The sequence below is a fragment of the Hyperoodon ampullatus genome (assembly GCF_949752795.1).
Source record: "Hyperoodon ampullatus genome assembly, chromosome: 1".
In the NCBI taxonomy this organism is placed as follows: domain Eukaryota; kingdom Metazoa; phylum Chordata; class Mammalia; order Artiodactyla; family Ziphiidae; genus Hyperoodon; species Hyperoodon ampullatus.
Window position 1 is genome coordinate 50,820,743 of NC_136914.1, and position 72,089 is coordinate 50,892,831.

Consider the following 72,089-nt stretch of genomic DNA (forward strand, 5'->3'; position numbering starts at 1 on the left):
CTCTGCGGCATGTGGGATCTTCCCAGACCGGGGCACGAACCTATGTCCCCTGCATCGGCAGGCGGACTCTCAACCACTGCGCCACCAGGGAAGCCCCTGGCTCCTATTTTAAGTGAGATTTACTCCTTTCCAGAGTCCTGTGGGGTGAGCATTACTGCCCTTGTTTGGCAGATGAAGAAACAGGAAACTCGGGGTCACACAGACTCAAAAGATGTAACCCAGACTGTCTTATTCAGAAGCTTGTTGGGCTAAAGCCAGCAACTACAGGGATAAGGAAGAACCATACAAGAAGAAGAAATAATTATAAAACCACTATTAAATTCATCGAATGTCTTTGCTTCTTTCCCAAGGTGTCCTAGAAATCAATGTACTTTTGACCCTCAGTTCAGTTTGCATTAGACCCGAAACTAAGATGCACATAGCTGAAGCAGAATGGGCAGTGAATTTAAGTAGGGGCACCCAGCTGTAAAGGACATAGAATCTCAACAATACAGATAATGTTCTACTTGGTGTTACATCTTCCCCTCAAAAGCTGCTCCTGGGCTCCCCTGGTGATGCAGTGGTTGAGAGTCCACCTGCCGATGCAGGGGACACGGATTCGTGCCCCAGTCCAGGAAGATCCCACATGCCGCGGAGCAGCTGGGCCCGTGAGCCATGGCCACTGAGCCTGCGCGTCCGGAGCCTGTGCTCCGCAATGGGAGAGGCCACAACAGTGAGAGGCCCGCGTACAGCAAAAAAAAAAAAAAAAGCTGCTCCTTATGGCATTCCCAAAGACTCCATCCCTGAGTCAGGCCTGGAGACTGAGGTAAGGAGATTTAACTGTCCTGCTGTTCCTGAGCTTTCTGCCCCTACTAACTAGCCAAGCATCTTGAGAAGCAATAATTAGAGTGTGGACTCCAACATGAAATGTTAAAACTTGACTCTTTAGTTAAAGAACTAGACAATGTTTTTAAACTACAAGTTATGATCCATCACTGGGTTATGAAATCACTTTATTAGAGGCTTGTGGCCAAAATTTATTTTTAAGTGGATAAATAGGATAGTTTAGTATGAAACAGAGTAGCACCCTGTGGTGGGGTCCCAGGTACAAATCCTTTCCATGCCCTCGATTCTTTTTTTTTTTAATATTTATTTATTTTTTATTTTTTGGTTGAATCGGGTCTTAGTTATGGCATGCGGGATCTTTTGTTGCAGTGTGCGGGCTTCTCTCTAGTTGTGGCGTGTGGGTTTTCTCTCTCTAGTTGTGGCACACGGGCTCCAGAGTGCATGGGCTCTGTAGTTTGTGGCACGCAGGCTCTCTCGTTGAGCGGTACAGGTCGGTAGTGGTGGCATGTGGGCTTAGTTGCCCTGCAGCATGTGGGATCTTAGTTCCCTGACCAGGAATTGAACCCACATCCCCTGCTTTGGAAGGTGGATTCTTTACCATTAGACCACCAGGGAGGTCCCATCCATGCCCTCGATTCTTTTTGGTAGGAAATAGGCTTCATTCAGCCTCCTAGACCTTTCCTGAGCTCCAAAGGACAGATTCAAAGAGTTGTTTATCAAGAAAGGGAAGGGATGCAGAAACAAAGGAGCAGTCAAGAAACAACAGTCCAGTCATGGGGCAGGGTTCTGGTTCCTCCTCAAGGAATATACGTAACAAAATACCTTTGAGTTCTTCTGCAGGAACTAAGGCCCTCACCTAGGTGGAGGATGGTAACTTCAGACTGAGCACAAGATTCCTGGAACACCACCCTGCTACCTCACCACCAACCAATCAAAAGAAAGTGCACACAGTGAAAGATAATGAAGACTTTGACCCCCTTCACCAAATGATTCTTTCTCCCTTTAAAACCTTTCATGGTCAAGCAGAATCTTCAGAGTTGGTTTTAGGACATGAGGTCTACCTTCTCACCAGGTTGCAACCCTCCTGAATAAAGCAACCTTTCCTTTTCCAACCAACACTTGCCTCCCAAATGCTGGCTTTTGAGCAGCAAGAAGCCGAACCTAAGTTCTGTAACAAGTATAGAAAATAAAATATCAAAACACAATACTTGACAAAGCAAGTATAAGTATTGTATTTTAAACTTGTTTTAGGCCTGTGTGTCTATACATGCATACATACACACACAGTGAATACATACATACACAGTACCTATAAATCTATAAATAGATGCCAGGTCACATGGGTTTGATATTATTTCTTTGGCCAAGTAAAAATTATTTTATTAACCAAAATTGGAAAAAGAATACTCCCTAACTAGTTTCATTGCAATGAAGTAATTACTGTGTTCCTTTTATGATTGTGTACAATGGCATTTTATTGAAAATCAGCAGTTCACCTCATAACTACATCAAATGACTAATATTTTTTAAAATGAAAAGAACATTTTGAGTAGTGAAATTACAGTTTTTTTTTTAAGTTTCCTCCTTATTCCCTCTGTATTTCTAAGTTTCTGTAGTGAGCATGTATTCATTGTTTTTATAATGAGAAAAAATATGAATATATCTTTATAACCAACTAAGACCTCAATACTCTATGCATTGAAGAGGAAACTGTTTTTACCACAAAGACCTTAAAAGGGGGGATAAAAAAGCAAAAATTAGAAAAATGCTGAAGAATGTCCCAGAGCAAAATACCCTTTGGTGGTTTTGTTTGTTGATAGGGCCTGTGACTGTGCAGTAAGCACTTGGTTGTGGACATTTTCTGCTGACTACTTCCAGCCAAAAAAAAAAAAAAAAAGAAAAAGAAAAAATCATTCAAGTTCAAGTACATTCAATCTATATCACTCCATGAATGTTTGAACAGCAGGCAGCTACAGTAACTTGTTCTCTAATTTAGACTTTTCCTGGTAGGAGAGTCCTCTCCCAGTGCCATTGCTGATAAAAGCGACCACTTGAAAGCATTCTCTGGCTGGTTAGCCAAGGTAATTCTGAAGGGAGAATTTACAAGGCACCAGCATTGGTTGAATTTGCACAATTTGTTTAGGTCCTTTGGCCCTTTGAGTCATACCTAGGAGTTATTGAATCCAACTAAGTATGTTGTTTGATGCAGGCAGTAAAAGGAAAATAGGCAAAAAAGTATTGTACCATTCACAGCCAATTTCACTGTATTCTTTCCCAAAGTTCATTTGGTTTGAGAAACTTTTATTGCTATTGCAACTTTTTTTTTTTTTTTTTGCTACTTATCACCAAGAACCACTCTGTTAAATGCCTTACTCAACACTTCAAACTGACTGGAATTGTGTGTTAAGAACAATATTGAAAGCAAAAAAAGAAAAAAGAAAAGAAGGCAATAGTAACAATTAATCATTGCTAATTTTTAAGCACAGACTATGTATGAGGAACTATGCCAAGTGTTTCACATACATCATCTACTTAGTCTACACAATAATCTATGAAGTAGACACTCATCCACATTTCATGGATGAAGAAACTAAGGCATAAAGGGGAAGTGAGTATAGCACAACCTTGTGCGCCATGATAAGAACTTTGGACCTTGAAGATAATTTGAGTGAAGGTGCACAAGATGGATTGAAAGTGAGAAACACCAAATGGGTGAAAACTAGTTGGGAGACCCACCCCCATAGACATTCCAGTTCTGCAGAATGGTAAACATCCTGAGGACTTAATGATCTTGTGTCTTTCTACTTTGTCATCTTGTGGCAGTTTCATTCTTCCCTTTGCCCCTGGCAAATTCATACACCACCTCCAAGAGCTGGTTTTTGGGTCAGTTCCTCTCTGAAAAAATTAGCTAACATGCCACTAGCTTGTGTGAAAGGCAGCGCAGCATGAAAGCAAGAGCGAGGAGTTGAAAGTCAGATTGATCTGCTCAGCCTCTAGCAAACTGGTCTTGGGAGACACCTTAACCTTTCTGAGACTGTTACTGCAACTCTACAATGGGAATAATATTACCTGACGTGCAAAGTCGTTGTGAAAATTTAGATGATACTCTGGTACTTCATAAGTCTCTATAAATAGCATCTATTTAAGTAGTTTGTTATCTCAAAGCTTCCTCCCTTTCTCCCACCCCAAGGAGACTGAAATGGACATTCTCCATTTTCTCTTAGCAGTCTAATCCTCCCTGTACACAAACATTGCCACCTTAGGTTGAAATGACTTTGGCTCATGAGTAAAGGTCTGTAGCTTTCTCCTGCCTCAACTAGATTCTGCCTTCTTGCCCACTATGGTAAGCTGAATAAAAATTTCCATATACTAACCTCTAGAACCTTGTGAAAATGTTACCTTATATGGCAAAAAAGATTTCACAGATGTGAAAGAATCTTGAGATGGGAAGATTATTTTAGGTTATCCAAGTGGGTATAGTGGGATTATCCAAGTGGGCATAGCATAATCACAGGCCCTTTTTAAGAGGCAGGCAGGGTATAAGAAGAAGAGTCAGAGGTGACAATACAAGTAAAGGTTGGAGTGATGTAGTTTGAAGATAGAGGAAGGGACCAGGAGCTGAAGAATGCAGGTGGCCTCTAGAAGCTGAGAAAGACAGGACATAGATTCTCCCCTAGAACCTCCAGAAGGAATGAAGCTCTGAGGACACCTTGACATTAGCCTGTAAGTCCCGTTTTGGACTTGTGATGTCTAGAACTGTGAGATAATAAATTTGTGTTGTTAAAGCCATTGAGTTTGTGGTACTTTGTTACAGAAACAAAGTAACTAACACACCCAACTTTCAATGCCATCCTTTCTTCCTAAAGTATAGTAGTGTCTTCTTAAAGCATAAATGAAAATACAACCTGTATCTCTCCTAATTTCCACAGCTGTTTAACACACAATCTCAATATCTCCAATGTTAAGAGATTTATGGAACAGTGGTAAACTGCAAATAAGGTTTTACTGAACCCGAGAATACTGAGGGAAAAGTCTATTAAAGACATTTTCATGCTTAGAGCAAAACTCATGGTATATAAATGGAATGTAATAAGGACCAATTCTGTAAGTTTGCCAAATGTGGGATTTATTACAGGCAGTAACATGAGCACAGGAACTGTCTTTACCATTTCATTTTTGTTAAATGTCAGCATTATCAAAGGATCAATAAAGAGTACAATATTTTAATGTAATGCTCTGGAAAGTATCAGTATATTTCCACTAAGTTGTAGAGAATTCTAGTTTCATTTTTATTAATTTTCTATACTGGGGTAAAGTATAAATCTTAAGGGAGTAAAAGCAGAGTCTACTTTATTTACTTAATTTTTTTTAAAAAAAGCAGCCCAGAAAACTTAAGTGCAATTAATATTTATTGGCAAAAATAATCATGACATTATTATGTAAATAAGTAGTTATTAAGTAATGCAAATATATATCAACCAAGATACAACACCAAGTAAAACCAGTCTTTATTAAACCAAACCTTCTTTCAAAATATATTTTTGCTTAAAATTCTGGAGATTTTTCTTTATATGAAATTGTGATATGTCAACATTATTTCTTTCCTCTATTAATAAATATTGACTATACCACAACTTCATTTATTTTGTTTATGTAGAATTTCAAGGATAATAAAATCATCAGATGATTTTTCCACAGTTAGATTGAAAACGAAAAAAAAGAAAGAAGAAACACTTTATATAGCAAAAGTACAGATTTAGGCAGCTGACTCTTCAAAAATACAGATTTAAGAGCTAACTCTTCAAAAGTTTCTTGATTATTTTCTTATACAGAGGATTCTGCGGGTCCAGGCAAATTTTCCTCCCGTCCTTCAGCGTAGCTCTGCCAGGGAAAGAAGAGGCGCGCCTTGGGTTTGAATTTGGGATTAGGCTGGCGGGAGGCGGGTGGAGAGGGGCGGTAGGGAAGAGGAGAGGAGAAGAGGGTGGGCACGAAGGAAGCGGGTGCAAGGACTCACATCAGTTGGGGGTTGGGGCAGTGGAGTCCAGCCCCGATCACCTCCAGGCTGGAGATGCTCCGGGGATGGACCACAGAGGTGGTCTTCACACACACGCAGCGCAGGTCTCCAGCTCCACCTTCAGAGTCTACTGCGGGTGGGGCGGGGACGGTGGAGAGTGACGACTCTGTGAATAGCCAGAGGTACCTTTGGGGTCTTCTCGTGGCGTGGCGTCTGACCTTCACTTCCTCATCCACAAACCAGACCTCCCTCAGAAAGTGTCTGACTGTCCAGGTGGTAGAGCGCAGCGGGCAGCACCTGGCACAGCGCCTGCGCTCTTAGCCGCGCTCGGTCCATCACAGCTGGGAACCGAGAAGGGTACAGACTCCGCCCCAGCCCGGGGGCTCCCGCACCCTTTCCCCGCCGCCCCGACCTCCCCCAGGCCCTGCTTCATTCAGCTCTCACCTTGGGCGAGAGCAACGGCTAGTAGGAGCAGCAGCCCGAGGCTGGGCCGCGGGCCGGGGGCGCGGGTGCCCGCTGCCAGGCTCATGTCGCAGAGATGCCAGCAGGAGCCGCGAGCACAGGGGCAGCCCGGGCTGGCGCTCCGCAGACCGGTGGTTCCCGAGACTCTCAGGCCGTTTTATACCCGCGGTGGGTCAACTTCGTCGGAAGCCTGGGGTTGAGGATGGAGAACTGCGGTGCGGAAGCTGAGACACTTCTGCAGAGTTGGGCACTGGGCAGCCAAGATTAGGGCAAAAGGAAAAGAATCAGCAGTCTTGCTGGGAGCTGGTAGCAGGATCCAACCGCCACCCTGAATTCATATAATACATGCACATTTGTGCAGTTAGAAACAGTACTTGAACCTTATAAAAATGTATGTTTTCTTGGTTATGTGCAACAGTAGAGTTCTCTGTAGTCACCGTGTTGCAGTTGGTACAGCAGGAAAGTTTGTTTCCTTCTCAACTCTCAACTGCCTCATCAAGAACAAATACCGTATGCTAACACATATATATGGAATCTAAGGAAAAAAAACGTTCATGAAGGTCCTAGGGGTAAGACGGGAATAAAGACACAGACTTACTAGAGCATGGACTTGAGGATATGGGGAGGGGGAAGGGTAAGCTGTGACAAAGTGAGAGAGCTGCATGGACATATATACACTACCAAGCGTAAAATAGATAGCTAGTGGGAAGCAGCCGCATAGCACAGGGACATCAACTCGGTGCTTTGTGACACCTAGAGGGGTGGGATAGGGAGGGTGGGAGAGAGAAGAAAGAGGGAAGAGATATGGGGATATATGTATACATATAGCTGATTCACTTTGTTATAAAGCAGAAACTAACACCATTGTAAAGCAATTATACTCCAATAAAGATGTTAAAAAAAAGAGAACTGCTCCTTCACTTCTGCCTTTTTTGTTGATTACCATTGAGTTGAGTTTGGCAGGTGCGTTTCTTCCAGATGTGCCATTTGTCATTGTTTTCTGCTATTAAAGAGTTGAATTTGGTCTCCAGGTGATGACTTGCTTCCAAATTTCACGTGAATGTGGAAAGTCTCCTCAGTCTCTTGAATGGGATCCACCTGGCTCTACCAACCATCATCCAATATACTCTAGAAAGCAAGCTCAGTTAGCCTCATCTATCCTCTTATTCTGAGAAAAATTGTAATGATAATGTTTGGATGCACGCTTTCTATAAAAATTGCTACCTGGATGTTTCTCCATTCTGCTCAGGAAGAAGAGGGGTCAAGGAGAGTTTTCAGGCCATATTTCCCAGTGCCTGCTGCCACCTGGCCAGTACAAGTGACAGGGTGAGATGGGCTGCACCATTGGCGGGAGTAATGAAGCTCTCAGGAGGACACAGAGCATCTGTGAGTTGAGTGTGGAAAAGATGCAACAGAATCCTTCACAGAAAAGATCCAGAGATCAATATAGACCATCTTCCCTTCCCTGAAAAAGAATGACTTTGGCTCTTGATCAGGGCAAAGCACACCCTCATCTCAAAGCCAGAGGCTCCCTGTCACACTGATTAACAGTGGTGAAGGGCCTCAAGAGCCCACTGCATGGAACTAGCAGACCCCTTAATGCTCAGCAGGACCAGATTTCTGCAGGGATATGGAATTCAGTTCCTGGGCCTGGAATGTGCTTTCTCTTACTCTCCCACCACCTGTCTTTTCAGCTGGCTAGGTCTATTCATATTTCTGGTGTCTGCTTAAATATCACCTCCCCACAGGGGCCTTCCCCGACAGCTAAAGCTACTTGTTTTCCCTGTTGTTGTCTTGTAACACCCACTGCTTCTCCTGTTTCTCACAGCTCATACAAACACAAATATATGACATACACACACACATGCATATATATTTAAATGTGTTTAAAATGGTTTCTCTTCTTGGGCTTCCCTGGTGGTGCAGTGGTTGAGAGTCCACCTGCCGATGCAGGGGACATGGGTTCGTGCCCCGGTCTGGGAAGATCCCACATGCCGCGGAGTGCCTGGGCCCGTGAGCCATGGCCACTGAGCCTGTGTGTCCGGAGCCTGTGCTCCGCAAGGGGAGAGGCCACAACTGTGAGAGGCCCGCGTACCGCAAAAAAAAAAAAAAAAAAAAAAAATGGTTTCTCTTCCTAAATGGAAAGCTGCGTGTGGTGAGAGGTAGTACTGTCTATCACTATTCTAGCTCCCTGGAAGGAACTCAGTATAAAGTACTACACTAGTGAAGAGAGATGATAAATGTTGAAAATGGTAACAATGAGGCTTTGACGTGTTCATGTGTCTGTTTCTTTGTGTAGTTGGAGCATACCTCTATATGAACTTGTGGTTGTGATTATTTGTCAGCCTGTCTGCCTCTCCCACCAGACAGTACTCTCTTCAATGGCAAGTCTCTGTGACTTATAGTCTTTGAATATCCAGCATCCGTGCAATGGCTGGTACAGAATGTATAAGTCATACATGTTTATGGAACTGAAACTTGAGATCCCAAATTGGGTTAGCCCAGAGGGAATGGATAGGAGGGGTGGTTTGGCATATGGATGGGCAACATACTGGATTTGTACAACCTTACCCTGCAGATATCAAAATTTGCAGTATAAAGGAACCCAGGGAGTAGTGACAATTCATTCCTTCTTTCTCTGCATCTAAATAGAATAATTCAATATGTGCACACAAAAGTAAGAGACATATGCATTATGCAGGAGGTATTAGCATAGTGTAAAAACTGTGTCATGTCTCAAGAGGTGGCCCTGTTGGATTTCAGTAGGAAACCACTAGAGAAATGAATGAGATGCTGAGCTATTTTAAATTATTGGAGAAAAACTGATCACCACGACTGCAGTCACCATTTACTGCTTTATTTATTACATGTTTATTCATGTATGTTATTTGTTAACTATTACTTAATAAAAGTATTTATTTTGTAGACAAACATCTAAGGCATTAAACCTATAATAGTGAGGAGATAATAAAAGGAAACCTAATAATGCAGAGTTTGTGAACTATGTGCTTAATACATGAGTGCTCCCCAAGGTCCATGTGCAGTTTGGGATAGATGAACTGATATCTTCTCCTATAACCATCATAGTATATGCAGTATGCTATTTATGTATCAAGTCCTATTTTCCGTGTCAATAACATTATGTGATATATAATGTAATCTCTTAATTAGAGAAAGAAAAATCAAGCAAAGTGATATGGTATGTGGTTAAGAGCACAGTTTCAAATTGCCACTCTGTCACCTCCTTAGTTATCTGATTCTGAGGCAAATTTCCTAATCTCTTTGAACTTCGTTTTTCTTCCCTATAACACTGGGAATACTAATGGTAATAATAATAAATACTAACTAACATTGACATATGGGTTATTGTGTGACATTCATTTTCTTCAGCACTTTGAATTTATTAACTTAATTTCACATCAACTCTATGAGATAAGCAATATTATTATGCCATTTTAGAGATGAAGAAACTTAGGCAGAGAGGTTATGCAACCTGCCCAAATTTACACAGCTGGCAAGTGGTGGACTAAGTTACTCTCTCTTTAGAGGACATGCTCTTAACCAGATCATAGCTACCTTGTAAGAATTATTTAATTCTTTACAATTATTTAATTGTAATGCATGCAGAACAATTATTTTGTCTGGAATATTAATCTTATTAATATAACTTATAATATTAATAGTTATTAATAAAGTTTAGCTATTACTATAGTACATTAAAAATAGCATGTATCATCAGCTAGTGGCTTTTGTTGGCCATATTGTTAAATACCAAAGTTTAAAAAAATAAAAAGATAAGGCTTTTTCCCCTAATAATTTTGTTAAAAGTAATAATATATGACAACAAAGCAATAATAAATTTGATTTTATATTAATATTTCTTTAAGAATAGTATGGGTGTAAATTTAAGGGATTAGACATTAAAGAAAGTTCTGTTGATTGTAAAATAACAATTAGTAGCCTGGTAAAGCTTAAATTCTCTATTGTGTTTATTTGCAAGGCTGATTCTCATACTGAAATGGTTACCAACTAGATATTTAGTAAATGCAAATATGTACAAACATGTCAGGGTAACACATTCAACATCAAGTAGAATCTGTGTTGTTATTATTATTATTGAAAATACTATCATATATTATTAAAAATATATATGATATCATATATCATCATAAATTTTTTGCTCTCCTGGTATTAAATATATCCACTTTAAAGTAAATAACCACTGCTTACAAGACTCACATTCTACAGCTTTATTATTTTTAGGATTTGAAAGCTAAAATAAACATTAGAAAAATCTTTCAGAGAATGTTTTGAAACAAGACATCCTAGGACTAAGACAATGAAAAACACTATTTAAACATTATTAATATATAAGTGCCTAAATATATTAATAAACATTTATTGAGCAAGTGTTCCATGCTGGGCCCTGTGTGGTGCCTAATATCACTGACCATTATGGAATCATCATGGGCACATCTAGTCTAACAGTACAGAGGAGCAAGATAAGTGAACACGGTTGTATTTAGAAAGAAATTTTTAAAGAGGAAATGCAAAACACAGTACCACATTTAGCCAAGAGTTAGGGAGTAAACCATGTATTTTGAAACTAGCCTTGCTTACTTTCTTTTTTTATTAATTTTTAAATTTTTATGCAATTTTTAAAGTTACTTTCCATTTACAGTTATTATGAAATATTGGCTCTATTCCCCCTGTTGTACAATGCATCCTTGAGCTTATCTTACACCCTAGCCATGCTGACTTTCATCTTCTCTCTGTCATCTATTAATCAGCCATCTCAGAACAAAATGTGACTTTTTGAGACAGAACAGAACACACATCCAAAGCTTCATACGGTATTACTCGGTATCCTGGATAAATAAGAACTCTAGAAAGCCAAGACCTCAAACTTTTATCCTTCTTGGGAGATAAAATGGTTTGACAGAAAGCGAAAAGATTTAGCAGCTGACCCACCATCTTCCAATATTTTCTGGACTATTTTCTTGATTCTGGGAGCTTCTGGGTCCAGGCAGATTTTCTTCTCATTCTTCAACGTTGCTCTGCAAGAGAGAATAGAATTATCCGAGAGCATCCTGGCACACTATCAGAAGGGATCCAACAGTGTCGGTAGGGTTGGAGGTGAAGGGCTTCCCTAGTGAGGCAATACTGCAGAAGCAGAGACTTACATTACTTCGATGTTGGTGCAGTGGGGTCCTGCCCTGATCACTTCCAAACTTTGGATGTTACTGGGATGAATGCCAGAGGTGGTCTTCAAACATGAGCAGCGAAGTTCAATGTACCGCCTTCTATCCATACTTTTAGCTAGGGTAGAAGGTGTGATTCTATGAGTGGTCATGATTATCTCAAGGATCTTCCCTATTGATGGGTACCTCTCTCACAAGACCATTGCGAGTCTGATCGGTAAACCTTTAGGAAAGTACCCTAACAGAATTCCTGGCACATGAGTGCAGTGCCTCCATTTAGAGTTATTCATATAGTGCCCTTCTCCAGTCCCAGGAGCATCAGGACAGTCCATCCCCCAGACACAGCTGCAGCAGAAGCAGCCTCAGGTGCAGGGAAACAGAGACTCCACCTTCAGCTTTCCCTAAGTTTCTCTTACGTTCTCCAGTGGTGGCGGGAACCAGCGTGGTCAGGAGCAGTGACATCAGCAGCAACTCCTGCAGGACAGGAAGTGGGATGGCCCTGGTACAGGAGGAGGTGGTGCTGCCTCTGAGGCTCATGGCAGAAAAGACTGAGTTAGAGTTGTTAGCCTGGGAGTCTGCAGCTAAGTCGCTTTCACGGTCTCCTGCTGTCTTTTATACACACTCCCTCAAGGCCAGTAAGGAGAAAAAGGATAGGGATGGGGGAAGTGAGGATGTGTGGTAATATATGTGTAAGAGTGGTCAAGTTGTGCCCAACCCAGATAAATGCCAGGCAAGTCAAATTCCTGTTAAATTTCATTTTAAGCATCCCTGCACACTCTCACTCCCCCCTTCTCAGTATCCATCTCCCTTACACATATTTAATACTCTACTCAGGCAAGAACTAGACTGAAATATTACATATATTTTCCTTGTATAATTATGTAATATGCCCTGCCTTTCCTATAATGCAATTTAGAGGCCTTATAGACACTTTATGTGTATCTGAAAGCATAAGTATGCGACCCTTGGAAAAGAGAGTTATCCTCCCTTTCCAGTTGCCAAGGAAAGCAGATGTTCCTATCTTGGTTGTTGATAAGTATTGGGATTCGTTTGGAGTATGTGGATAAAATAAGAGCCAATTACCATCAAAGTCTCACTTTGCATATTAGTTTATGGGCTTCTTTCTGTCTTCCAAATATATTATCTTTTGTAATTTTATCCAGAAACTAGAAGCAAACTCATCCTCTTTTCTGTTATAAAATAAACTACTTTTTTCTATCATCTGAGTATACCCTAGAAAACAAGACCCAGCAGCTTTATTTTTCATTGTTAATCTAGCTGAGAAATGTATAATGCAATTCACTGTAAAAGATGCATAACCTGCAGATGCATGTGGGATAAAGCATGCAAGTTCCTCTTCATCATTACTCCACATTCCTGGTCTCCGATGGTAACCACTGGTAACAATTTGGCACTAGTTTTCTATTCTCTCTACATTTATATACACACATATACATATACATAGAGCCACACACATAATATTGGGTAACTTTTTGGCCAACCCAATACATAGAGATAAATATATAAAGAGGTAGATATAGATTTTTTATATAAATGGGATTATTATATAGCTTTTATCCTTCAAAAATATGTCTTCAGCATCCTTGCATGCTACCTCAGTGTCACTTTTCCCCACTCTTTTCAATGTCTGCATAACATTCTATAGCATGGGCTCTTGTTCAACTTCTGTCCCATTGGTGACCTTGAAGGTGTTTCTATTTTTGAACTTTTATATGAACTGCAGTAACATCTTTATTCCTCAAGTCTCAGACACCAATTAAGGGTCTTGATCTCAAACCCCACATGATAAAGCCCTGCAGCTATGCAGAGATAGACCTGCACATCACATACTGGCTTGCATACGCTATTGTCTGGATCTCTGCCCCATCTATGAGGCTTGCTTCCTCAACAGGACTGTACACTTTTTTTTAAGGTTTTTAAAATAATGTTTATTTCTTAAAAGTTAACATGTGCATAATAGGAAACCGAAAAACACAAGAAGTAAAAAACAGTCATCCATAATCACAAGCAGTTTGCTGTTTGATGCGTCCTTCTAAGTCTCATTTGTGTATCTACACAACTAAGCATCCATTTTTATGTAATTCAGATTTTACAGTCATGTATCATGCTTTTTCACACATCATGAATATTTACCATTTCAAAGTCCCACAGCTATATGAGTATTTTTATAACCAAGAATACACTACATCAACTCAATCTGGAAGGAAAAAAATATAATCCTCCCTTTCTTGGCAATAAAAATTTCATTAAAGACAAAAATGGCAACAGGCCTCTAGATATTGGCAGACTTATGATTAAAATACTACATTCCCTTAACGTTAAAATAAAAATGAGACATAACACAACAGAGTACACAAAGCATAATGCTTCTAAGAGGATTCATTATCTGATCTAAACAATTAAAGTATTAGCAAGAAGGTATGTTTCCATTGACTTACTTAACAATATATTCCTATAGCACAGCCAAGAGATGCACACACATCAACGGTTATTATCAAAATATAAATATGAACACGTCCACATACATCCCTCCCTTTATACTTCCTTCTGTCCCTCTTCTGCCAACCTAATGAAAGAGTCCTGACGTATATTTCTGAGACGGTTTAACCATTCCATGTCCAAGGTGCTGCTTTTTTTTAAATCAATTATAACAAAGATATTTACAAATTGGTTAATTCACTAGCTCTACTTTTTATCCTACATCGTCACCTCAGGTCATCTAAAAAGCTTAGATGTTGCAAAGTAAAGAATGAACCTTGGGCTTCCCTGGTGGCGCAGTGATTGAGAGTCTGTCTGCCAATGCAGGGGACACGGGTTCGTGCCCTGGTGCGGGAAGATCCCACATGCCACGGAGTGGCTGGGCCCGTGAGCCGTGGCCACTGAGCCTGCGCGTCCGGAGCCTGTGCTCCACAACGGGAGAGGCCACAGCAGTGAGAGGCCCGCGTACCGCAAAAAAAAAAAAAAAAAAAAAAAAAAAAAAAAGAATGAACCTTGTCCACAATAAACATAGGTACTTTACAAAAATGCACATATAGACCTATGGTTATAACCTAAAACTGTCTTCTAGACATGGAGATATTAACCAAGAGCCCTTCCTTTCACTCTTCCTCTTACCCTTCCACCAGCATTTCAATGACTAAGTACAGGACTACATCTAGCTCTAAGAAGTGGATTAACATAGACACTCCCAGAAGATACAGCCCTTCCTAAAAAACAACAAAAGAGCATTTATAAAGGGATTATTTTACTACCTCTACTTTTAATATATTTTAGGCATTAGGACTTGCTTATTCTTTAATGCACGGCAATATTAACTGAAATGCACAAGTAGAACAATGGTTAGACAATCTGAACGTCTAGACTCATGGGCACAGAATCCCCCTCTGTACACTTTGGAATACAGAGGCATGTCCAAGGTTTCTTTGAATGCCTCATGTATCCTATAATGTGTAAGGTAACACAATATACAGTAGGTCTTAGCTAAACAGTGTTAGTGAATAAATCAATGAATATGTATCACTAAAGGAAAGTTTCGTTTTCATTTCTAATCAGTCACAATTCTCAAATTAGACTTCACATGGCCCAAAGTACCTGTGGTATAAAAAGGTGATTTGGAAGGCTGGGCAAAAAGGATGAGGCCCCAGACACAGGTTGTCTTCCTCTTACAACTATGTCCAAATCTTACACAATATTTAAACTTCCCATTTTCTTTTTTCTTATTTATTTATACCTTTAAAATTTTAGAAGAAACTCTTAAAACATTAAATGTATAAGATTACTTTTTATCAAAAGAATGACTACAGTAAATGATTTCCAACTTTTAAAAAATTTTAAGCCAATTTTTCCTGTTGTTTAGCAGTTACTGACTATGCCTACTTAAGTTCTTATTTCCTGTTTTACAGTGTATTCCTTATTTTTCTCCACCCCATTTGTTTTCTTCTTATAACTTACAGTCTAGCAGTAGAACATATTAAATTAACCTGATTTTCCACCTCTCCCAACCCCAAAATTCATAGCATAGCAGGTAAGCTTAAGGAAAATCTTAAGCTGAAAAAAATTAGTATCCTTCTAAGAGTGACCATGTGAAGTGAATTATAGAAAGAATTTCAACAGGAAACAGAATCAGGAGAGCAAACTTCCTTCTGGTTCTTCCTGAGTGATGATGGTATAGCCTTTCCCCGTTATTGTGATTACACTATTGCTAATTCACAAATCAGATATGTTTGTATTCAACCATAAGCTCAAAACCACTTCCACAGCAAGATATAGAGTTTTTTGGCATTATTCATCATATCATTCTTTTTCTGTCCATCCCACCTCTCCCCTCTGCAACACGTACTGTTTACTATATCTGTGAGTTTCACTGTACGCTTCCCCCTCCCCGACCCCCATACAAACACTATCCACATTTCCTACCTGGTTCACTTACTAAGATTAGTCAAAAGTTCCTAATCCTTTTGGGGAAACTATATGGAAAGTCTTCTGAGCTAATGATGCTACTTGACTTAGTTGATACCAGGAAAGAGGTAGGCATGTAGCACAGGATCATCAACTCATTGTCTTAATCAACAAGTGTATTTTGTCACAAAAGACACATCGACAGCAAGGTTTGTGAGGAAGTATTAACACATTTCTTGAGTCACTAAAATTTCACAAGCCTATTAGTCAGCATTTGAGGTAAATAACGTTTGGCTAGTTTTCATTTCTTCAATATATATTAAGTATCTACTATGTGCCAGGCATTACAAAGTCTCTTTGCTGTGTGACTTAGTCATTTAACTACTTCTTTTTTAAAAGTGAGCTCTCAAATATTTGTGCAAAGCAATGGGATATAAATACTAATTTGCTATTACTACTACTACTATTGCTAACTGCTATTACTGTCACATGCATAATTTTCTTGGATTTCCATGAAGAGAAACATAATACTGACATGAATAACCTGACTATACAGAAATGGGTAAAAAATATTGTAAAATCAGTTATTCAAGCAAAAGAAGTTACTTTATGCAAAGTTATAACTTCAGAGAATGCTAGAAAATTAGTGTCAGAGGTTCTTGGGTTTAAAAATGACTTGACAGCTTTTTATGACTCTTACATTTTCTCCCTGGTTTTTTTTTTTTTTTTGTGGTAAGTTACTTTATCTCTTTTTCCTTTAAGTCATTGTCTTATGAATAGCAGTGTCATTCAGGAAACTAGCAAGTTTTCTAAGACTCAGAACAGAACTTATCTGTTAGCTATTTTAAAAGAAAATATCTAGAGACACTGGAGGAACATTAGCCTTTAAAATTAAAACATATATTAATTTTGCATTAATTAGAATGTTTTGAACTGACATCTCCTAAATATGAAGGGGATAAGCCACTGCCTACAAATTAGTAATAAAACAATGGGTACACTAGGGGCAGGACAGGAATAAAGACGCAGATGTAGAGAATGGACTTGAGGACACGGGGAGGGGATAATGTAAGCTGGGACGAAGTGAGAGAGTGGCATGGACATATATACACTACCAGATGTAAAATAGATAGCTAGTGGGAAGCAGCCACATAACACAGGGAGATCAGCTCGGTGCTTTGTGACCACCTAGAGGGGTGGGATAGGGAGAGTGGGAGGGAGGGAGATGCAAGAGGGAGGAGATATGGGGATATATGTATACATATAGCTGATTCACTTTGTTATAAAGCAGAAACTAACACACCATTGTAAAGCCATTATACTCCAATAAAGATGTTAAAAAAAAAAAACCCAATGGGTACAGAAGATCCTAGAGATGATAAAATGGAGGGTCAGTTTGTTAAAGCACTTTAATCAATAAATTGAAATACTAGCCAACAAAAGCTTCCCTATAAGTGCTGAAATCTAATATGTCTTCTGTATAACTCTGAGTGGCCAAGAATGATCCAGACCTCAAATACTCTGGCACTAATGTAATTGAGGCTGTATCTTATCCAGGGGTGAGGCATGGTGTGGGGAGTGGAGGGAGAGGGGGGAAGGTGAAAGAGCTGATGGGGAAATATCTTCCTGGGTGCTGTTATACAGGAACAATGCAAAGTTTTGCAAGCCTGTGGATTTTTATTTTAATTATATTGATTGTTACTATTTGTTGAACATCAGATGCCTGACCATGCTTTTCTGATCCTCTTTTACTGCATAACAAGCCAACTCCAAACTTAGTGGCTTATGGCAAAGGTTTGTAATTTCTGATAACTCTGTGTGGTAATGAGGGGTTCTTCTGTTTTCATCTTGCGTGAGCTCACTTGAGTTGGTGTGGTCAGAGGGCAACTGGAATGGCTGAAAAGTCCAAACTGGCCTCTTTCACATGGGAGGTGTTTTGTGCTGGCTGCTGGCTGAGATTTTTGCTGGGGCAACTTGGTCCTCCTGTTCGTCCTCCTCTTTTAAGTAGTATCGTTATATTTGTCATGAATAAATGAAGAAGGAGGAAGGAAGGGAGCAGGAGAGAGAGAAAGAGAGAGAGAAGGAAGAGGAGAGTAAGAAAGAGAGAAAAAGACAATGAAAGACAAGAGCCTTCCACCCTCCTCCCTTCCCATCCTGTTACCTTTCTTCTCCTCCTCCTGCTCTGGCCCTCTCCTCCCCTCCTCGCCCCTCCCCAGCCCCAGAAACCATGATGCACCTCCAGGATGCCCATTCAGGATCCTCTGGAGGTGCACCACAGCTTTCTTCCTTTGCTGGGAAAGATGGCGGCAGATAACGCAGAACAAACGTCCCCCCTGGGCATAGCTCACCACCTGAGGGCGCTCTCTCACCCAAACTATGCCCACTCCCCAGGGGTAGCCCACATCTAATGGCTGGCCAATGGGCGGATTCAGAGGTCTGCCTCCTTGCCAAAATTCAGAATAACTCTGCAAAGCCATGCCAGCTCCAGAGCTTCTCACAGGGCCACCCGAATCTTCTGTCACACAGCAGCTCTCTTCCTTTGCCCACTGCTGCTGGCTTAATTCCTGACAGATGTTAATTTTTAAAGCATTCCTCAAATCTCCTGCATGCAAATCTCCTCTCAGAGTTTGATTCTAGGCAATGCCACCTAAGACACTATTGCTCTCTCTCTCTCTCTCTCTCTCTCTCTCTCTCAAAATATCTAGTTCCTTTTCATTCAGCTTTCAAGAAAAGCTTTGTCAGAGAAAACTTTGAGTGTATTTGCTGCCAAAAGACCTTACCTTAGGTTGAAAGCTTCTCATCTTTGTAATCGCCATATCATAAGGATCCTGCACAAGGTCCAGTATGAAACAAGATTACCAATAAATGTCAATACCGATATTTGATGGATTAATGTTTATAAGAAGGGAAATACATCATACATCTTTATAATATTGCCACATAATTGACAGAAAATATATAGAGAATATGAATGCATTGTTTCCAGAAGCTTCCTGAAAAAGACTGGTGGAAAAAAAAAGATTTCTTAGAAGCACTAAAAATTAATCATTCACACATAGGTATAAAGAATGGTAATAAATATGAGAAAAATTAAGGGTGCTTAAATGATTGAATCCTCAGTTTTCTCATTTAAAGAGGAGCTTGAATTAGGAGGCTTGAGAAAGGAACTAACATTTATCAAGAAACTACTTTGTTCCAGGTTAGTCTTTATTGCCTGAGAGATAGATATTATTGTACTGCTTTTACAGATGAGAAAACTGAGGGATGGAGACGTTAAATACATTGCCAAAGTCACATAGCTAAAAATACTCAAAACTAGACTTGAAATGCAACTGCTTTGACTTGCACTTCACCACAAACTACAAAGAAATATCACTGGCCTCTCTTGCTGGAAGTGAATCAAATCAGCTATTTTTCTCTTTGTTCAACCCAAGAGGTGGGTCAGAAATAATCATCACACATTTATGTGGTAGTGGAAACACATCCATTAAGAACACGGATTTTTCAGAGGGCAGGGGATGTTCTTGCAATTTCTCAATATTTAAGAAACTGGACTCTAGACTTTGTAGAAACAAAGTTTTACACCTAAACTCTATGTCTTTCTATGTCATTATTTCACTTTACATATTTGAAGTATGAACAATCCTTGTCATGAATATAATATTAATTTTGCTGACTAAAAGCCACTGAGGACCGTCAGCCAAAATCAGAATCACATGCACTGATTCTGATTTTGGCTGGTGGTCCTCAGTAGTCAGGGAGGCAAATTGAAATCCCCACGTGTTTCTTCTCTCTGGTAAATTTCTCAATCTGTAACATCCAGGAAGGACTTTTGAAGTTATGAACAGCCTGAGAATTACCCACAGCAACTCTTTTCCTCATGCAAGAATTAAAACTATGATAGAAAAACAAAGCCACTAGTCATATTTTATCATAGATCCTGTCATGCCTTCAGGAACTGAAGGATTATGTAAATGTGTCACACCCAGAGGCAAACAAGAAAGTCTGGAAAAATGAAGGGCATTGATTGCACATAAAAAATTGTTTGGATTGGGGGAGTAACATAGAGTAAATTTTAGCTGAGCATGTGTTCAATTCCCATTGATTTCATATATGAGAATGAATTTCAGAGGGATAACAGAGTGAATATAGTATTTAGGAATTTAGAGGAGGAAAATAGAAGGTATATCCTTAGAAGATATACATTAGTTTAATTTCCCCCGGATATGTTAGTGTTTGAGTTTGTTACTAGCAGGATCAATAGTAACAGAAGGATTGGTGAGTAGTAGCTGTCACTGAGGTTCTTGTATAGGTTATACTTTGGTAATATACTGTGATCTATTTTATTTGTAGAACAGCCAATTATGGCATGAGCATGACAAATACGATTTCAAGAATATTACAGTAAGGTCTTATTCTATGATCTATAAACAAACTAAACTTATAAATCTTGCTTCTGGGAAAAACAAACATCTTGAATTATAATAAAGAAGTAATCAGTATTGCTTATTTCTTCACATAACTTATGTTTTGTCCATCCCAAAGACATTTAATATACTTTCATTTGTTATTATCAGGCACTTACTCAATGAGTATTTTGGGGCTGATACAATAAATCAGGGATTGCTTAAAACACTGAAATTTATAATTCAAACATTTATAGTAACTGGTTTGGTTTTTTAGGATTAGTGTATAACTTATGGGTTCAAAGGGGAAAAATGCTATTTGAGAGAGCAATAAAATACCATAGAAGTTTAACAATTTTTTTAAAAAATTTGAGGTATTTTATGATTTTTTATATTGTTGAAAAAATTGTCAGCAAACTCATCTCTTTGAATCTACTCTAGGTTTTTTCATATCTTTGTATCTCTCTGTTTCTCTCACACATACATTCTCTCTCTATTACATAGATATATTAATATGTAATAATAGAACATTTATTAATCTAATTGATATTTGATATATATGGAAAGAGATGAAAAGATGTAAAATAACTTAGGTTAGATATAGATATGTTAATAATATATTAGCATATATTAATAAATACAAATACATGTTAATATAAGCATATATAACATAATGAATCCAATTGGGGGATGCGTGTATGTATACTAATTGGATTAGTCTCTTTCCTTTTGTTTTCTTGCTCTTCCTCAGAATGAGCTATTCGCATGAAATTGCTATTTTAATACCAGAGAGACAGTGGGACTTGTTTAGATCACTTATCTTTTAAAGCACCTACTATGTGCTAGGCACTGTCCTAGGAACTGAGGTGAACATCATAAACATAGCCCTGCCCTCATGGAGCTTACAGTGAAGGTGGAACAGACACTAAATAAATGACCACATGTACATAGTCTCTGTAGGCTCTACAGTCACGTTGGTGACAAAATGCTATGAAGGGAAAGAACAAAGTTCTATGACAGGATACAAAAGGGACTTTAATCTAGTGGGGGGAAGGGTCAGAGAGGCCATGAATGACACGTAAACTGGCCTTGAAGGAAGCATGGGAGTTAGTCAGGTGAAAGTGAGGGGTCAGTGTTATAGGCTGAAGGGACTGCACATACCAAAGCTCTTGTTGGATGACTTGTAGGCAAGAAAGAGAAAAGACAGTAAAGGAATTAAAATTTATTCAGCACCTACCATGAACCAGGTGACTGATTTTAGGACACTATCTGACAACCTGAGTTTCAGGATAATTTATTAATTCATTAAAGTTAATCTGTATCAGGTATTGGGGATGCAGAGATGAACGAAATATGGCAGATGCTCTGGGAGAACTCTAAGTAGAGTAGGGTAAAAACACTTATAAGCAAGTAAAAGCAATGCAATGTTGGCTATTCACATAAATTCAAATATTTAGAAGATACTATGGGAACATCAAAATGGAAACCACGAGTTCTGCTGGGAGTGCCAAGGAAAATTTCATGAGGGAGGTGTTGTTTGAACTGAGCTCTGAAGGATGAATAAGCTTCCTCCTATAGACAGAAAATGGGAAGGGCCTTCCCGGTAGAGGTAGAGGCCCTACCAAATGCAAAGGCCTGGACCTGGAAAGAACATGCCCTGTAAGGGAGCTAAATTCTTGACTGCAAAGATGCTAGGGAAAAATGAAGTTGAAGTAATAATCAGGAGTCATGAAACAGAACCTAATTTGTCATACTTTGCAACATGTATTTCATGTCTAGGAAACAGGCAGCAGTAAAGGATTTAAGGTAAGGAAGGCTTATCTATTTGTGTTTTCTAAAGAACCCAGAGATTGTTGGTGCTGGGAAGGAGGAACTGGAAGGGGAGTGAGCTCGGAAATAGGTTGAACTAATGCAAGGACACTAGGAAATGAGGGTCCTCTCTGCTAGCCAAAGAGGAGAGTGGTTAATTTTTATAATAATGTAGAATTAAAGAGGAATGACATTTTTGTAGCAGTACAATAAAGAAGAAAGAACTTGGGCTTCCCTGGTGGCACAGTGGTTGAGAGTCCGCCTGCCGATGCAGGGGACACGGGTTTGTGCCCCGGTCCGGGAAGATCCCACCTGCCGCGGAGCGGCTGGGCCCGTGGGCCATGGCCACTGAGCCTGTGCATCTGGAGCCTGTGCTCCGCAACGGGAGAGGCCACAACAGTGAGAGGCCCACGTACCACAAAAAAAAAAAAGAAAAAAAAATGAAAGAAGAAAGAACTTGAGTAAATTTTTTAAATCTTTTATTGTTTTTCCCAGAGAAAAAAGGAAGTAGCATAAACCATTGAGACCACATTTAACAAGTGCAATTTTAACATAGTAAATGTGATGCATATGTAATTCTTTGTAACAAAATGGTCAAAACCTTTAAAAGATACAGTATAAGCATCTGCAAATCTTAGCAGGGCAGTGCATTTTTTTTTTTTAAGCTGCATGATGAGTTTATATTCAAAGAGCTCAAATATGTTTTCAGAACTTTCAAAGTATAAATCATTGTTAAGTTTGCCTTTACTCTTTTTTTAAACATCTTTATTGGAGTATAATTGCTTTACAATGTGCCTTTACTTTTAAAGGATGTATTTTTATAAAAACTAGAAATAAGGAATTTACCTAGTTCCTAGCTTCTTCATCAATCCAAAACATATACTTAGAAATATAATACTAGAGATATAATACTCTTAATAAACTAGATAATAAATACCATAAAAATCAAAAGTTTAATGAGTAAGTTGTGACATTATGTCATACTAGGAAGACATCAAATATCTAAATGTATAGGAAAAGAATACATTAGTCCTTATAGAACTCATACATTTAGAAATTCTAAATAAGGAAATATATTCTACACAGGTAACTGTATAATACATACAGATTTCTAATGCAATATAACTTAAATAGCTAACCAGGGTCAAGAGTAAGAAAATTCTCTAACATATTCCTCAAGAAACAATACTAAAGTAGTTCCTACTTCATGAAAGAGTTAGAATAACAGTTTATCTCCATATACAGCATTCTAATGAAATATCATTCCCACATTAAAGACACAGCTTTTTCCATAGCACTATAAGAACTATATTCTAGAAATACAATAGTCACTTTGAAAGATTAACAACCAGTGATTCTTGATTCACAATTTAGTTAATTGCCAAAGATTTCAGTAGCATAGCAGATAAAATAACAGAAATAAGGAGCAGGAAATACTATGCTAAACACGCCATAAACTGAGCAGAAAGCTGCAGGGACAAACATAGTTTCCCTCCTCTCATCTCTCTCTCATAGTGGGGAATTCATACAGAAACCTAACTCACTGGAGAAAATCAGCCCTTGCTTCTTGTCTTCACTGGGTCCAGAGATCCCCAGAAAACTCTTCTGCTGAAGAACTGGGCAATTTTTCCAATGCACGGTCCTTTCTCTTAATTTTTCTTGTTTCCACTGTTGGGAAAAGAATTACATCAGTATAACCAAATTTCCACACACCTGTCTACCCCAACTTGTTTTCAAAACAGAGTCGAGGGTCAATAAAAAGCAAAGGGTGGACTCAAGGTCCCTAGTAACAACAACAACAAATACATCTCAGCGGTGAGTTCTGTGTAACCTCCTAGGCAACTACACATGACACTTGTGATAAGGGTTTTCCCAGGACATTCTAGAACAACTTTCGCCCCTTCTCCCCAACATCCTTTTTTTTTTTTTTTTTTCCTAAGCGTGGCTGGAATGTGGTTGCCAAATCCCACGTGGAGAATAAGGACTTTGAGGAGTCCGCACTCCAAGAGACATTCAGAAACCAAAAAGATCAAGGTGACAGGTACCTGTCCAACATTTTCTGGATGACCTTCTTGATCAGAGGAGCTTCTGGGTCCAGACAGACTTCCTTTCTGTTCTTCAAGGTGGCTCTGCAGAGAGAAAAGAAGGATGCGCCCATGAGCTGCGGGGGCTGAAGTCAGGGCTGGGGAGACATCACTCTTGCCAAGGTCACAGTGGACAGCGCTTACACCACTTCCACCTTGGAGCACTTACACCACTTCCACCTTGGAGCACTGCGGTCCTGGGGCGATCACCTGCAGATTACTGACCATTTTGGGATGAATCCCCGGTGTGGTGGTTAAGCACATGCAACGCAGCTCTCTCACTATGGCCGCGACAGGACTCGCTGGGGTAGAAAGAGAGACACGGTTATGCGCAGGTTGCTGGGAGATCTCTTCCCCAGCCAGTCCGCCCTGGACATTTCCCCACGCCCGGGACGCCACGGCCGCCTGGCAGGCGGGGCCGCTCCGCCTGCCGGGTGCGTCCGGCTGGCGGTGAGCTCTCACCGCTGGCGAGGGGCCCTGGCGGTGTGAGCAGCAGCAGCGCGAGCAGCAAGCACAGTGAGCCCGAAGGGCCGGGGATGCGGGCGGCGCGGCTGGATAGAAGTCTCATAGTGGCGAAGAGACAGCGAGAGGGGTTCAGGAGGGAGAAGGGGTGGGATTTGAAGATCTAGAGCACCGTGACTTCTTCGGGTCCTCCGCATCCCTTTTATCTGCACTCGCCCCTTCCTCCCGGCAGGAAATTCAATCTTTGGGATGCTTGGGAAATTCCCTGGACTGAAGCGGGGCGGGGCAAAGGAGGCTGAGTGGAGCGGGGTTAGGCAGTGGGGTTTGGGGAGGGCGGCTGGGAGCCGCTGACTGCACCCGTTCCGCAGTGGACGAGTCAGCTCGCCCCGCGGCGGATGGAGTGCTGCGCTGCTCCCGCTGGAAGTGAGAAGCAGTCCTGCGGAGACTTCATCCTCGGGGCCAGCCTGGGCTAGCGAAAGCCAGCTTCTCCTGGGACACAGAGTCTTCTCAGAGATGCCCGTCGTCTCCATCTAAACAGGAAGACTGGGAACAAAGTAGCCCGGAGGTTTGACTTTAGAAAGATTTCTGAAATTCCTTTCTAATTATTATTAGTATTATTATTCAGGAAATGTAAGCCGTGATTAAAACTGTGCCAAACTGCAAGACCTTGCACTCCTGCTTGTAGACAGACCATTCTAGGTTCTTCAAATTAGTTTATAAATTCTCTGGTCTTCAGCCAGCATTAGAAGCCAAAATAATACGATGAAAGTACCTCTACTCCCACTTGAAGTCAGTGGGAGGAACGGGCTCCAAAATCAAGTCTACTTACTGGAAATTCTATACTTAGTTTTGCAAACATGAGTGTCAAGATGGTTTAACAAAAATCTTCAAAAATCACCCAGCACGGCTTCCCTGGTGGCGCAGTGGTTGAGAGTCCGCCTGCCGATGCAGGGGACACGGGTTCGTGCCCCGGTCCGGGAAGATCCCACATGCCGCGAAGCGGCTGGGCCCGTGAGCCATGGCCGCTGAGGCTGCGCGTCTGGAGCCTGTGCTCCGCAACGGGAGAGGCCACAACAGTGAGAAGCCCGCGTACCGAAAAAACAAACAAACAAAAAAATCACCCAGCAAATTGCCCTGGGAAATGATGCCTTGCTTTCCGCACATCAATACACTATAGAAGTGGAAGATGTATGGTCTTGTTTGGGGGTGGAATGGGGAGGGGTGAGTGCAGACTAAAGCAATGCCACAGAGCCCAGCCTCTTAGCTATGGCTCCAGACCTTCCTAACTCCATGTGTAATTGACCCAAGTTGGAGAAGCTGCGGAGTCTGATGAGTTTAAGCGGCTCATCTGGAAGTTTGGTTCTAGGGATTTGAATCAATTTGGCAGCAAGACAGCACCCACTCTGGCTTCATTCAAACAACTTCATGGGAGGGAAGGGTGACTCACACACACACAGGCTACTGGAACCATCCAGCTTCTTGATCAGTGGTGTGACCAAGCCTATTTCCACAGTACTGTTCTAGTCAGAGTGAGCCCACAGCTGCGCCCTGAACCTGAGGTGTGAGGTAGCTTCCAGCTTCCTCTCTTTCTCTTCTCTGTGGAAGCAGTTAGCACTCTGAAGTTTTAACGGCTGGGTCTTTCACATGTCTAGCTCCATGGCAGGCATGGCAATGATGTTAGAATGGCATGTAGGCTTTTTTTCATGGAAATCTAACTAGATCCTATTCTGGATTGTTCTCAAGACTGTTGTCCTCACAGGTGGCCAGCCAAGGCAATCGGTAAACATGATGGCAATTAGAAACCAGTCATGGAACAAAATTCTTTTCCTTGTCTCTCATGACCCTGGAACCTTTTCTTAACTCCTTCACACATCTTCCTTGGCAGGACATCACCTCCACTGGTGAACAAGAAGGAGGTGTCATAGACCTTTAGAACTTTTAGTCCAGAAGAAAACTTTAGAAATCCCCTAGTTGAAGAGGGCTGAGAGGTTTGGCCTCACTTTGTGGGAAGTTAAATGGGAAGTTCTCTATCCTGCGCAGCTTCCTGATCCCATCAGCATCATATCTGACTCAACTAATACAATCCTTCATCCCTCTGGGAAGTGGTGATCTGGGAAAATAGCCTTCAGATTATTATTATATATTGCCTTTTTAGACATTAGACTGTATCTAAAGACAAAAGCCTCACTGATGTGGATAAGATAAAATTTCAAAAATGTAACTAAAAATCTTGGGCAATTAAATTCAATTTAACCACAGGGAATAAGCCATAGTATAAGATTTTGTGGGGGAAAAAGTGTGTAATGAGTGGCGCAGTGGTTGAGAGTCCGCCTGCCGATGCAGGGGACACGGGTTCGTGCCCCGGTCCGGGAAGGTCCCACATGCCGCGGAGCGGCTGGGCCCGTGAGCCATGGCCGCTGAGCCTGCATGTCTGGAGCCTGTGCTCTGCAACGGGAGAGGCCACAGCGGTGAGAGGCCTGTGTACCGCAAAAAAAAAAAAAAAAAAAAAAGTGTGTAATGACTCAAGTAGGTTATTGACTTTTTATAAGTGTATATGTGTATGTATGTGTGTGATTGTGTGTATGTGTATGTGTGTTTAGGTTCCAAATAAGCTGTTTTAAATATAAAGGAACTTAAGAATTAGTTTTGGCACCCAATGGTAAGATCATAGAAGGGTCATGAGATGTGATTTCCAGTTCTTCTGGACACTCTTCTTACAGATGTGCATGCTTCACCTGGTTTGTACCCTGAATCAACTTACCATAGGTTGTTTACAGAATATAAGGCAAAAATAAATATTTCTACAGCTGGCAAGCAAGTAATAGGAAGTCCCCCCTAGAAATTAGCTGTTGGTCTGCCCAACCTAATCAGGAGGCAGCAGGTAACTTAATCTGAGTTCTGATTGAAACCATTCGGGTGCATTGCCCATGTCTGGTTCCTGTCTAGGCATCCCTGATGTAGACCTTGTGCAAAGACAGATAGGAATGTGGATGGTCCAAAGACTCCCTGCAGTTGACAATGACACCAACTAGGAGGCAGAGCCCTCCAAAAGTAATTGCTTCTTTATTGCAAGTCTAAAGGGAAGCCATTTGCCCTGCCTGTACTGTGTACAGGTAGTATAGAAAGGCACTGTGTTATTTTTGTCCCAAGGTATAACAAAACAATCCACAAAATGACATCCTGATAGCCTGAAAAGTTGACTGTCAAAAGCAACTCAATTTTAGTCTTAATACCACAGAGTAATGTAAGAAGAATTAAAACATTCTTGATGGTTTGCAGCTCTGAAAACACTTTCATGTTCATGACCTTTTGATCCTTATATTGATTCTTTGAAGTAGGTAAGAAACATTTTCCTCTCCTCACTTTTCAGCTTGGGAAAGAAAGGCCAGAGAAAGAGTTAAGAAACAGAAAATCCAGGATTGGAAGTCAAGCACTGGAGAATCCACCCCAAGAAATTTTTAATGGTTTCCAGATTACAAACTGCTTTCTTCACAGTACTGGCAAATACCCCGTGGCTCTCCACATCTGGTTAACTTTACTTTACCACTTTACTTTATTGCCCAATAATCATATGTTAAAGTGTTGCAATCCACAGTCTATCTACTCCTGGACTTTGAGGTCACAATGATGTCAAACATCCAAGAGGTTTTCAGGTTAACCAGCCTAATACTGTCACCTGATTTCTAAGTCCTTCTCTTTCTTCAAAACCAAAGTCTTGTCTTCTCTGAGAAGGTTTATTCTGACAAAGCCAACTGAAATGAATACCTTCCACTTTTAGTCCTTGAACAATCAATGTACTTGTAAAAACTCTCTCCTGAGACAGAGTTGATTATTAATTACTCCATAATTTTTGTTTTGTCTCTCCCAAGTTAACCATAAACTTTAAAATCAGCACTGGGGACGTCCCTGGTTGTGCTGTGGTTAAGAATCCGCCTGCCAATGCAGAGGCATGGGTTCGAGCCCTGGTCGGGGAAGATCCCACATGCTGCGGAGCAACTAAGCCCATGTGCCACAACTACTGAGCCTGTGCTCTACAGCCCTAGAGCCACAACTACTGAAGCCCACTCCCATAGACCCCATGCTCCACAACAAGAGAAGCCACTGCAATGAGAAGCCCGCGCTCTACTATGAAGAGTAGCCCCTACTCGCCACAACTAGAGGAAGCCCGTGCACAACAATGAAGACCCAACTCAGCCAAAACTAAATAAATTAAATAAATTTATAGGTAAATAAAAAAATAAACAAAATCAGCACTGATGTCTTATATTTCTCACATGACCTCCCATAAGTTCCAAGTTCAGTAGCAAGCAGTCTATGAACATTTGATGACAAATAATGTTAACTTTTAAATTTTGTAGTGTTCTTTAAATTTCAAGTGGATCTTAAAGTTAAGGAGGAAAGAATAGGGTGGTTTACTGTCATTAATCATTTGAACTTATCTATTTTGAATTGGATTTCCCAATGTTGGAAATTTTTTCTTGACTATTCTTAGGGACTGTTCAGATGATATTTTCAGTCTTTGGAATCTGAACCATTCAAAAGAATGTTCAGAAACCAGCAAGATATTTGTTATTAAAAGAAAAAATATATACAACTAAAGTGTCAACCAAAATACATGATTTTTTTTTGCGTTGTGCGGGCCTCTCCCGTTGTGGAGCACAGGCTCCGGACGCGCAGGCTCAGCGGCCATGGCTCACAGGCCCAGCCGCTCTGTGGCATGTGGGATCTTCCCAGACCGGGGCCCGAACCCGTGTCCCCTGCATCAGCAGGTGGACTCTCAACCACTGCACCACCAGAGAAGCCCCAAAATACATGTTTTATGTGACTTACAGATTGTTGGAGATAAGTGATAAGGGAAAATTCTGATTAGGTTATACTGTGTTGAATGGTAACAGTGTGGGAATGTTATTCTAAATTGATCTCTTCCAACAAATCAGAGAGGCCTTTAGTGATGTGATTTAGTATATGACTTAGGCCTTTTCAAATATTTTTTGAAGTTTCTATTTTCTCTTATATCCACTACTCTTTATATTACCTTTAAGAAATGCTGTATATTGCAGTAAGAAAAGATGTGGACATATCATTATCAGGTTAAGCACATCAAAGATATCAGTATAAGAGTTTATCAATCAATAAGAGTTTAAGTGGAAAATAGAGTTACTTGCTTGCATACAAAAGAAAAGGAAAAGGCCAGTTGCTTTTGGCTTAACTTTGCAATATCAATGCAGTCTGTCTCCTTCCTTATTGGGTTTGGCAGCCCAATGAAGAAGGGGCATCATTTAGGGAAGAACTTTGCTTCAAAGTTGCCCCAGATTTACTGTGATATGTCAGGAATGTTTTCTCTCTTTTGTTCATTATCTAATTTTCCTGCTACCCATTTCAGATTAAATCTGCTTGAGAAGTAAATGAATGAACTTTGAGTCTAAACTGGGCGACAGTTTAGACAACAGTCTAAACTGTTGCTCCTAGCAACCATAGGTAAGTTTTTCCTTGCCACTTCCTGGGTGTAAGGGGTAGCTAGTTATTTTTGTTCAGCTGTGCAAGCCTGGCCTGCAAAATGTTTTCGTTGACAAGAGATGATAGATGGAAAAAAACAAAAAAAGGGATGAGCATTAAAGTTTTAAATGTTGCCAAAAGCCTTGGGCTTCTCAGAAATGGGAAGTATTCATTACTCTCTTCAGAAATTTAGTCAGGGCTCAGCAAGAAAAGAAAATCTTTCAAAGAATTAGCTATCTTAAATAACTTTTTCTGAGAAGTCATTTGTCTGATACTACAGAGGTCCTTTGTAGAAGTTAGACCTCTAATGCTGTGCTTAATAATGGTCATTTACTGTACTGTTTTTCAATACCGTGATCTTCATAACTTTTTTTAGGAGAATATCCACCTCTACATGAACTTACAGTGTCTTTCATTCTCATTTAATATATATTAGAACATAATTGATTGCTGTTTTAATAAGGATAATTGTGATGTATTTATATGTGTGTGATTTATGCATTTCCTAGAGAATCAAAACTCTCTTTGGCCCCCCTTGTCACATTTGTTCACTACTTAAACAAATAGCAAAGACTCAGCATTTGACAAGTATCTAAGACAATGTTCATGAACTTAAAAATCAAACACACACACACACACACCAACAACAACAACAATGCTATGGTCTGAATGTTTGTGTCTCCCCCAAAATTCATACATTGAAATCCTAACCCCCAATATGATGGTATTAGGAGGCCAGGCCTTTGGGAGGTGATTAGGACATGAGGGAAGATCTCTCATGAATGGGATTAAGGTCCTTATAAAAGAGGCCCCACAGAGCCCCCTTACTTCTTTTGATCATGTGAGGATACAGCAAGAAGGCACCATCTATGAACCAGGAAACAAGATCTCACCAGACACTGAATCTGCCAGCATCTTGATTCTGAACTTCCCAGTGTCCAGAACTGTAAGCAATAAATTTCTGTTATAAATTTAGGCCAAATGGACTGAAACAAACAATAACAACATCAACAAAACAAAGTTCAAAAGAGAAAAATAGTAATAGAACACATCTTATAGTGAATTTTTTGCCACAAAATTTTTTCCATAAATCTAATTATGAATCCCTAATAAATAACCGCTTTTATGTATTTTTGAAATGTTATTTTCATAACAACTGGGAATTAGGAAATTGATGCCAACGACATAAGAGGTGTTGCAATGCCAAACCAAAAGTCACAAAATCCTAGAAATTCTGGCTAATGATGGACTATGGTAGCTTACTAATCCTTTGGGATTTTAAAGAATGGCTTCCCCTGGAGAGTAAATTGACCAAGCCATTAAGAAAACGTTTTGCTTTGAATCATTTTGGTTTAAAAAAAATTCAATTTTAATAAATCAGACTGGAAGTAATAGTCTTTGGAACAGAATGTTCCTTGGGACCAACTTTTATTTTTCCCTAATTTAAATTTGAGAACTAGACTGGTGAATGCTAAGACCAAAGACTATGTCATAGAAAGAGAAAAATAATAGTGGCTAATGTATTAGAAATAGACCAAAGCTGGTTTTGCTCACAGTGTGATTATGCACAAGTAGTTTTTTTAAATAACAAATGAAAATTGTGAAGGTTTTATATGAAGTATATCCAATTAGCTTTCCATGATGGCTTGAAAATAAAATCATAACTTAGATTGAGGGAGTAAAATCCATGAAGGAAAGAATTGACAAGCTGGACTTCATTAAAATTAAAACTTTCTGTTCTGCAAAAGACACTACCAAGGGAATGAAAAGTCAAGCCACAGACTAGGAGAAAATATTTGCAAAAGATATATCTGATAAACGATTATTGTCCAAAATACCCAAAGAACTCTTAAAGCTCAACAATAAGAGCACAAATAACATGATTAAATAATAAGAAAAAGATTTTAGCAAACACCTTACCAAAGAAGATATACAGATGGCAAATAATATGAAATACTGAATATTATGAAAAGATGCTCTACATTATATGTCATCAGGGTAATTCAAATTAAAAAAAAACAAAAACACAATGAGATACCACTACACACTTATTAGAATGACCAAAATCCAGAACACTGACACCACCAAGTGCTGATGAGGATGTTAAATAACGGGAACTCTCATTCATTGCTCTTAGGAATACAAAATGGTACAGCCACTTTGGAATACAGTTTGGCAGTTTCTTACAAAACTAAACATATTCTCAGCATACATTCTGTCAATTGTGCTCCTTGAGATTTACCCAAAGGAGTTGAAAACTATGTCCACACAAAAAACCTGCACACAGGTGTTTATAGCAGCTTTATTCATAATTGCCAAAACTTGGAAGCAACCAAGATGCTTTTCAGTAGGCAAATGGATAAAGTATTATGTATTCAGACAATGGAAAATTATTCAGTGCTTAAAGGAAATGAGCTATCAATCTATGAAAATATATAGAGGAAACTTAAATGCATATTATTAAGTGAAAGAAGGCAATCTGAAAAAACCATACATACTGTATGATTCCAACTATATAACATTCTGGAAAAGGCAAAACCATGAAGACAGTAAAAAGATCACTGCTTGCCAGGGGCTTAGGGGCTAGGGAGAGATAAATAGGTATAGCACAGAGGATTTTCAGGGCAGTGAGAATACTCTATGATATTATAATGATAGATACCTGTCATTATACACCAGTCCATACCATAGAATGTACAACACCAGAATGAACCCTAATGTAAACCAAGGACTCTGAATGACAATGATGGGTCAATGTAGGTTCATCAGTTGTAACATATGTACCACTCTGGTGCAAGAATCTGATAATGCGGGAGGCTATGCATGTGTAGAAGCAGAGCATATACAGGAAATCTCTATACTTTCAGTTTTGCTGTGAACCTAAAACTGCTCTAAAAAATAAAGCCTATTTTTAAAATTTAAAAAAAATTTGAAAAGATGTTTTTTTCAGCCATGAATTGCTGGCTTATCTAGATTCCATTTTTTCCAATGCCACTAACCTTCTGTGAAATCTTAACTTATCACTTCTTTAAAAGAAAATACCAATACCATTTTCTTCTCTATATGACGACTGAGAGGAACAAACAGGATGGCTATGAAAACTTTTTATTTTTTATGTTTCAAATTGAGATAAAATTTACATAGTGAAATGCATACATCTTAAGTGTACAGTTCAATAAGTTTTGAAATATATAAACAATTAATCAAGATATAGAACATTTCATCTTCTCAGAAAATCTGTGCTCTTTTCCATTTAATCTCTTTCCTCCTGAGGAAACCACTATTCCTAGTTTTAGTTTTCCTATACTTGAATTTCACATAAATGGAATCATTCAATATGTACTCTTTTGTGCCTGGTTTCTTTGGCTCAACTTAATGTCTATGAGATCCATCCAGGAGCATATTCCTTTTTATTCAATTGAATATGCCTTAAATAATTCAAATGAGATTCAGTTGTACAAATATACCAAAATTTGTTCATCTATTCATCTGCAGACACTTGAATCATTTTCAGTTTTGGGTTCACAATTTGACTATTATGAATAAAGTGGCCATAAATATTATATAAATATTTTTGTGTGTTCTCAGAATAAAGAGAGACATAAATTATTGCCATTCTTCACATTGAAATGTTGCATCTATTTTTCATACCCTTGTATCTGATCTGTTTCTCTGACTGGTTTTTAATTTTTTAATTTAGCTGTACAGCATGTAGGACCTTAGTTCCCCGACCAGGGATTGAACCTGTGCCCCCTGCAGTGGAAGCACGGAGTCTTAACACTGGATGGCCAGGCAAGTCCCTCTGTGACTTGCTTTTTTTTTTTTTTTTTGAGAAGCCTGCCCACCACAACGAAGAGTATCCCCCGCTCGCCGCAACTAGAAAAAGCCTGCGCGCAGCAACGAAGACCCAAAACAGCCAAAAACAAATAAATAAATGTATTTATTTTTTAAAAAAGCACAGGTATTTGGGTCCATATCTCTTCTTTAAGGTCTTTTTTTTTTTTAAACACACACACACTGTATTTTACTTTTACAAGAGAGAAATAAACTGATACCAAGCATTGTAAATGGATGACCACAACAAAAGCAACAATGACTGCAATTACCAAACACGAAACACACTCATACTGTGTCATAATATTGACATTCAGTACAGTAATCCTCCACTGTAACAGCTCCTTTACTTTGCAGTGAAAATTGATTTGTATATTTTTTGCCTCTGAGTCCTTGTGGGATTTTTTTTTATTCAAACAGAAAGTCACAAAAATTATAATCATCCTCATCAGTTCACTCAGTCCCATGTAATTAATTTTTTTATCTTGATCTTTTGTTAGCACTTTTATGAATTCATCAGTTTTCCATTAGAGTTCTGAAAATGCTTATTCATTCAGTTCAGCAGTACAGTCATTTACCAGAAACCTGTACTTGTCAAGAGTCTTTTCCATGAATTCCTTGAAGATGAAACCCTTTCATAGGAACATTTTGGCAAAAGAATCAGAGTACACCCAGAACTGTCTGTAAATGACAAAAGACTTAAAAATGACCACAGTTAAAGATTTGATGAAAGTTCATAATAATGCAATTGACAAGGAAATTTAGTTATTTCTGAGATACACATTTTAAAGTAATAACTAGAATTATGACTTATAACATTATACCAGAAATAGAAGAATTTTAGAAATTTCATGTAATGTCTGAAACATTTATATTAACATATTTCTATACAAATAACCCAAAGAAAGTTTAGTATTAGTTGTTTGCTTGTTTGTTTGTTTATACTGCAGGTTCTTATTAGTCATCAGTTTTATTAGTCATCAGTTTTATACACATCAGTGTATACATGTGAATCCCAATCACCCAATTCAGCACACCACCATCCCCACCCCACTGCGGTTTTCCCCCCTTGGTGTCCATACATTTGTTCTCTACATCTGTGTCTCAACTTCTGCTCTGCAAACCGGTTCATCTGTACCATTTTTCTAGGTTACACATATGTACGTTAATATACGATATTTGTTTTTCTATTTGTGACTTACTTCACTCTGTATGACAGTCTCTAGATCCATCAACGTCTCAACAAATGACTCAATTTCTTTCTTTTTTATGGCTGAGTAATATTCCATTGTATATATTTACTACAACTTCTTTATCCATTCGTCTGTCAATGGGTATTTAGGTTGCTTCCATGACCTGGCTATTGTAAATAGTGCTGCAATGAACATTGGGGTGCATGTGTCTTTTTGAATTATGGTTTTCTCTGGGTATAGGCCCAGCAGTGGGATTGCTGGGTCATATGGTAATTCTATTTTTATTTTTTTAAGGAACCTCCATACTGTTCTCCATAGTGGCTGTATCAATTTACATTCCCACCAACAGTGCAAGAGGGTTCCCTTTTCTCCACACCCTCTCCAGCATTTGTTGTTTGTAGATTTTCTGATCTGTGATTGCTTTTGATCAATATAATTTGACAGAAGTGACGCTGTGTAACTTATGAGCGTATATCTCCTGCATCCACCTTTGTCTTCTGGAATGTTCCCTCTTGGAACCCAACCACTATGCTATGAGAGGCTCAAACTATGTGCAGAGACCACATGGAAGAGAACCCAGGCACCCCAGCTGATATTCCCAGTTGAGCTCCCAGCTAAAAGCAAGTACCAGTGTACATCCATGTAAGTGCTTATCTTGTGCATTCCAGCTCAGCCAAGTTTCAAAAGATTGTAATTCCAGCTATATGGAGCAAAAGAATGACCCAGATGAGTTCAGTCAATTCAGATAATCCTGAGACAAAAAAGAGTTGTTTGAAGCTGCCAGATTTTGAGATGTTTTTTACACAGAAATAGATGAATAAAATAAATATTTTTATTTTTTGGATAAGTATGTAGGAGTGGAATTGCTAAGTCATAGGATATGTATATATCTGACTTCATAAAAATCTTCTAAATTGTCATATTCCCACCAGCAAAGTAAGAGTGTTCCAGTTTTCCCACATCCATTTTTTTTTTTTTAATTTTAGCTTCTGGGGAGACATTTAGTGATAAATCATTGTACTTTTAATTACTATTTCATGATTATTAGTGATGTCAAACACCTTCCCATGTGCTTTGCTATTTGTAAATTTTCATTTGTGAAGTATATTTTCAAATATTTTGCCTATTTTGTTTCAAATTGGTTTGCGTGTCTTTTTATTATTGATTCATAGGAGTTAATTATATATTCTAGTACAACTCCTTTGACTGATAGATCAATGTATTGTGACAATTTTGCCCAGTCTGTAGCTTAAATTTTAATTTTCTTAAGAGTGTCTTTGAGGAGCAGAAGTTTTAAATTCTGATGGAATTCAATTTACCACATTTTTCTTTAATGATTACTAATTCTTTGATGTCCACTCTAAGAAATCATTCTCTACTCCAAGGTTGAAATATATTCTCCTGTGTTTTCTTCTAGAAGCTTTACCCTTTTAGGTTTTATTTATTTTTAATTGGAGTATAGTTGATTTACAATGTTGTATTGTAACCTTGATAACCATAAGTTTGTTTTCTACATCTGTGACTCTATTTCTGTTTTGTAAATATGTTCATTTGTACCATTTTTTTAGATTCCACATATAAGTGATATATGATATTTGCCTTTCTCTGATTTATTTCACTCAGTGTGAAAACCTCCAGGTCCATCCATGTCACTGCAAAAGGCATTATTTCTTTTTTTTTCATGGTTGAGTTATATTCCATTGTATACATGTACCACATCTTCTTTATCCATTCTTCCATTTATGTACATTTATGTTGCTTCTATGTCCTGGCTATTGTAAATAGTGCAGCAATGAACACTGGGGTACATGTATCTTTTCCAATTATGGTTTTCTCTGGATATATGCCCAGGATTGGGATTGCTGGATCATATGGTAGCCCAAATTGCAGAATCGTGAGCAAATAAATAAGTGATTACTATTAACCACTGAGTTTTAGGGTGGCTTGATTTGTAGTAATAAATTACAAAGATAGAAATGATCAAGATCTTTCTCCTTAGCACTATTTATATGATCAATTTTATTGTTTCCTGTCTAATTCTACTGTATTATACTTCCCTTGTATTCTTAGGATAAGCTGCAATTAATCATGATTATTATTTTTTAAATTAATTTTGATTGTAGTATAGTTGATTTGCAATGTTGTGTTAGTTTCTGCTGTACAGCAAAGTGAATCAGTTATACATATACATATGTCCACAGTTTTTAGATTCTATTCCCATATAGGTTATTACAAAGTATTGAGTAGAGTTCCCTGTGCTATACAGTAGGTCCTTATAAGTTATCTATTTTATGTATAGTAGTGTATATATGTCAATTCCAGTCTCCCAATTTTTCCTTCACCCTTCCCCCCGGTAACCATAAGATTGTTTTCTACATCTGTGACTCTGTTTCTATTTTGTAAATAAAGTTAATTTGTACCCTTTATTAATTCCACATATTAAGTGATATGATATGATATTTGTTCTTCTCTGTCTGACTTACTTCACTCAGTATGACAATCTCTAAGTCCGTCCATGTTGCTGCAAATGGCATTATTTCATTCTTTTGTATGGGCTTTTATGTTTAGGTATATGGACCATTTCAAATTAAATTTTTGTGAATTGTTCAAAGCAGTGGTTGGGATTTATTGCTTCAGTTTTGTTTCCATATAGATATCCAGTTATTTCAGCAAAATTTTTTGAAATTTTTTTCCCATTGAATTTCCTAGGAGTCATTATCAAAATTCAACTAATGGTGTGTATGTGTGCTTATTTCTGTACTTTATTTGGTTTCATAGATCTGTTCCTCTTTCCTTACTCCAGTATCATAGTGTCCTTATTAATGTAGCTTTGTAAGTCTTGAAATCAAATAGTGTGATTCCTTCAACTCTGTTCTTCTTTTTCAAAATTGTACGGACAGTGATAATTCCTTTACTTATCTATATAAATATTATAACGGATGTGCCAGTTTCTCCAGAAGGAGCTTGTTGGAATTTTTGTTTGACATTACTCTGACTGTATATATCAATTTGAGGAGAATTTTTATGTCCATAATATTTACTCTTCCAATCTGTGAACATGGTATATATATCTTTTCATTTATTTAGATCTTCTCTTTTTTGCTCTCTGTTATGTTTTATAATTTACAGTACAGAATTCTTGTACTTCTTTGGTTAAATGTATTAAATATTTTATGATTTTGATATTATTGTAAATGATATTTAAAATTTAAATTTATAATTATTTGCTGCTGGAATACAGGAAAAATAGCTTTTAATACATTGACATTGTATCTTGAAATCTTACTGAATTCACTTATTAGTTCTAGTAAATTTTGTTGTTTTCTGTTTCTTTTTCTCATTTTTTTCTTTTCTTTTTTCTGTATATTAGCTCCCTCATATTTATCTTATAACTGGAAATTTGTACCCTTTGACCAACGTCTCTCCACTTCCTCCACCCTCCCAAACCATGATAACCACCATTCTACTCTTTGTTTCTATGAGTTTGGCTTTTTGTAGATTCCACAGATAAGTGATATCATACAGTATTTGTCTTTCTCTGTGTGACTTATTTCACTTTGCATAATGCTCTCAAGGTCCATCCATGTTGTCACAAATGGCAGGATTTCCTTCCTTTCTTATGGTTGAATAATATTCCCCTGTGTGTGTGTGTGTGTGTATGTGTATACAAATATATCACATCTTCTTTATCCATCCTTCTGTCAGTGGACATAGACTTAGGCTGTTTCTATGTCTTGGCTATTGTGAATAATGCTGCAATGAGCATGGGTTATGCAGATATCTCTTTGATAGAGTGATTTCATCTCCTTTGGCAGAAGTGGGATTGCTGGATCATATGGTAGTCGTATTTTTCATTTTTTGAGGAGACTCCATACTGTTTTACATAGTGGCTGCACCAATTTACATTCCCACTAATAGTGCAAAAGAGTTCTGTTTTCTCCAGATCCTCACTAACTTAACTCTTGTCTTTTTGGTAATAGCCATTCCAACAGGTGTGAAGTGATATCTCATTGTGATTTTGTTTTGCATTTCCTCGATGATTAGTGATGTTGTTCCTCTTTTCATGTATCTGTTGGCTATTTGTATGCCTTCTTTGGAAAAATGTTTATTCAAGTCCCCTGCCCATTTTTGCATCAGATTATTTATTTTTTGCTATTGAGTTGTATGAGCTCCTTATATATTTTAAATATTAACTCCTTACCTGATATGTGGTTTGCAAATATTTTCTCCCATTTTATAGGTTGCCTCTTAATTTTTTATTGTTTTAGAGTTTTCTACATAAAAGATTATTTAATCTGCAAATAAGAACAGTTTTACTCCTTCTTTTCCAATATTTATGACTTTATTTCCCTTTCTTGCCTTATTGCACTAGCTAAAACCTCCAGCATAATGTAAGATTGAAATTGTGAGAATGGACATAATTTTCTCATTTCTATTCAAGTAGGTGAAGTTGGTTAACAGAGTTGTTTAAAAATCTGTATATTAACTGATATTTTTGTCTACTCTCAATTACTGAGTAAGTGATATTAAAATCTCTAACTGTGATTGAAGATATGCCTGTAATCAGTTTTATTTCATGTAATTTAAAGCTCTGTTATTTAGGTGCATACATATTTAGAATTGTACATTTTCTTTTTTTTTAATTAATTAATTAATTTTTGGCTGCATTAGGTCTTCATTGCAGCATGTGGGATCTTTCTTTGTGGTGCATGGGCTCTCTAGCTGTGGCATGGGCTCCGTAGTTGTGGTGCATGGGCTTAGTTGCCCTGTGGCATTTGGGATCTTAGTTCCCTGACCAGGTATCAAACCTGTGTCCTGTGCATCGGAAGGCAGATTCTTAACCACCAAACTACCAGGGAAGTCCCTGTTATGTTTTCCTAATGAAGTGACCCGTTATCATTATGAAATGTCTTTCTCTATCTCTGATATTCCTGTGTTTAAAAATACCTCTTTTTCTTGAAGTCTATTTGTCTAATATCAATAAAGCCACTCTAAGCTTCATATGCTTACTTATTACATGGTCTGCCTTTTTCCACCCAGTGACTTTCAATCTATATGTGCCTTTGTATTTAAAGTGCACAGCTTGTGGACAGCTTATAATTTTGTCCTGATCTGTTTACCCAGTCTGATAATATCTGCCTTTCTACTGAGATTTATAGTTGATTTAATTGTAATTATTGATGTGGCTAATTTTAAGTGTACCATGTTGCTTTTTGTTTTCTAATTATATTTTCAGTTTTTTGTACAGTATCTGTGTTCTACCTCTCATGCTTATTCAGTGAATTTTTTCATTTCCAGTGTTGTACTTTCCAGTTCTAAAATCTCCATTTTTTATAGTTGCCATTTTCTTAATAATATAACTCATCTATTTACTCATTATGGTTATATTAACCTTGAAAGCCTTGAAAATATTAATAATATGTGCTCTAAATTCCTAGACTGCTGATTACAATATCTGGTTCACCTTGGGTCTAGTTTGAATGACCTCTTTTTTTCTCTTGGTTTAGGTTACATTTTCCTGCTTCTTTATATGTCTAGTGATTATATGCAGAGCACTGTATATGAAATCTTGTCAGGAGTTGGAATAATGCTTTCTTTCAAAGGGAATTAGCTTTTATTCTGGAAAGTATTAGATTAGTGTTAGATTATTTTGGTCCTTGCATGATGACTTGTTTTTTAATTTGGTCTTGAATTTAATCCTAGTGTATGTCCTTTACTTTAGGGCATATATTACAGGGTTTTTGTTTGTTTGTTTGTTTGTTTTGCATCTCATCTAAACACTGGAGATATTCAGCAAGGTCTTTTTACCCGTTCTAGACCAGAGCTGCAGCATTCTTAGCATGCTATGCCCTCTGCTATCACTATCCAGCTCTCAGTCACATAGCAGGCCATATTTTCTAAGCCTCACAGAGTCTCACCCTGTACCTGGATAGCCCAGCCTTTGGCCAAAGAACTACAGTAATTCCTATGCAGTACTCCATTTTCTCCAGTACTCTGTCCCAGCAACTTCAGCTCTTTCGGGAGTCTACTCTTTTTGAGCTCTAGTTAGGTTCCTCCTCCTTCCATGTTGAAGATCCCCCAAGGCAGAATGTCAGGATGGTTGAGGAGCTCACATCATATGTTTCCCTTCCCTCAATGATTATAGTGCAATGACTATTGTACAATGACTGAAAACCATTATCTAATAAATTTTGTTTAGTTTTTAATTGTTTTTGGCAGAAGAACAGTTGCTCCATCGTGGCCAGGAAAGGAAGACCTGGAAAGCTTTTTGTAAAGTGTAAAGAGCTAGGTAATGTAAAATATTATTGCTAATATTACTGTGTGTTAGTAAAGTTAAATAAGGTAATATTCACTACTATATATATAACAGTTAACTAATAAGAACCTACTGTATGTATAACACAGGGAACTCTACTCAATACTCTGTAATGACCTATATGGGAAAAGAATCTAAAAGAGTGGATATAGGTATATGTATAACTGTACCTTGCTGTACAGCAGAAACCAGCACAACATTGTAAATCAACTGTACTTCAATAAAAATTTATTTAAAAAATAAGGTGATATTTAAGGAAGAGTCTTACAGGGTAACTTTATGGATTCAGAAAGTTAATATTTTCATTCTTCTGGGGGTGTACCTAAGCATTAACTTTGTTTTCTTTGCCCCCTTCAGTCTTTTCATTTCTCAACTCTGTGCCCCAAATTCTAGGAGGAATGACTCATTTCCTTGCCTTAAACTTAAGTCCTGTCACTGGCAAGACATTTTCATTATATGTATAGCTAGGCTCATTTCATTTTTTTCTTCTTGCACATTGTACATAGATCATATGTCACACCATGTCATGGCTAAGGGTGAAGTTTTTCCATAGTCAGCTATTTTATGCCTGTTTAAGAGTCTTGAATTCCATAACTGTTCCAGGGTACAACATGTTGGGTTTTACTAAGGAAAGAAAAAAATTGCTGTGTCATTTTGTAACAAGTATTGTACTCTGTTGGAACCATCTACAGGTCTTAAGAAACAAAACCACAGTGGATACTAAGCCTTATAAATGTGGGGATGTAGAAAAAGCAGACAGTTGCAAAGAAAGGAAAAAGCACATTTCAGAAAGGAAGTTACAAAAAGGTGATCTCTAAGTCTAGTGAAAATGCATTAATAAAAATCTGTTTGAGAATTTATAAGAATTTAGATATTTAAAAGTTTGTTTCCTCAGTAAATTTTTTAAAGAGCATCTTCATCTGACCTGAGTATCCACTTGGATAATGTTTCTGTGGTCTGTGGTGATAATAGATTTAAAAAGTAGTCTAGATTTCTTAAGCTATGTCCTTAACACTCTCTGTGAGTCAAGGCCAGTTATAGGACAAGTTTATATGTAAAAAGTAAAGTCTTATTTATGGAAGAAATTACTCTAGGGAAAAAAATCCAGGGTCAAGTTGTATCTTTTTCTTTTGTATTGCATGTCTGAGTAAGGTATACCATTTGTTGTTATTCTAACTTCAGAGAACCTGTCTGAGATATAAAACATTGATACAAAATATTTGGGTATAATCAAATGTACTACAGAATTCTCTATGTACTACAGAATTCTCAAACAAATTCTTAGATTATTGGTCTGTTCTCAATAAAAAATTGTAAACAAAGATTTTTCTTTACCTTTTAAGTAATCTGCCTAGAACAAAGATTTTGTGTCTTGTCCAAAATTATTTTTCTGTGTTTCAGGTCTTTGATTACTTGAGAAGGCTGTCTTACAACTATATAACTGTCCATATTTGCCTACAAAGTCTTCAATTATCATTTTGGTTAAATGGATAACTAATTGTTATTTGTATAGTGACTTATGATCCTATTTGGCCAAACCTTTTGATATTTTTGACAAACTTCTTAAATTCAATTTTTCCTTATAAAAAAGGAGATATTAAACTAATTAAGATTATTTGATAAATTACATGAGAAGCATTGTCAAATAAGAAGTCATACTAAGACTTCTTATATCTGTATGGGTATATAAGTGTTCCAGAAATTATGTAAAATTCCTGGAAAATATGATATGTTCTAATATAATGTTAACATTGACAAGTATAGTTTTTCTGATAACTTAAAATCATAAAACTGAACTGGGTAAAAATTTCCAGAACTAATGGAAAAATTGGATTCAAGCAGAAAAACAATAACACAGGACTGAATAAACTGAGGACCTAAATATAAGTGCTAACACTATATAACTCTTAGAAGAAAATGTAGATGCCCAAGGTGTTAATCTTTATGACTTTGGATTAGGCAATTGTCCCTTAGATATGACACCAAAAAGACAAACAGCCAAAGAAATTAGGTTAATTGGACTTCATTAAAATTAAAGACTTTTGTGTTTCAAAGGACATTATAAAGAAAGTAAAAAGACAATCCACATAATGGAAGAAAATATTTGCAAATTGTATATATGATAAGCACCTAGTATCCAAAATGTATAAAGAACTCTTACAACACAACAGTAAAGAGACAAATAATCCAATTAAAATGGACAAACTATTAGAATACACATTTCTTCAAAGAAGATATACAAATGGCCAGTAAGCACATGAAAAAATGTTCAACATCATTATTGCTTTAGGAAAATACAAATAGAAAATCACAATGAGATACCACTTTATACCTACTAGGATGGTTATAATAAAGTCAGATATATCAGGTGTTATAAGGATGTGAAGAAATGGGAACCTTTATACACTGCTAGTGGGAATGTCAATAGTGCAGCAGCTTTGGAAAACAGTTTAGCAGTTCCTTAAAATGTTCAATATAGAGTTACTATATGACCCAGCAGTCCCACTCTTAAGTATGTAACCAAAAGAATTGAAAAAAATATTTTCACACAAAATATAAATAGCCACTCAAAAACTTGTCCATGTATGTTCATGTCAGTATTATTTGTTATAGCAGGAAAGTAGAAACAAACCAAATGTCCACCAATTGACAAATGCGCAAACAAAATGTGATATAATCTAAACAGTGGAATATTATTCAGCCATTAAAAATGCTGATTTATGCTACAATGTAAATGAACTTGGAGAACATGCCAAGTGAAAGGAGCCAGATGCAAAAAGCTGTATATTGTATGATTCCATCTATATAAAATGCCCAGAATAGGCAAATCTGAAGGACAGAAATAGTAATGGTTTCCAGAGGCTAGGCAAAGGGCAGAATGAAGAGCGATTGCTAATGGACATGGAGTTTCTTTTTGGGATGATGAAAATGTTTTGGAATTAGTGGTGATGGTTGCACAATTTTGTGAACATATTAAAAACCACCAAATTGTAAACTTTAAAAGAGTGAATTTAATGGTATGTGAAATATATACCAATAAAAACAATAAGTAAAAAAATTATTGGGCCCTGCCATAGAACTATTAAATCAGAAAGGGGAAGGGGGTTGTTTGCTAGGCATCTGTATTTAACAAGCTCTCCAGGAGATTCCTGTGCGCACTGTTTGAGAAGTACTCTTTTAAAACATTAAATAATAAAAAAAGACTCTAACCAACTAGTGCTTAGAATGGACTTTCTGGCTTCTTTCATCAAGGAGTCAGAGAATACCTTTATAGAGCTTCATAAATAATAAAATATCAGTCTATAACAATAATAACAATAATGGCTACCATATGTGCCATGCAGATTTTAAAAAATCATATAGTCATTCAGAGTACAGCACCTCACATTCTCCAAGTTCTTTCTACTGATTCAGTGCCGTGTAAAGGCTCTTATTTTTTCTTGGTCAGCTCTTTCTCCTGTTCCCTTCAGCAACAGTTTGAACTTTCCCTGGTTTGGTCTCTTCAACTGCTCAATCTCTGTCTCTGGTAGAAATTTTCTCAATTTATGTCTTCCTGTCTTCAGACATTTATATTTGTACCTGGCTTTGTCTACTTCCAATTCATTCATTCATATACTCAATTTCTATTTGTTGAAAATATTCACTGTGCTAGGAGCTCAATATACAGTGATGAACAGGGCTGTCGGCTTATAATCTAGTGGGAGAGGTCAAAATAAAACAGGCAAAAGAACAAGATAGAGGTAGTGATAGATGCTGTGAAGAAGGCAGAGTACTTTCATAACTTGATAAAAAGAACATAGGCTGGGAATGCTTACATTATAGAGTACTGGGCATTGAGACAATATCATTTAAGCTGACACCAGAAGCATAAAAATGACACAGCCCTGCAAAGAGCCTAGAGAAGGGGGCTCTAAGCACAAAGAGCAATAAGGGCAGAGTTAGGAAAGAGCTTGCTGTGTTTTAAAAAGAAGTTGATGATGGCTGGAACTTAGTTATAAAGAGGGAGAGTGCCATGAGTGAGGTTAGATAGAGAAACAAGAGCCAGATCATACAGTTGGCCAAGGTACAGAGCTTATATCTTGTTTTACTGGCAATGAAAAGCCTTTCAAGGATTTTATGTTGCAAGAAGATACAATCTGTTTTATGTTTTTAAAAACCTCTGACTTCTGCATGGAACTCTAGTAGTGTAAAATTTGAACACAGAAACACAATTTAGAAGGCAATTCTAACAGTTTAGGTGAAAGGTAGGCAAACTGTCATCCATGGGCCTGTCACCTGTCTTTGTAAATAAAGGTTTATGAAACACAGTCAACAGTGATTTGTATGCATATTGCCTATGGCTGTTTTCAAGCTACAATGGCAGTATTTGAATAATTGTGACAGGGACCATTTGACCTGCAAAGCACAAATATTTACTATCTGGTCCTTTATAGAAAAAACTTTGTCAACCCCTGGTCTATGTGAGAAATTATGATGGGTGGACTACGATGATATCAGTGGAAATGTAGAGATGTCAGAAGATGATGAATATAGTTTGTAGATATAATCTTCAGAACATGTTGATGAGTTGGATATAGGCAATAGAAAATTAAGAATTATTCCTAGTTGTTTAATGAAAACAACTAAGTGTATGGTGATGCCATTTATTGAGATGTAAAAGACTGGGGAAGGAACATGATTAGATGGTAGTGAAATGAAGAATTCTCTCTTAAACATAAATGATTTGAAATGCCTGAGAAATATCCAAGTGCAATTGTCAAGGAGGAAATTGTATATGAGTGTGGAACTCAAGGAAGTGATCTGTGCTGTAGCTATTGTGAGAGACATAAACATAGAGAATTACTTATGGAATCTACCTAGTGAGAGATTTAGAAAGAAATTGTGGTCTAGAACAGTGCCTTAAGGACTCCAATATACAGTGGTCTCTGGTCTCAGAGTATTTATCCTCATGTTTAAGTGACTTCCTTCTCTCTGCATTACCCAACCTTTCTCATCTTCTCTAGGATCTGGCACATTACTTCATATCAATTTTCTATAATTTTTATAATAGCACTGCAAAACAAATGCTATTATTCTTTGTATACATATAAGGCAAAAAAGAAAAAAGAAAAAAAGAAAAGAAAACGTCCCAGAGAGGTTAACCGACTTATTACAGCTCTTATAAATGATAGTTTCTGATTCCTCTCTGCCACATTGCTTCCCAAAGAAAGTCTTTAGGCTGATATTTGGTGGGATGCAGCTAGCAGATGACGTCAGGTATCACTTCTGGTTGTTGTTCACTCCCTCCTGGGGTGCAATCTGTCCCACATTGTATATAAAAGCCTCACAAAACTGGCCTTTTCCAGAGATATTTTCAAAGAGACCTCAAGTAGGCTCTCATGTGATCCTAACATCTTGCTTAAGACAATGATGTCATTAGTTACAAAGGACAAATAACAATATAATCAAAAGATAAATATATTAAAAAGATACAGGGGGACTTCCCTGGTGGCACAGTAGTTGAGAATCCACCTGCCAATGTAGGGGACACGGGTTCCAGCCCTGGTCCCGGAAGATCCCACATGCCGTGGACCACTACTACAAGCCTGCATGTCACTACTACTGAGCCTGCATTCTAGAGCCCGTGAGCCATAGTCAACAGACATTCACATACTTTTTTCCCAGACTTCTTTTTCTGTTGGTGAAGCATTTTGATTATGGCATCCTATAATAACTCTCTGGCCAGCTGTTAGCCAACAGCTTCATAACAGATGTCTTTACATCACTAATCTCTAATAAAGCAATTATCCAAGATTTATTCCAACACTTCCATGAATCATTTAACATTTTGATGTCTTGTTTGCCTTGTGAATAGCCAACATTCATTTCATGTATCAAAAGTACAGTAACTCGGGCTTCCCTGTTGGCGCAGTGGTTGAGAGTCCGCCTGCCGATGCAGGGGACATGGGTTCATGCCCCGGTCCAGGAAGATCCCACATGCCGCGGAGCGGCTGGGCCCATGAGCCATGGCTGTTGAGCCTGCGCGTCCGGAGCCTGTGCTCTGCAACGGGAGAGGCCACAACAGTGAGAGGCCCGCGTACTGCAAAAAAAAGAAAAAAAAAAAAAAAAGTACAGTAACTCTAGCCATGAATTTCCCTTCAATATATCCTACTAACCACAGGTAATGAAACTTTCTTCAGTTAAAAGCTGTTTGGACTCAATCCATAGGGTCTTCTATAAAGATACTCAAGAGAAAAAGGAATTATTAATTTTTTTCTTTTCTCCCCATCTCTAGTTTCTAGCAGTCAAGGTGATTAATTTTAGCTAGACTACTCTTGTGATAATGTATCAGAACCTTAGAGAAGATAAAATAGTCTTGTCAATGTCACTACTACTATAGTTCATATTGAATTCCCATGAAATACAACACCCAGGGCCATCTGTTCCTTTAATGTTACAATTTCACAATTTCTTCAAAGAATTTCAACCTTTCCTTAATGTACCCTAGGTGGAAAAAGCACCAGGACTCAAACCACAAAGGCCCATTGTTGTTAATTTATTAATGCATTTATTCTACAAACATTTTTGATTACTAACTTTGTGTGAGAAGCAAGACTGTTCCCTCATAATATTAAGTGATAGGAGGGGCAGATAATAATGAGAAAAGGTCTTTAAAATGATCCTTCCTTCTAGCCTTGGTTTGTTTTCTAACTGATAGAGGCTTATCAGTTAGAGAATAGACTTTAGTAGTTCAGAGTCTAGTTTGTCATTAGGAGACTAAAGGACTGTACCATTTCTATCCCTATGGCACTTCTCTGACTGGTTCTGAGAGGCCGTGTTTTTAGTGGTTCCTCTGGTAGGTAACTGGGTTACCTCGTGGTGATAGCAGAGACACAAGTATGCCACTGGACTTTGGTCTTTCAAGGACTGAGTATACGTAGATTCTACTTAGGGAAGGAACCCTGGTTACTCACAACCGTCAAAGCTTTTAATGTGGAAGGCATACCTTCAACATGCTGCCATGATATCAGAACCTATAACCAAGTTATGAGCTGAGATCCCAGAGCTGCCTTTGTGGTTTTCTCCTTTTGTCCCTGCTTTAAGATTCTAATAGCACTTCCCTCTCTTGCTTCTCCCAAATTCTAATTACTACCACCAAAAAAATAGGGTGAAGGGGTGGTCACTCACATTCTCAATTCACATATGTCCCCACAGAAGCACTTAGCAGCTGCTAGCATCTGTTCTCATATTTTCTTGGTGAACTTTATCTGCCAGAATCTGCTCTGTTGCTCCTCTCTCCACTATCCTCAGAAATAGCTTTTTCAGCATCAGCACGTAAGAGGTTTCTATTTCTCCCTGCCATTTGGTGGATATTTAAGAATTTAATATACATATCCCTTCTTTTGTTCATTTCCTTTCTCTTCCATTTTCTTTCCTTCTCTTCTCCAAATTCTAAATATCCATTCAATATTCTTTAATAGTCAAGCCAGAGTCTCAGAGTTATTGGTAATCTTTGGTCATTGAACAACTTCTATAGGAGGACTTTTTCAACAAATTTTCATCAGTGTCCTTCTTTTTTGATTATTTTGTCTATATTTCTCTAGGATGATTGAGCCCCTACCAGAAAGATATAGTTCCGTAGCAACAACTACAGTTTTTGACACATAAGAGATTCTGCCATGAACATTAAGAACTATCCAATCACTGCTCCTGAACTACTATAGCACAAACTTCATAGAAGCCTGCCTAAAAAGCTAAGAAAAATTTGAGGCTTCTAGCTAGAGAAAACTTTCCTCTTTTTGGTCTGTTTTTAAAATTTGGTGATTGTTGGTACAGACTCATAGGTTAGTCCCAGGGAATCTTCCTCCCCTGACACCTTGGACAGTTCCCACAAAATCTAGCCTCCCTCTCTTTCAAATATTATGTATTCATCTAAGGGCTCTGATATAGGGAAAAAAGTGGTTTAATAGCTGCCCCATCATCTCTAGGTGGTACTGCCAAGACCAGCAGATATAGGAGGGGTCAATATGAACCTTTTAGCTCTCTCAGCTCATAGAACCTCTTAGGTCACAGTGTGGCAACCATGGGAAGGATGCCCCCACTAATTCTATCTAGGGATAGTAATGTCTGAGATGGGGAAATGTTACTCCTCTCTCCTCCTCTATGCCTGAGACATCATGTGAACCTGTAATACACAATGTTTAAAACCTTAAACGTAAGCATCAAGGCCATAACAGGCTAGGTGGACATTTGGCATGTTGGATGTTATTAAGTTAAAAAGTCTGTTATTCCCTAGAAATGATGAATGAATTTACATCCTCTGTTATCATTTTCAGGTGTGTTCATTTCCAGGCAGTTGAGAAGTTGCCTTAGTTATATTTGATTTTTCAGGATCTGGAACAGCACTGCCTAAAGATAATCTGCTGTGGCAGTATATTTCATGCTTGCCTTTTGTCTTGTCCTTCCTCAATATCTAGGCCAACACTTTGCCTTGTGTGAGGGGTTAAAGAGCACCAGAGACTTCTTCTCCTTACTTATCATCAAGGTGACCTCATTCACTTCTTTCTTTGTCCTCTTCTTGTCTCAGAAAGACCTTCCTGAGGTGTTGATCCTCTTAGTTCAAGGCTGGGGCCAGACCTCATTCTGCTGCAGCTCCTGTTGGTTGATGATTCTTTCATTTAAACTGCAGTTGCCCATCTCAAGATGGGGTTGTATTAGCTCTCTTTCTCTATGGTGGACATGCTTAGAGGAAGACTTTCTATGAACTTCATTCCACCCATTTTCAAAGCAGATGCCTTTCCCCAGAGTCCCACAGCGGATGTGATTTAAATGTTGAATTTTACATCGAAACATCTGTTTCATGTTCAACGAGTCTGTTCTGCTTCAATATCTGACTTAAGGATTCATTTGTTACTGGTCAACACCTCCAATTTTGGGGTTTGTGGAAAACCCCTAATACTTAACAACAGAGGTAAGAATGAGCTGTCTGTTGATTTAGCAGCATGATATATTGCAGTGACAAATCGAGAGCCCTAATTAAAAACAATATTAATGCTCAATTGCACACTTCCGTGTCTGTGATCAGTCGTTTCTGAGAGAGTTTTCACCAATCTGGTTGCCTTAATCATGTTGATATCTGTGATACAAATCTTAGCACTAACTGTGTTCGTACATATTAAAATTGTGAATTGACTCCAAATCTATTCAAGCATGCTTATGAATCATAGAAACCTTAAATGGTACAATTGAATGTGAGCCAATATTTAGGAGATTTACCAACCTATTAAAGGTATGTATATTGGGGAAATGGGGAAAAAAATAGAAATAGTAGAGTCAATATAAAAAAAACATGTTCTTACAAAATTTTGGGTCTTTTTTATTATTGTGATTGAATGTAGAAATAAAATTCCATATCTACATATTGCTATAATTAATCTATCATTTCTCCAAATGCTGGAATTATAAAGATATTTCTCACTTGTATTTTTCTAGACCATTTGATGGCCATATTGACTAAAGCAGGAGCTGGTTGCCTCTGGCAATGGTTGCTGATGTTGATTAACATTAGTCTTAACCTTATGCTGCTGGGCCACATGATACTGGTTAAGGGTCTACAAAAATAACAGGATGTGGTGTAACATGACTCACTAAATCTTCTGCTGAATCAGTTTTTTGTTTTTCTAAACTACCTTCCTCTTTTCATCTGGCATTTGACCTGATTATGCCTTACCTCTATTCATGAAATCTAAAGGTCTAACTAGGTCAACACTAGAAAGATTGCGACTATTGGTGCTCTATTTACCTCTTACTCTCAATAAGTATTTTAAAGGGGGAGAAAGACCTTAGTTATCTAAATATTTGCTGCAGAGTAAGCCCAATGTCTTGTCTTTTTTGATCCTCTTATTTTCTCTTTCTTTCATTATCCTACCACTAACTAGCCCCATGCTACCATATGATAATAAACAACAGTTAATATTTGATAAATACTTTGTGCCAAGTGCATTTTATGAATTATCTTCATTTAATCCTCTTCCAAACAAACCCATTTAGTCCATTTTTTGGGTAAGTATATAAAGGTTTGGAGAGGTTGACTGACTTGACTAAAGTCCCACAGGAATGTGGTGGAACTGGAATTCAAAATCAGGCTTTCTGACAGCAGAGTCAATACAGGTAACACTGCCTGATAGTCTTCCTTGCCTCTTCTAAGATTCTATTTGCATATGCATAACGGTTCCTGCCAAGGAGGATGGGATTTGACTATTGCCAATGGCAGGCAGGTGTGTCAGAGATGCCACTGTGAACCTTTCATGCCCTTGCCACCCATCCCCATCCATTTCTCCATGTCTGTCTCACCATATTTTCCATTTCTATGCCATTCATTCATTCCTCAAATATTTATTGAGCTTCTACCAAGGAATTCTCCCATCACTGAAGATACAGCAAGAAACCAAAGTTTCCCTCTCAAGGAACAGTCATTCTATTGGGAGTGACAGTTGACAAATTTTATATACATATATATATATATAGATAGATAGATAGATAGATAGATAGTATATATATAAACTATATATATATATAGACATACATATATACACATAGTTGACAAATTATACATATATAGAAAATATATATACACATATATGTGCATATATATACATACATAATGTGTGTATATATATATTATATAGACTGATATAAGAAGGACCTAACATAATTGTATTTGAGCAAGGCACTGAAAGAAGTGGTGGACAAACTTTACAGGTTCTAGGAAAAGTAGTATTTCAGGCAAAGGTGCAAAGATCCCAAGATAGGAGTTTGTGTGGTATATTTAAGGATGAATGTGGCTGAGTGTTATTAGTAAAAAGCAGTTAGAGGTGGTAAGGTTGAAGGGTTTGTGCTTTGTAGGGTATGAGGAGAACTTTGAATTTCCTCTAAGTGAATTATAAAGCCATTTGGAAGATTTTTGAACAGAAGAGTGAAATGACCTCTCTTTTTCAAGGTTTACCATGCACTGTGTGAAATAGAACATAGGAGGCAAGCAAAGATGAAAAGAGACCAGTGCAAAGGATTTTACAACAGTTCAGGTATGAGATAATGATGCTTTCATTTGCAGTGGCAGCCTTGAAGCTGGTGAGAAGTCGTTGGGTTGGGGGTGTCTTTGAAAGGTAGAGCTGACAGGACTTGCTAGTGAATTGGATGTGTGGCATGAAATACATGATGTATTATGGATGGCTCTGAGATTAGCTTGAGCAAGTGGAAGCATGAAGTTAACATCACAGAGATAGGGAAACTCAAGGAGAAGATTGAATGGGGAATGGCTTGGGATTTAAAATTTTATATTGGTCCTGTTAATGTTAGAAATTCCTATTAGATCACCCAAGTAACGATATAAAGTATTAAACAGTTGCATATAGTAGTGCATAGTTCAGCAAAGAGGTTTGGCTTAACTTATATAAATTTGGGAGTGATTATCACAAGGATAGCATTTACAGTAGGTCACTCATGGAAGTGAGTGTAGAATAAAGAAGAGAAGCATCCCCTTAATAGTTCTATATCTTAATTATACATCAGAATTTCCATGGGACTTTAAAATATACACATATCAGAGCTCTACCACAAACTCATCAAATCAAAATCTTTGTGAGTAGAACCCAGGAATCTACAATTTTCAATCAGCTTCCCTAGGTGATTGATTATGTAGAAACTGACATGTGTTTGAGAATTAGTACTATAAGTGTCTGTTTATGTTATACTAGGAATTAATTTTTAATGCTAAGATACTTCTCTCCGTATAAATTGCCATCTACTCAAATCCAAGCTGTGATTTTTCCTTACCCTAAGTGTTCTACCTATATCCATCCTTACCCCTATTTTTGCACAATTAGCTCACACAGTCTTTTCAAAGAATAAAAGTCTTCAGTGCCATCTTATTGTTCTCAAAGGCAACAATCCTTAGCATGGCCTGAAAGATCCTACCTGGTGTTGGCCACCTGTCTCTCCATGTCATCAGGCACCAATCCCCTACCTCCCACCCCCTTGCTCACTGCACTGCAACCAAACTCTGGCTTTCCTCAGTCCCAAGGATACATCTACATCCCCTTGTCCCCAGGTTTTGCACTTGCTGTATCCTCTGATGACTCTTTTCTCCCTTCTTTAACCTAATTAACTGTTACTCATCATTTGACCTCAGCTCAATCATCATTTCCTTAGGGAATACTTCTCTGACTTTTCTGACTAAGCCAAATCCCCCCATGGTAGTAGGTTATGAAATAAATTTAGGTAATTATGACCAGCATTTTTTTAAAAAAGGAAATAGAATAGAATATTATTAAATATGTCAGAGCAGGTTACCCATAGTAAGGATAAGTATTATCTAATAAACTTTTGTTTCTGTGTGCACTCAGAAGAAGATGTATTCTGCTTATAATACTTTTACAGTTGCAATATTTTACATATTTTATTACTAGCTTACTGACTCACTCTCTTACTAACTGTAAGTGCCATGAGGGCAATGGACTATGTCTGCTTGCATTTCATTTTATCTGTAGTCCTTGAACAAATGGCTAGCCCTTATCTAAGCAATCAAAGCATATTTGTGGGAAGGAGGAAGGAAAGAAGACAGATGTGGGAATTTATACTGGGAGCAGGGTAAGCCTGTACCATCACACTTTATAGCACGGCCATAACTAACTCCGCCAATGCAGATTCTGTGGGATCGAACTCATAAGTGAAAAACACAAAGCTTTCCATAATGTTTATATTTATTTTTGATGATGTTTAAATAAACAGTGAAACACCTTCATTTACAAGATTAATGGTAAGCTCAGGAAATCAGAAATTGCTGTAGTTGTATTGTTTCTTGAGGGGAGACTTAGAAACTCAAGCCTTTCGGAGAACTGCAGTGAAAATCTTCACTTTTTTAATTCTGGAAATTTATGGAAAATTTAGAGATGATATCAGACCTAATGAATGGGTATCTTATTTCTGCCTGGGACTACTTTTTTCTTCCCCTTGGCAGCTCTTTTACTCACTCCATAATCACTGTTTCCAACCTTTCCGACTCTGTCAGTTGTAATTTTTCTGTTTCAAGTGTCAAAAAACTCAACCAAACTAGGCTCCCGAGAAAAGGGAATTAATTGGCTATTTAACTGAATATTTCAGTTGAGAATTAGTTTCAAGTCTAGCTGAACCCAGGACTCAACCACTGTCAATCACCTAGCCTGTTTTCTTGGCCCCATCCTCCTGGTGCTGGCTCCATTCTTGGGTTCCATGTAGTTGCAAGTTGGTGGCAGGTGATCTCAGTCCCTCTATCCTCCTAAGTTCATCCAGTGTATTTCCTAGCAGAATTTCCCTTTTTGTTCCATTAAGGTTCAAATCTGTCCCTGAGCTAATCATTTTTGTACAGGGGAATGTGATATTCTGATTGACCAGACCTGAGTCACGTGCCTAGAGCAGATTCAATTTTCGTAAAGTGCATGGACTGAGAATGGGGAGGTGATGGTTTCTCAGAGGGAAATCAAGGTCTGGGAACCAGAAGGAAAGTGAACTAATAGCAACCATTAAGCACCCCACCTGCCGTGAACCCTCCCTCTCATTTTCAGCAAATGATCTTCATTTCTACCTCAAGAGACCATAAAGTTAACTGTTTTCCCTCATCTCTATATCTAGCTATGCCAGCCCCTACCCTTACTTTAGTTCCTGTCAGAGCAGGGCTTTGGTGTCCGAGACACCATCAGTGTGGGTGATTATTAGCTTGGATCCTGTTCTTTCTTAACTTCTCTGGGACATTACTTCATCAGTTATCTTATTTCTCCAGTTTATTTACTCTTTCCTTGTTCACACATAAACCTGTTCAAAGTTTTCCATCTTTACTAAAACGTTTGCCTCTTGAACCTACAATTCCTTTAGGTTACCAGCTAATCTTGCTCCTTCCCTTATAACCAGGTTTCTCAACAGTTTTTTTTTTCTCTATTAATTTCTCTTTCATTTGCTCCTAATTTTATGACAATATGTCTTCCATCTTTAGTAAAATTGCTATGGCTAACATTACCAATAGCCTTAAAGGGCCCCAAAATACCTCCTTTTTGTCACTCTCATTTATTTTCTATTCACCTCTCAAAAGAAACAGGGGCCAACATATGTTTTTCAAATTTCCTCTCCTCTATAATTCCACTACCACTGCCATTCAGGGTTCCATCATCTCTCCCCAAATATTTCAACAGTTTTCTATGCGATTTTCTTGCAATCAGCCTCTCCTCCCTTGAGTACAGCTGACCACTGTCACCAGTTAAATTTAAAGAATTAAATGTGATCACATTACTCTCTGTTTAAAACCTGTATTGAAACCCACAAGATTAAACAGTTTTCTACCCTACCATTAGAGCAGGCTGTGAATCGTGATCAGTGGTAAGATGTGGCAAAGTAATTTGTTACCAATAAACTATCTACAGTTTTCTCTTTTTTTTGCATTTTTATTTTTGAATAAAAAAATTGATCTCAAGATGATAATTTTATTTTAAAAAAAAACTCACTCATTTGCATCCTAACATACTACCTTAACTGTAAGAGAGCTAGAAGAATGTATAGGCAAAATATTAGGGCTTATAGATAACTTTCCTTATATCCATGAGTGTGTCTTATACATATGAACATGATCCATCACCAAAAAAAGGGTTGAAAACCACAGCTTAGCACACAAAGTCCCTCATAATCTGAACCTCTTCTCCTAGTTTTCTCCACTGTCCCTGTCAAGTCCATTATACTCTAGCCACACCAGTTTCTTTTCACAGTTCATAAAATGTACTACGTTCTCTCATGGCTCTGTTGAGCTCTTCTATCATCAATGTACTCACATCACAAACTCCTACTTACCCTTTAAGATTCAGTTTAAATGTCACTTCCTCCATGATGCCTTCTCAGCCTCTCAGGAGGCATCTCTTTTCTGCTAGGAAGGGAGGAATCTGTGAGCCACAGGACAGGAGAAGTTAGAGAGGGAGTAGTACATTATCAGTTTCCATATACTTGGCCTAACCAAATTGAAAACACAGCTTAGCAGTGGACCAGCTGATATGGGAAAGACTAGGAGCTGAACCCTCTTAGGAGGTTGACTCAAACTATAAACCTAGCCCGCTGCAGTGACCTGTTACTGCAGTATTGCTAAAGGCTTTAAACCCATAGCACATAATTTAAGAAGATGGCTCAGGTGCACTTTAGGGGCTACCTGACAAACCAATTTATGCTAATGAGCTATGCCCCTTAATTTGTCATCTTCTTTCCAGACTCTTCCAAAATGAAAGTGTAATGAATCAATACCAGGTGAATGGGTGGAAGCCCCAGGCATTTGTAAGTTGCATAACCAGGATAACTCTCTGTCGCATTCATAGATAACATCAGTCCATGCCTTTTACGTGTGTTATTCAATGGCTTAGAATCTTTGGAGCCTGGTTCTTTCTAGTTGAAAAATGAGTTTTCTCACTCTGTTGGTGTATACTATAGTGTACTTTCTATTCTTCCGGAAACCGTGCCTAACTTTCTTATGAAGTTGGGAATTTCCTCAAGGGCGTCTAAGAATTCAACAGCAGAGATGTGACCCTATGTGTTATTGTGGCCATTATGGTAACCATCAGCATAAACAAGAACCACATCCACAACCTCCATTCTCAATCCATTCTCAAAAACACAAAAGATATATTAGGGGCATAGCCATACCTAATGTGAGATTAAATATATTTGGGGCTGGGAGTTCTAATAAAGATCTTTACTGCCTCTTTGTGATATGGTAAATGCAGAACTGACTCTTCTGTGTATCGAGTTGATAATCCTACTATAGGAGTTTGCAGAGGAATGGCCCTGAAATTGTTTAGATATACATATACCTGTTTGTTTTAAAAAATAATCCTATTTTTTTAAAACAATAGAAAACTCTAAAGTGGGAAATAAATAAAGGAACACACAAAAATGAGAGTTTCTATAGCAATTCTGGCATACTGGGCACAAAGATCTTTTCCTACTGTCTGGCTCACACCTCATCATTTTACTCAGTTTTTCATAGTCATTTTGTTATCTTGATCATGCAACAAAACTGTCTTGACTTCAAAGAAAATATACTGTTTGGTGTTTTCTTTAAAAACACAGATGATGGGCTTCCCTGGTGGCACAGTGGTTGAGAGTCCGCCTGCCGATGCAGGGGACACGGGTTCGTGCCCCGGTCCGGGAAGATCCCACATGCCACGGAGGAGCTGGGCCCATGAGCCATGGCCGATGAGCCTGCGCGTCCAGAGCCTGTGCTCTGCAATGGGAGAGGCCACAACAGTGAAAAGCCTGCGTACTGCAAAAAAAAAAAAAAAGAATTAACGCTTTAAAAATTATGTAGTTCTGGGCTTCCCTGGTGGTGCAGTGGTTGAGAATCTGCCTGCTAATGTAGGGGACACGGGTTCGAGCCCTGGTCTGGGAGGATCCCACATGCCGCGGAACAACTAGGCCCGTGAGCCACAACTACTGAGCCTGCGCATCTGGAGCCTGTGCTCCGTGACAAGAAAGGCCGCGATAGTGAGAGGCCCGCACACCACGATGAAGAGTGGCCCCCGCTTGCCACAACTAGAGAAAGCCCTCGCACGGAAACGAAGACTCAACACAGCAAAAATAAATAAATTAATTAATAAACTCCTACCCCCAACATCTCCTAAAAACAAAACCCAACTTCTAAAAAAAAAAAAAAAAAAAATTATGTAGTTCTTCCCTTAAATAGAATTCAGCAGGTAAAGCACCTAGCGTACTTCCTGGTATAAGGTGGAACTTAATAAATGACTAAGCTGCATGATTATGGCTATCTATCATGTGGAGTTTTTGACTTATGTTGTTGCTGTAATAATGATCATATGGAGTTCAGTTACTGTATGAAGTGTGTCTGTGTAAAGCTCCAATCTCTGTTGGTACCTGTTGTGTCCACCCATTTCTCAGAGAACTGTAAATGAGTGGGACATAATTTTGGGAACTACTCACCGGAAATCTGTCTCTTTGGTTTAACAGTGAAAGGTCAAAATGCCTCAGAAGGAACTTGTTGAGGTTAGGTCACAGGTGATACCTAGCCTTCACCTAGAGATAGACCTAACTCAGAAAGTAAGAGATTCAAGCAAGGTGTCTACAGATGTATATAAGACTTTGTGAACTAAAGTGTTTCTAGAACATTATTTCCTAGGTGTATATTTTCCTCTCCTTTTTATTTGATAACTTTTAAAAATGTGTCATTAGGTCTCAATTATATTAAGGAAAACCCAAAGCAAGGGGTTTGTCCATGTATAAATAGGGAGCTCCATGAACTGATAGAGCCAGTATGACAATAATGGTGGGAATCACCATGAGAAGGACCCAATAAGGGAAACTCAGGAAGACAAAGCCATGGACTTAGAATCAGATAACCACCTCTTCCCATTTTCATTCCTAACCTCTGGCCAGAGAGGTCTTGTGTTTTATTCTAAGTGAGGCATTTTTTCCTTACATAATACTTTATCTTTGAAAGAGGAAAACTTTCAAAATGCTCTGGCTTGATGTTTAAATTTTTGGACTCATATATTTCAAACAGAAGCAGATACTTCAAATGAAACAAATTTTATGCTGTGGCCTCTTACGTGCTTTGCCAGACCAAATCTGCTTTTAGTACACTTTCATTTCCCACTATACCCACTCACAACACAGGCTTTGTGAAATTTATTATCAGAGAGAATATGACAACTCAGCACTCTGATTTCATAGAAAGAAGTCTTTTGTAAAATTCAAACTGAAAATTCCAGAAAAAAAAAAAAAGATAAATCCTAGCAGGAAAGGGTCTCTCAGTTTCTTCATTTTCTGTGAAATTCTATGGAATGACTTTTGATATTCCAACCTCTCTGCGTTGATTTAAAAGCTTACAATCCCAGAGCCAGAGAGGCACTAGCTTATTCAAAGTATATGAAGGCCCTGCTACTTCCTTTTTTTTTTTTTTTTTTTTTGTGGTACGTGGGCCTCTCACTGTTGTGGCCTCTCCTGTTGCAGAGCACAGGTTCCGAATGTTCAGGCTCAGCTGCCATGGCTCATGGGGCTAGCCACTCCGTGGCATGTGGGATCTTCCTGGACCAGGGCATGAACCCGAGTCCCCTGCAACGGCAGGTGGACTCTCAACCACTGTGCCACCAGGGAAGCGCAGCCCTACTACTTCTAAAATAACAATTTCATTTACTTGTTCTGAATACTGATCATCTGAATCTATTTTGAGCTGATTATCTTAAGCTATTAGATTAAGTGTGAATATTTTCCCAGAGTTATAGAAAGAATTCAAAAGAGTCATGCCTTTTTAAAAAAGTCAATGTAGGAGTGACATCACCAAAAAGGCAGCATAGGAGACACCAGCCTCCATCTCCCCACAAAAATTAACAATTAGGAAGCTAGTCACAAACAAAAACAGCTCTGGGGAAGCTCTGGAGTCCATTTAAGAAACTTCAGAGATAGCCTAATCCACCAGAGGGCAGACAGCAGAAGCAAGAAAAACTACAATCCTGTAGCCTGTGGAACAAAAACTATGTTCACAGAAAGATAGACAAGATGAAAAGGCAGAGGGCTATGTACGAGATAAAGGAACAAGATAAAACCCCAGAAAAACAGCTAAATGAATTGGAGATAGGCAACCTTCCAGAAAATGAATTCAAAATAATGATAGTGAAGAAGATCCTGGACCTCGGAAAAAGAATGAAGGCAAAGATTGGGAAGATGCAAGAAATGTTTAACAAAGACCTAGAAGAATTAAAGAACAAACAAACAAAAATGAAAAAGGCAATAACTGAAATGAAAACTACACTAGAAGGAATCAATAGCAGAATAACTGAGGCAGAAGAACGGATAAGTGACCTGGAAGACAGAATGGTGGAATTCGCTGCTTTGGGATAGAATAAAGCAAAAAGAATGAAAAGAAATTAAGACAGCTTAAGAGACCTCTGGGACAACATTCAACACAACAACATTCACATTATAGGGGTCCCAGAAGAAGAAGAGAGAGAGAAAGGACCCGAGAAAATATTTGAAGAGATTATAGCTGAAAACTTCCCTAACATGGGAAAGGAAATAGCCACCCAAGTCCAGGAAGCACAGAGAGTCCCATACAGGATAAACCCAAGGAGAAACACGCTGAGACACATAGTAATAAAGTAGGTGAAAATTAAAGACAAAGAAAAATAATTGAAAGCATCAAGGGAAAAATGACAAATAACATACAAAGGAACTCCCATAAGGCTAACAGCTGATTTCTCAGAAGAAACTCTACAGGCCAGAAGGGAGTGGCATGACATATTTAAACTGATGAAAGGGAAGAACCTACAACCAAGATTACTCTACTCAGCAAGGATCTCATTCAGATTCAACAGAGAAATCAAAAGCTTTACAGACAAGCAAAAGCTAAGAGAATTCAGCACCACCAAACCAGCTCTACAACAAATGCTAAAGGAACTTCTCTAAGTGGGAAACACAAGGGAAGAAAAGGACCTGTAAAAACAAACCCAAAACGATTAAGAAAATGCTAATAGGAACATACATATCAATAACTACCTTAAACGTGAATGGATTAAATGCTCCAACCAAAAGACACAGGTTCACTGAATGGATACAAAAACAAGGCCCATATATATGCTGTCTACAAGAGACCCACTTCAGACCTAGGGATACATACAGACTGAAAGTGAGGGGATGGGAAATGATATTCCATGCAAATGGAAATCAAAAGAAAGCTGGAGTAGCAAGACTCATATCAGATAAACTAGATGTTAAAATAAAGAATGTTACAAGAGACAAGGAAGGACACTACATAATGATCAAGGATCAATCCGAGAAGAAGATATAACAATTATAAATATATATGCACCTAACATAGGAGCACCTCAATATAAACTGCTAACAACTATAAAAGAGGAAATCGACAGTAACAAAATAATAGTGGGGGACTAACACCTGACTTACACCAATGGACAGATCATCCAAACAGAAAATTAATAAGCAAACACAAGCTTTAAATGACACAATAGGCCAGATAGATTTAATTGATATTTATAGGACATTCCACCTAAAAACAGCAGATTACACTTTCTTCTCAAGTGCACACCGAACATTCTTCAGGATTGATCACATCTTTGGTCACAAATCAATCCTCAGTAAATTTAAGAACATTCAAATCATATCAATCATCATTTCTGATGACAACGCTATGAGATTAGAAATCAATTACAGGGAAAAAAATGTAAAAAAGTCAAACACATAGAGGCTAAACAATACATTACTGAATAACCAAGAGATCACTAAAGAAATCAAAGAGGAAATTAAAAAATACCTTGAAACAAATGACAATGAAAACACAACAATCCAAAACCTATGGGATGCAGCAAAAGCAGTTCTAAGAGGGAAGTTTATAGCAGTACAATCCTACCTCAAGAGACAACAAACATCTCAAATAAACAGTCTAACCTTACACCGAAAAGAACTAGAGAAAGAAGAACAAACAAAACCCAAAGTTAGCAGAAGGAAAGAAATATAAAGATCAGAGCAGAAATAAATGAAATAGAAACAAAGAAAACAATAGCAAAAATCAATAAAACTAAAAGCTGCTTCTTTGAGAAGATAAACAAAATCAATAAACCATTAGCTAGACTCATCAAGAAAAAAAGAGAGGATTCATATCATTAAAATTAGAAATGAAAAGGGATAAGTTACAACAGAGACTGCAAAATACAAAGCATCCTAAGAGACTACTACAAGCAACTCTATGCCAATAAAATGGACAACCTGGAAGAAATGGACAAATTCTTGGAAAGGTATAACCTTCCAAGACTGAACCAGGAAGAAATAGAAAACATGAACAGAAAAATCACAAGTAATGAAACTGAAACTGTGATTGAATATCTTCCAAAAAACAAAAGTCCAGGACCAGATGAATTCTATTCACAGGTGAATTCTATCAAACATTTAGAGAAGGGCTAACACCCATCCTTCTCAAACTCTTCCAAAAAATTGCAGAGGAAGGAACACTCCCAAACTCATTCTATGAGGCCACCATCACCCTGATACCAAAACCAGACAAAGATACTACAAAAAAAGAAAATTACAGGCCAATATCACTGAAGATTATAGATGCAAAAATCCTCAACAAAATCTTAGCACACAGAATCCAACAACACGTTAAAATGATCATACACCATGATCAAGTGCGATTTATCCCAGGGATGCAAGGATTCTTCAATATATGCAAATCAATCAACGTGATACACCACATTAACAAATTGAAGAAGAAAAACCATATGAGCATCTCAATAGATGCAGAAAAATCTTTTGACAAAATTCAACACACATTTATGATAAAAACTCTCCAGAAAGTGGGCATAGAGGGAACCTACCTCAACATAATAAAGGCCACATATGACAAACCCACAACAATCATTCTCAATGGTGAAAAACTGAAAGCATTTCCTCTAGGATCAGGAAAAAGACAAGGATGTCCACTCTCACCACTGTTATTCAACATAGTTTAGGAAGTCCTAGCCACAGCAATCAGAGAAGAAAAAGAAATAAAAGGAATCCAAATCAGAAAAGAAGAAGTAAAACTGTCTCTGTTTGCAATGACATGATACTATACATAGGGAATCCTAAAGATGCCAGCAGAAATCTACTAGACCTAATCAATGAATTTGGTAAAGTTGCAGGGTACAAAATTAATGCACAGAAATCTCTTGCATTCCAATACATTAATGATGAAAAATCTGAAAGAGAAATTAAGGAAACACTCCCATTTACCATTGCAACAAAAAGAATAAAATACCTAGGAATAAACTTACTTAGGGAGACAAAAGACCTGTATGCAGGAAACTATAATACACTGATGAAAGAAATTAAAGATGATACCAACAGATGGAGAGATATACCATGTTCTTGGATTGGAAGAATCAACATTGTGAAAATGACTCTACTACCCGAAGCAATCTACAGATTCATTGCAATCTCTAACAAACTACCAATGACATTTTTTACAGAACTAGAACAAAAAATTCTTAAAATTTGTATGGAGACACAAAAGACCCCAAATAGCCAAAGGAGTCTTGAGGGAAAAAACTGGAGCTGGAGGAATCAGACTCCCTGACTTCAGACTATACTACAAAGCTACAGTAATCAAGACAATATGGTTCTGGCACAAAAACAGGAATATAGATCAATGGAACAGGATAGAAAGCCCAGAGATAAATCCACGCACCTATAGTCAACTAATCTATGACAAAGGAGGCAAGGATATACAGTGGAGAAAAGACAGTCTCTTCAATAAGTGATGCTGGGAGAACTGGACAGCTACATATAAAAGAAGGAAATTAGAACACTCCCTAACACCATACACAAAAATAAACTGAAAATGGATTAAAGACCTAAATGTAAGACCAGACACTATAAAACTCTTAGATGAAAACGTAGGAAGAACACTCTTTGACACAAATCACAGCAAGATCTTTTTTGTTCTACCTCCTAGAGTAATGGAAATAAAAACAAAAATAAACAAACAGGACCTAATGAAACTTAAAAGTTTTTGCAAAGCAAAGGAAACTACAAACAAGACGAAAAGGCAACCCTCAGAATGGGAGAAAATATTTGCAAACGAATCAACGGACAAAGGATTAATCTCCAAAATATATAAGTAGCTCATGCAGCTCAATATTAAGAAAACAAACAACCCAATCCAAAAATAGGCAGAAGACCTAAATAGACATTTCTCCAAAGAAGACATACAGATGGCCAAGAAGCACATGAAAAGCTGCTCAACATCACTAATTATTAGAGAAATGCAAATCAAAACTACAATGAGGTATCACCTCACACCAGTTAGAATGGCATCATTAGAAAATCTACAAACAAATTCTGGAGAGAGTGTGGAGAAAAGAGAACCCTCTTGCACTGTTGGTGGGGATGTAAATTGATACAGCCACTATGGAGAACAGTATGGAAGTTCCTTTAAAAACAAAAAATAGAATTACCATATGACCCAGCAATCCCACTACTGGGCATACACACGGAGAAAACCATAATTCAAAAAAAGACATGCACCCCAATGTTCATTGCAGCACTCTTTTCAATAGCCAGGATGTGAAAACAACCTAAATGTCCATCAACAGATGAATGGATAAAGAAGTTGTGGTACATATATACAATGGAATATTACTCAGCCATGAAAAGGAACAAAATTGGGTCATTTGTATAGACTTGGATGGATTTAGAGACTGTCATACAGAGTGAAGTAAGTCAGAAAGAGAAAAACAAATATTGTATATAAATGCATATATGTGGAACCCAGAAAAATGGTACAGAAGAACCAGTTTGCAGGGCAGAAATTGAGACACAGATGCAGAGAACAAACATATGGCATCAAGGGGGGAAAGTGGCAAGGGTGGTGGTGGTGGTGTGATGAATTGTGAGATTGAGATTGACATGTATACACTAATATGTATAAAATGGATAGCTAATAAGAACCTGCTGTATAAAAAAATAGATAAAATTAAATTTGAAAAAAAAACTTCAGCAACACAGTGGAACAAAAAAATCTGTGAATAATGCACACAAAAAAGAAGGAAGACCACTTTGTTTTGCCTGCTTTTCCCCATCTCTCAAGCTGACATTGCTCAGTGCCTAGAGGGAACTCCCCAGTTAGAGAAATTCCCCTCATCAGGAAAGAGCACATTGAGCAACCAACTTCCCAGCATTTGGGGCCTTGCACAAAGGTCCCACTTTGTTTTTACTCCACTGTAAAGCTGAGACATATAGAGATAGCTAGGAACAGGAAGAAAAGCGAGGCTACCCGTAGCAGCCACATAGAAGGAGCAATCATAGTTCACAGTGACCTGCTTTGCAGACAAAGTCAGCATCATTCACCGCTGAAAAACAACCAATGGCCAGCAGAACTGCTTTGGACCCCCCTTTAGATTTTACCAGCTTTTGACCCACAGGTATTTGTGTTCACTGATACCATCCACCTCAGTCCCTTCCTGCTCTCTCCCCACTGCCCCCACTGGAGCTCAGAAACCACACTGGCAGTCAACTGAGTCCTCTGCATCTGTGAGAGTGGAAGACACCAGCCTAGACCCCCATGACTGACTCCCACTACTGTGCATACACTCAGGGCTGGCCCCTACAGCTGTGCACTTACACACCACTGGCCTGACTCCTATCATCAGATTCCACTGCCACGTGCATGCCTGGGGAGAGACCATACAGCCATGTGAGAGCATGCCAACAGCTAGGGTCCCTGAGCTGCTTTTGGACCTGGATCAAGCCCTATCTTCTGTCCCTGGCCTGCATCACAGTGCTCACCTTCAGCTAACCACTCCAACTGTGTACTTGCATGCCCTTAGCTTGACCCTCATCATTGGCCTTCACTGCCATGCACCCATGGTGAGACCCAGCAGCCATGGTACTGCTTACTGACAGTCATGGCCCCTGTCTCTGCCAGTGCACCCACAGTTGACCTGGGCCTTTACTGCGTGCTCTGGCTTCCACTGCTACATGTGTGTTTGCAACCGCCCCATCAATACACAGGCATCTGCAGCACACCACTGGCTCCAGCCACTACTGCTGCCTGCTCTGGTCCCTGTATGCGATTGAAGCTCAGTTGTTATCAGCATAAAATAGATTCCTATTTATAAGATATTTTACATAAGCCTCATGTTAAAGCAAAACACTACAGTAGATAAAAGAAGATACAGAGTGGATTAAAGAAAGATAAAGAGAAGGAATCAAAGCACATAGCACTATGGAAATCATCAATTCACAAAGGAGAGCAGCAAGAGAGGAAGAAACGAACAAGGAACCTACAAAACAATCTGAAAGCAATTAATAAGATGAAATTAGTAAGTTTTAGCCATCAATAATTACTCTAGATGTAAATGAATTAAATTATTCATTCAAAAGTCACAGTGTGGCTAGATGGATAAAAAACAAGACTCAAGTTACATGCTGCTTACAGAAAATTCACATCAGTTTTAAGAGCACACATAGGCTTAAAGTAAGGGGATGGAAAAAGATATTCCATTCAAGTGGAAACCAAAAGAGAGCAGGAATAGCCATACTTGTATCAGACAAAATAAGCTTTAAGCCAAAAATAGTAACAAGAGACAAAGTTAATTAAATGATGACAAAGCAGATATCACCAAGAAGATATGACAATTGTAAATACATATGCACCTAGTATCAGAGCACCTAAATATATTGAGCAAATAAATCTGAAGAGAGAAATAGACAACAATACAATAATATTGTGAACTGTAATACCCCACTTTTAACAATGGATAAGTCATCCAGACAGAAAATCAACAGAGAAACATTGGACTTGAATTATACTTTAGACCAAATGAACCAAACAGATATATACAGAACATTCTATCAAACAGCAAGAGAATACACATTCTTTTCAAACTCGCACAGAACGTCTTCCAAGATAGATCATATTGATAAGTCACAAAAGAAGTCTTAGAAATTTTAAGAAGATTGAAATCATACCAAGTATCTTTTCCAACTGCAATGGTATGAAACTAAAATTCAATAACAAGAAGAAATCTGAAAAATTCACAAGTATGGGGAAGTTAAACAACACACTTTTGAACAAACAATGGGTCAAAGAAGAAATAAAAAGAAAAATTAAAGTCTTGAATCAAATGAAAACAGAAACACAACATATGAAAAGATAGGGGAAAAACCCTTTGACATTGGTCTTGGTGATGATTTTTTTTTTTTTTTTTTTTTTTTAGTGTGATGCTGAAAGCACCAGCAACAAAAGCAAAAACAAAAAAGTGAGACTACATCAAATTTAAAAGTTCCTGAACAGCAAAACAAAAACAAACAAACAAAACCCTAAAAGTAACCTACGGAATGGGAGAAAATACTTGCAAATCCTATATCTGATAAGGGGTTAATATCCAAAATGTATAAAGAACTCATACAATTCAATGACAACAACAAAACATTCCTTTTAAAAAATGGGCAAAGGACCTGAACAGACATTTTTCCAAAGAAGACATATGGCCATACAAATGACCAACAGGTACATGAAAATGTTCTCAACATCATTAATCATCAGGGAAATGCAAATCAAAACCAGAATGAAATATCACCTTATACATATTAATATGGTTATCATCAAAAATACAAGAGACAACATGTTGGCAAGGGTCTGGAGAAAAGGAAATTCTCTTTGCACTGTTGGTAGAGATATAAATTGGAGTTTCCTCAAAAAATTAAAAATAGAACTACTATATTATCCAGCAATCCTACTTCTGGGTGTATATCCAAAGGAAATGAAAACAGGATCTCTAAAAGGTACCTGCCCTCCCATGCTCATTTCAGGATTATTCACAATAGCCAAAATATGGAAACAACCTAAGTGTCAAGGGATGAATAAATAAAGAAGATGAGGCACATATATAATGGAATTCAGCCATGAGAGAGAAGGAAATCCTGCCATTTACAACATGGATAAACCTTGAGGGCATTATGATAAGTGAAATAAATCAGGTAAATAAATACAAATATTGTATGATATTATTTATATGTGGAATCTCAAAAAGCCAAACTCATAGAATCAGAGAATAGAGTGGTAGTTATCAGGGACTGGGGGTGGGGGAAATGAGAAGATTTTTGTCAAAGGGTACAAACTTCTAGTTATAAGGTGAATAAGTTCTGGGGATCTAATGTATAGTATGGTAATTATAGTTAATAATCCTGTACTATACATTTGAAAATTACCAAGAGTGTAGATCTTAAATTTTCTCACCACAAAAAGAAATAGTCATTGTGTGACAGGATGGAGGTGTTAGCTAATGCTATGGTGGTGATCATTTTGCAATATATATGTATATCATATATACACTCTTTACACCTTAAAAGTTATATGTCAATTATATCTCAGTAAATCTGGAAAAAATAAGAAAGTCATTGTACTAGAGTTCAATGAGTTATGAACAGAAGGTCAAATGATTTGGGTTCAAGTTTCAGCTCTGCCACTAACTTACATGTCTAACCTTGGGCAAGTCACATTACTAAAGGCCTTTTGGCCTTAGCTCTTTCCCATATTTATGCCTGGAATAAGAAGAATAAGCTCACTCAAGGTCACCATGCTATAGAGTTGAGATGGGATTTAAACTCAGAAGGTCTAATTCCGGAGCGTGAGTTCTCAATCAATAACCTTTAGAACACACATATATGGCCAACTGATCTTCTACAAAGGTGTCAAGGTAATTCCATGGGGAAAATACAGTCTTTTCAATAAATGGTGCTGGAACAACTGAATATACACATGGAATAAAACGAATCTTGGTCATTGCTTTACACCAAACTCAAAAATTAACGTAAAATGTATCATATACCTAAACATAAAAACTAAAATGATCAAATTTCTAGAAGAAAACACAGAAGAAAAATTTTCAGACCTTGTGGTAGGCAAAGGGTTTTTAGACAAGATTGTAAAAGTACTTATAAGTACTTTGAAAAAATTGCTCAATTTGACCCCATCAAAATTTGAATCTGCTTTTCAAACACTTCTAAGAAAATGAAAAGTCAAGTCACAAAAAGGGAAAAAAACATTTGTGATGCATGTATCTGATAAGATTTATAATTGAAATATATAACAACTAATACAGCTCAATAATAAGACAAACCATTTAGTAAACTATTTAGTAAAAATAGGGGCAATTTTTGAACATGTACTTCGTAGAAGAAAGTATGTAATTGGCCAATAAGCACGTGAAAAGGTGCTCAAGATCATTAGTGGCTAGATAGGTCGATATCTTTGTTAAAACTCATCAAAAACTATAGTTTAAAAGGATGCTTTTTACAGTGTGTAAGATAATCTGGATTTTCTGCTTTTTCATATCCTTATTCAAATGGAACATCAGTATGGCAACTCCTAGGATTTGTCCCAAATGGGAAATTGTGTCATCTTCACCTCAAATTTACAGGTCTTAAGTATGGGGAAGAAGCCAACACCCTTTTGGAGCCATGAATATTGTTCAGACCATCTGTTGCTCTGATTGGAATTTCAGCAGATTTACAGACAGACTCTTGCAGGGAGTGCTGCAGTATCCTTAGTTGATTCATTCATTCAGTCATCCATAAACTGTGGGGCAATTTCCACCACTTTGCTTCATCATTTGCTGTTTCTGAGGCCCAGATGATATCAAGCCTGTCTGAAATTTTCATTTCAACAAGGGAAGCTTAACAAATGCTATGAAAATTTCAAAGATGACTAATACAGAGCCCTCTCTTCTGAAAACCATAATCTGAATAAAATAATTTTTAAGGGTTCTTAAACTTGTCATGTTTTAAAGAAATGACATGATATACAGTCAGGAAGCAAAAAAAAGAAAAGAAAGACTAATTTTTCTAAAGTACTTCTTGACTGTGTATCATTATTAAAATAAACTTTTATAAATATAAAACATAGAAAAATGAAAACATGTCATCATTTATGACTTTTTCCCCCTTAAACTTAAAATACTATTCAGAAGCAAAAGTTTTATTTGTTTTGGCTCAAAATGTGTTACTTAAAATTAAGTATATCCAAAAAGCAAAAGTAGTATGCTTTTAATGTTTCTCTAGTGATTTAAAACAAATTGTCAAGCACTGCTCTATTTCTAATCTTTTATTTTTCAATGATTTACTATAGTAGTTAACAAAATCAACTACATCCAATTTCTAGAGACTTTATGCAAAAATACATCAAGCTGAAAAATACTTTTCAAGAAGGTTTTCTTTGGATTACAAGTACTTCAAATAATACAGATTAGATGTCATTTTTTATATCTGTAAAATCAGACTTCTTATGTTTGTTTAATAAAACTCTCATGATAAGTACAGATGAGCTTTATTCAATCTCATTAAAGTCATGAGACATTGTATGGAATATAGGATTTCATAGATGGAGAAAAAGGCTTTGTTTCCCACCTCAAAGTGCACACTTTGACACCCTGATACCTTTAAGAAAATACCCATTTTATAAAATATAACTTTATCACATAAGCTGAAAAAAATAAGCTAGCATGCACTGTACCATCAGCAATCTCAGCTGGCTGACCTCCTTTGTCACGTAAACAGTGAGATAGCCACTCAAAGTAAAAGTTTGAAAACAATTTTGAAAAATTTGGAAACAAGTAAAAGCAGTGTATTAAAGAAGAATGAATCCCAGGAGAGCATTATGCATGTTCTCAGAATGTTTCCATTCTACTCCAAGTGATGGTTGGGGCAGGGCTAGTTTCTAGGCCCACATTGTGGATCCCATGAAGGATCACAGACTTGGTGACCTTTATGGCATTTCACCAGAAGTTGTGTCAACATCAAAATGTTTTGGCTTTTCTCTTTAGCTCTGCCATAGAAAATAATTTCCCCTGAGAACCTCTAGCTTAGAATCTAGGTTCACAGAAGACTTTTTCTAAATGAGCCAAACCTTTTTCAGAGTGAAACCACAGAAGTAAATATAGTTTGAGGTTACTAAACCTCATAACAAGGAAGAAGGAAGTCTGGCAAATAAAAGCTCAAAGGGATTTTTGATGAAGGAAATGTTTAAATTCCCTTATTTTTCCCTATTAAGAAAAAAAATTCCACAAGGATTCAGCCTTTTCACATTCAATTATAAAACCTTTTAAGCATGAAAGTAAAATATATATACATATAACAATTACCTATTTATCCACTTCTGAAATTAAGCAGTATTAACATTTTATTATATTTACTTCAGGTCTTTTTTAATGTAAAAAATGATATATATACTAAAGCCCCACTGGCCAATCCTTTTCCCCCTTCACTGCCAAATTCCTATGATAGTGCCATTCTCATTAATGTTCTGAACTGCTGAAATAAAATTCATATTTTAAGGCAAGACAAGAAAAACTTAACATAAACTTTTTCTCTGCCCATTTCCCCCTCCTCCCTCTCCTCTAGTGTGCTTTGTGTATCTGCATTGTGCATTAAGAAGACCTCCCCAATGGCAGAAACACCTGCTCAGTCATAAAGATCAATTTTTCTTCTTCTGGTGCCAGCTGTGTAACTCCTTAGAAGATAACATTTCTTTCTCAATACTGCCAGGGGTCACAGTGACCCACCACTTGCCCTTTATATGCAGATATCTTTGGTGAACTTTGGTGAACAGTCAATTTATCATTTCCTTTAAAGATAATGATTGGTGAACAAGCTGGTCAGATGACCTGGGGAGATACTGGATCACACATAATGGAAGTTCTTAGCTTAAATACTTACTTATGACCTTATTAATGTTACTAGCTACATTATTAGTATCATGCCTGTTTTTTAAGATTATTGTTTCTTGCATTACCAAATGTGTGACTAAGCCTCAGATAAAATTAATGATGATTAGGTGACTTGAAATGATTGATCAAATATATATCCTAAAACATCAATGATTGTAATAGTGAAACTCTAGATATGGGAAGAAGAAACAAGAGGGAACCATTTCCTGGACCACAGCAGACTGGTAAGACAGGCAGTCCAGAGGCTTTTGGTTATGGTTAAAAAGTCTTCATCCAGTAATAACACGTTG

At 37.8% G+C, this 72,089-nt stretch overlaps 2 protein-coding genes across 2 annotated transcripts; both read right to left on the minus strand.

Annotated features, from left to right (window-relative positions):
• Window positions 1-5,618: 5,618 nt before the first annotated feature.
• Window positions 5,619-6,368, minus strand: LOC307057429 (platelet factor 4-like; the record flags this gene model as incomplete). Its single annotated transcript, XM_079710641.1, has 3 exons — window positions 5,619-5,706; window positions 5,840-6,005; window positions 6,284-6,368. The coding sequence occupies 3 exons, from the start codon at window positions 6,366-6,368 to the stop codon at window positions 5,619-5,621; spliced, it is 339 nt and encodes a 112-aa protein (XP_079566767.1).
• A 4,842-nt stretch (window positions 6,369-11,210) lies between these two features.
• LOC307057438 (platelet basic protein-like) lies at window positions 11,211-12,039 on the minus strand (the record flags this gene model as incomplete). The annotated part of the gene is made up of 3 exons (XM_079710653.1): window positions 11,211-11,358; window positions 11,485-11,620; window positions 11,919-12,039. The coding sequence occupies 3 exons, from the start codon at window positions 12,037-12,039 to the stop codon at window positions 11,211-11,213; spliced, it is 405 nt and encodes a 134-aa protein (XP_079566779.1).
• Between the last annotated feature and the right edge of the window lie 60,050 nt (window positions 12,040-72,089).